Below are 72089 nucleotides of genomic sequence, written 5' to 3'. Positions count from 1 at the left end.
CGAGAGCCAGATGAGTTGTTGAATTGAATGCTCGGGTATAGGATACCGAGAGCCAGATGAAATTTTGAATTGATGATGAATGCTCGGGTATAGGATCCCAAGAGTCATGCGACCTAATTTGGTCCTGAAGGCAGATGCCCCAGCTTCAAAATGAATGCTAAAATTTGGACTAGGGTCGATTGCCCTAGTTTGGAAGCGAAAGACTTGAATAAGACCTGGTCCAGTTGCCCCAGTCTCAGGGTAGATGGATCGATTGGTACCTGGGCCAGTTGCCCAACCCCTTTTTCTTCTTCTTCCTTTTCTTTTATTTTTTTTTTTTATTTTTTTATTTATATGAAACATGGATTGCTTAGACAAGGATGACAAGACTGGTGTCAATGAATGATGCTATGTGGGGATGCATGCATGCAAGGTGTTTGATATGACACCAGAACATGGGCATATGCAGGCATGTTGCATGATATAATATGTATGTACTTTTCTGTGTAATGCATGAAATGCATGACGATCCATGAACTTTCTTTCTCCAATGTGCCTATAATCAACCGATTAATCTCTAATCTTGACTATGTTGCCTCTGACCTGGTTCCCTCGAAACTTGCCCCAACTGAATGGATTCATAACTGATCTTGGCCCAATTTTCTTAATAGAGGTGGTCAACTTGGCTCAAACGAAACTCCATCACAGAATCTACCCAGTTAAATGGATTTATAACTACTTTTGGCTCTGTTTTCCTATTCATCCAATATGATAAGAAGGTGCTCAAATAAGTCCCACTGAAACTCAAATCGAAACTTGCCCCAGATGAGTTTATCTGCCACTAATCTTGGCTTGGTTGTTAGATTCTTCTTGAATAAGCAGCTCTCTAAAGCCTGACATGACATTTGCCCCAGTTAAATTAACTGATTCTTTGTGCATCGTATTTCCTCAACGGGGACCTCCTCTATAAGAAGCACACTAGTGGTTCCAAAACTCTTTAACTATCCATCCCCCCCCCCCCCTTTTATTTTTCAAGCTTGGAAGAGTAAGAAGTTTTTTTTGGAAATGAGGAATGATTATGCAATTATGACATCAACTTGTGAAACCAAAAGGTCACCCACCCAAAAATAGATGTTTTACCATGTTCCAATGCTATTACAAGAAAAATTCATACCAGTATTCAAAAGCCATATGATATTAATGTTAATTTACCAAACTGAATGGCTGATCTTTTCTTTGACTGTCCCAACTTTATCGATGGTCACCTCTCTTCTTTTGTTTCATCCTGCTGTGAAACCATTAGAAATTTCTTATATTTAAACGTTGCCTTTAGTTTAGTCAAGTTCAACTCATGTTTTGATCTCAAGATGGTCTTTAAGACTCGGGACGAAACGTAGGCTGAGGGATACAGGTTTTCAGAATAAAAGGGAAACTAAGGCTCAAAAATACCACCCTAAATAATGTTTTACGCCCCTAGTTCGAGTTGAGACGTTTTGCAAGATGTTGACCGAACTTGTTATTTGAACAAGTTGCCTACATACCTTTTCAGGATCAAGTCATTACATAGTTCAGACTCGTCATTGAGTCTGACAAATCATTAGAGACAACAATGTATACCAATCTGGTCAGGACTTCATATAGACCGTAATGTAGGCTGGGGGTTTATAGGTTAAAGAAGAAAAAGGTTAAATAAGGCTCAAAATTGTCAATTTCATCATGGGTAATTTGGTCAAAGATCACATATGTAATATGTCCCTTATTTCTTTCTTCCTTTTTTTCTTCTTCTTTCTCTTCCTTGCATATTCTTTTTTTACTGCACTTTTGCTCTTCCTTTTATGAAGGACTTTTTTAGCATTTTATTTGGACATCCTTTGGGACTGATTTCTTTTAAACTGCCCCAATGTGGGTTGTGATCCTTCGACGGGTTAATCAATAAATGAATTTTTCAGGCTCAAAAGGGCTTGCAAGAGATTTCTTCTTTGAATTTCTTTTGGATAGTAGAAAAATGGTCTGCCATCATTTCGATAGCCCATTGTTGTCTCATATGACTTGCAAAATGTTAGGAGACCCAACCCAAGTTAAATTTTTGGTGAACTAGCTTTTAAGAAAAAAAAACTAATTTAACATTCAGGCTCAACTTGGTTAACAATTGGTAAATCAATTTTGGTTCTTTTGGGGATAACTGGTCGACCAAAGATGGTCATCTATCATTTGATCAAAACATAAATAGCGAATTGACTTGAAATTCTTGGCACAACACATATATTTTACTGAATCCCTTCGAGATTCTTTATGCCTTCATAACATCCGAGTTCATAGGGTGAGGAAAATTGTTTTATCTTCTCTTAATTCCACTTCTCGTGTTTTGGTTTTCAAAATTAACATCGCTTTTTGGCTTATGAATATTGGTATTATTATTTTCCTTATCTTTACACGAAACATCAGCAAACAAATTTTTGGTCAACTGAACTCAGGACACAAGTGATATGAGAAAATGCATAATTCAATTTATTGATGAAAGGGAAATTGTCCGAGACAATAGTGTCGACAGACTACCAGAAGATAGGGAATTAAAATGACATCATCACATGAAACAAACTAGATAATCAAAAACTTGCCCCTTGTGTACTTTTGCTCCCTTTGGGCTCCTTACGAGAACTCTAGGATCCATAACTTGACATATTCTTGTGCCTAACCTCGGCTCCCAGTCCTTCGTACAACATATTAACCATTTCTTTCCCCGTGATTGGGTAGGGGATCACTCTAGATTCCTGGCTGCTTATCATCGAAGACCAACCAACCGGCATCCCTCAACAACTGTACCTTGTGTTTAAATGTCCAACAACGGTCAATGGTGTGACCTGGAGAATTGGAGTGATACGCGCACTTAGCATCCGGGTCATACCATTGTGGTAGGGGGTGTCGTACGGCTACTCCGGGGATGGTTGAAATGAGCCTTCTTTCGTGCAATTGAGGAAACAATTCCAAATAGGACATGGGAATTGGTTCCACCCTATTAGGACCATATCTCTGTGTCTGAACATTTTTCTGTGTGAACATAGGCCCATAGGGAACAAATTGAGACCCTGTGCCTGTATGCGCTATTTGGTTAACAAGATTTCTTCTAAACCCTTGGTTATGACCTCTTTGGTATTGTTGCCCTTGAATCATATGAGTTTCATCATCCTTCTTCCTATTTGTCCATTTCTTGTCCGAACCGGTTTCTTCGCCACTAGTTCTGGCTTTTTCGACTTTGATGGCTGTTTCGATTCTCTCTCCGGTAGAAACAATATCTATGAAATCACAGGGGGTTGCCCCTAAGAGATGCCCAAAGTAGGGATCTTTCAATATATTCACGAATAGGGAGATAGCCTCCCTATCTTCCACCGGAGGGCTCACTTGAATGGACATATCCTTCCATCTATATGCATATTCTCTGAATGTTTCGTTAGGTTTCATTTGCATGCTTTGTAGGGTCATGCGATCAGGTGTCATTTCTATCACGTGGCAGTACTGAGCTATAAAGGAATTTGCCAGATCTTTCCAAGTACGAATTCGAGTTCGATCCTACTGAATGTACCATCTGATAGCTGCTCCAGTCAAACTATCTTGAAAGCAATGCATCATCAACCTTTCATCATCGGTGTGTGCAGCCATTTTCTAGCAATAAAGGCGCAAATGGGTTCGAGGATAGTGGGTTCCATCAAATTTTTTGAAATCCGGCATCTTGAATTCTGGCGGCAGAGTGACCTTTGGCACCAGGCAAAGGTCATTAAGATCAACGAAGTCAAATGTATTATACCCTTCAATTGCTTTCAAGCGCTCCTCCAATACGTCACAGCGACGCTCAGACTCAATTCCGTTTATCCCCAAATCAGAAGCTACTAACAGAGGAATTCCTGCCACTGGAAACCCTTGTGCTGACATATTAGGGATAAATGGAGGTATATTTGGCATTGGACCCCCCATGACTCCATGTGGTGGAATTGATGTTTGTCTATGATTTCGGGTGAACCCTGGAGGATGAGTAGGGTCCATATATGTTTCAGAATCATTTTGTACCGCTTTTCCTTTGTTCATCAACAATTCCAGAATTTTGCTCATTTTTTCAATTAATTCTTCTTGTCCTTGTTCTATGCCCAGGACCCTATTTTATAACTGTTCGTTCATTTCTCTTGCCTTTCTTCGGGTATTGTACTCATGTGTAGTGGTCTCAATTATTGCTTTTTGCTACTCAAACGAATTCTTTCCTTGAGAGAGCTGTGAACCAAAACTTCCCTTTTTAGAACTGAATGCATGACCATGGGATGCAATAAATGTTTGTGCATGGATGTAACTAGTGCAATTACACATACAAATAGAGATATGAACATGCATGTGACCTATCGTGCATGACTTATGTGTGAAATTATGCATGAATGCATGGATGTAATGTAACCTAACTAACTACTTTGTTAGCATTCTAGGAAAAATCCCACTAATGAGAGATTTCAAGATTAACATGACCATTGATGGGCCACGATTTCATTTCAAATCTTCACTCAACCATTCATTTCCTTGTTAATGGTCCATGTACCTTAGATACTATGAAGGGTCAAATTATGATATGAATTTGGGGTTGACCCAGGGTAGTCAACCCGTTGGATTTGTTCAATGCGGACTTGTGGATTTTAATATGCACTTGGACCTCGAGTATTTTAAAATATGGGTTTCAATGTATTTTATGATGGGATCAGGCCCTATTTTTAAAAGGAGTTGGGCTTGGATTGCTTAGAAAATATTGGCCCGAATTTTTGGGTAATAGGGCCAAAGCCCACTTTTGAAATCTGGGTTTGACCCTTTTTGAAAATCAAGCCTGAGCCGAGTTTTCGCTTAGGAAAAATTTCGGGTCCAAATTTGTTTTTAAAGAATTGGGTCTGAGTTATTTGGAAAGGGTTGGGCCGACCTATATTTTAAAATGTTTTGGCCATGTTCTTCATTCTTTGAAAGGATGGGTCATGATCTCATTGTTGGGTTTTTTCAGAATACTGGCTAAGTAATATGTAAATCTAAAATGGATGCAAAATGCATGATATAATACAAGGTATCTCACAATATATATACAACATACGGTATGGGAAGAAGGATGTCCCAAGCTAGGGTAGGTATGTATATACAGGGTTTGTCATGGCACTATCCTAGTTAAGGAAAACTATACACAAGTATGTGTGGGTAGACTCTAATCCTATTGACAAAAGGTCCCCAGTTTGGAATTCCATCCTCCCCCATAGGGGTTCGGATAAAACCTGCATTGAGTGGAGTGGTTCGCAAGTCCCATCAAGCTCTGCCACGAAAGGACTGACGCTATTACACTCCTATCTAATCCTAGTAAGGAAAGCTCGGGTATAGAGCGTGAAAGTGTGTGAATTCAAATTTTAACCTAATCCCGCTATCCTCACATTTATTCACATGCTTTTAAGAATATGGAAACAAGATATCTACAATTAATATATTTATTCAAAAGATATGGAAACATAATATCTGCAATTAATATGTTGATTCAAAAAATTTGGAAACAAAATATTCTTAGTTAATATGCTTACTTAAAAAAATATGGAAATAAATTATTTACGATTAGTATACAAAATATCTATAATTAATATGCTTATTCAAAATACCTTCAATTAATATGCTTTATTCAAAATACTTGGAAACAAAATATCTACAATTAATATTCAAAAAATTAGGAAACAAATATTTTTAATTAATTAAGGTTGTTTGTAAATTATGGAAATAAAATATTTACAACTAATCAAGGTTATTTACAAATTACAATATTCACAAAATAAAGAGTAATTAAAAGATTTATTAAATTTGAACTTGGGATAATTTTGAATTAATTACTGGCTCGACCCTCTAATGTCCCCAGTGGAGTCGCCAAGCTGCCGCAACGTCCCGAGAGCGCGTGTGTGGGCAAGCTGTCCAAGAGATGAAAAATAAAATTACGAAACTCAAAGAAATTAATCCAACAAGTAAATATTAACAAGGGAGAGTCAGAAACAACCGAGTAAGGTTTCAGATCGATCAGATAAGAAATCACCGCTCAATTGGCTTCATCTAGTTGAATGCGCAGACGCCGACGATTCCACTCCTGCGGAGGCGAGACAGCTGTGCAATAAATTAAAATGAAGTTATAAAACTCAAAATAATAATCTGAATAGTGAAAATTAAGACAAAAGGGTCAGAAACAACCTAGTAAAATTTCACATTGATCGGATAAGAAATCGCCACTCGATTGGCTTCGTCCAGTTGAATGCGCAGACGCCGATGACTCCACTGCTGCGGCGGTGATACGGCTGTGCAAGAAATTAACACAAAGGGGAACAACTCAAAAGAAGAATCTAAACGGTGACAATTAAGATGAAAGGGTTAGAAAAGACCTCGTAAAGTTTCGCATTGATCGAATAAGAAATCGCTGCTCGATTGGTTTCATCTAGTTGACTGCACAAACGCCAACAACTCCATTGCTGCAGCACGAGACTGTAAGGTAAAGTTTCTCTTTTTCTTTGGTCTGTGCTCCTTCTCTTTGGCTTGGCTGTGCCCCCCTTACATAAAAAAAAATTCTGTAAACCCTAAAAAAAAACTTCCTTTTTGATTTTATTTTTCTTTTTCTTTTCTTTTTCTGCTTTTACTATTATGGTAATAATGAAAATAGTAATAATAATAATACTATAAGGATCAATAAGGTAATAATAATAATAATACTAATAATAAATAATTATAATAAAGATACTATCAGTAAAATAATAATAATAACAATAATACTAATAATAATAATAATAATAATAATAATAATAATAATAATAAAAATAAGGTAATAATAATAATAATGAAAAAAATAAAAGGGGACCCCTTGTTCTATTTGGTTAGGGCAAAAATAGGTTGTCTACAAAGGTATTTATTTATTTACTTTCTTTCAATTAATTTCACGATAGATTTAATTAATGCTCGATTTATTAAATTAGTCTAGTAAAGTTAGGGTTGGTTCTAAAAAAAATAATAAAATAATAAAATACAAAAAGAAAAAAATTGTTTTTGTTCTTAGAAAATTAAATTAGTTGCCTTTCTTTCTTAAAATTTAATTTTGATTAAAGCTTGATTTAGTTTAGGGTCCATCTTATTAAAGTTCGTATTTTTATTGTGTCTGGTTATTGTTTAAGTTTTTAAGGTGTTAAATTTTTGTTTAAGTTCTTGATTGCCTTTAAATTTTGTTTTTGGTTCAAGTTCTTGATTTTTTTTAAAGGTTCGATTTTTATCGTTTGCATTTGTGTTTATGTGAGTTTCATTATTGCGTGTTTTAATTACGGGTTGAAGTTACCGTCTTTAGTTTCTATTCTGAAGTTTAATGCGTGTTTCAATGTCTACCTGATTATACATAGGGTTTCCATTATTGCTATTAAATTCAGTTCATGCTAGGATTAGGGTTTAAATTGCATGTTCGTTTAATTTGTCAAAAGAATTCTCAAACAATCTAAAAAATTCTGAATCTGAACTGAGTTCAGTAACCTTTTATTTTTCGATTGGAAAAATGTAAAACTTGAGATTAAAACGCATTATTCCATGAGGAGACGATCTAGCCCTTGGGTTGAATATTACACGACAGAACTCCTATAATTGGGATAGCTTCCAAGCTACTTATTTTTCAAGTGAGTCAAGTTTTTAATGCCGTTGCAGGGAAATGTCGGTCTTAGTCTCAAATTAGTGTTTTCCCCGTCATTTTAATTAGTCTTATGAAAAAGAAAAAGAAAATAAAGAAAATAAAAAAAATTGAGTTTTGAATAAATAAATAAATATGGCTACACCTGCACCACGCACGATGATGGACTTTTTGCAACTTGAATACACCACTGCACCATCTTCCACTATTTTACCTACTAAAGAACTTGATTTCATGATGCGCGGGAGGACGTCATTGCTACCCCATTCTACGAGACAGAATTTGAGTGCCCTTATCAACACTTGACAGAGTTCGAGTTAACTTGCAATATTTTTTTCTCTCATGCTAGAACAGATGAATCTACTAGACTGTGTTTATTTCTTGCCTCTTTCAAGGATAGGGCACAAATGTGGTTTAATTCCTCGAGACCTCACTCTATCACTACTTGGGCTGGTATGGGGTGTGAATTTCTGCAAATGTTTTGTCCCTCACAGAGAACTCAATTTTTATAGGAATAGATTATTCAGTTTGTGCAGCAAGGTGATGAGACGTTTCGGGCTTGCTGAGAGCAATTCAAGGATCTGCTAAATACTTAATTATGCAACTTTGACGCATAATCAGCCTATATATGGTGCCAGATGAGGAAAAGAAGGCAAGATAATTTGAGAGAGGCCTAAGGCAGGGTATTTATAAGTAGGTGGTGGCATTCCAAGTCTAGAATTTTTCAGAATTGGTGAACAAATCTACAGTGATAAAAATTAACCTGCTGAGAGGTGCTGGATACAAAGTTAGAGGAAGAGGCCTACGCCTCCTGGGTTCCAGGAGAGCACTAGACAGAGTCAGTGGAGGAGGCACAATGTGGTTCCACGACAGGCAACGAGACACCGAGTACCTCAGGGTAATCCAGCACCCCCTGTTTATGCTAGGTGTGGTCGGAGGCATTGGGGGAGTGCAGAGTTAGGATGAATGCCTACTACCGGTGTGGTCAACCCGGGCATATTGTGAGAGACTACTAGGCACAACCAGCTAATCCACCCACCCCTAGACCAATCCGGGGGAACCATCAAGTACCCCAAAGAAATTAGCAAAGGAACATCACCACGGCACGAGTTTACACACTAACACCAGGAGATGCGCAGGTGGACGACGATGTAGTAACAGGTATGATTTCAATTTTGTCATATAAAGCCATTGTTTTATTTGATTCATTGGCGACTCATTCCTTTAAAGCCTGGGAATTCATCAAGTTATGTGATATAGAAGCTTAGCCACTAGATGTCAGTTTATCAATGGCTACACCGACCGGGACCATAGTGTTGTGTAGGAAGGTACTCAAAGATTCTCCAATCAATATTCAGAGGAGGTCCTTGCCATCTAACTTAGTAGTTCTAGACATACATGGTTTCGATGTAATTTTGGAAAATGGACTGGCTAGCTGCTCACTTTGTTAGCATTGACTCCTATCAGAAAGAGGTAGTATTCAGACCTCTAGGAGAGCAAAAGTGCAAATTTGTGGGGACATGTGTGCACACCCCACCACAAATATTATCAGTTATTCAGGTGAGGAGGTTGCTTATGGAGGGATGTCAGGGGTACTTGGCCTGTGTAAAGGAAGTATCGGAAGAGGAATTAAAGTTGGAAGATATCTCGATAGTAAGGGATTTTCTTGATGTGTTTCCAAAGGATTTACCGGGACTACCTCCTGATCGTGAGGTAGATTTTTCTATCGACCTATCACTGGGAACAGCACCTATTTCTAAAGCCCTGTATAGAATGGGCTGAATTGAAAGAGTTAAAAGAACAACTATAGGAATTATTGGACAAAGGATTTATTAGGCCTAGTATGTCACCCTAGGGAGCACCGGTATTGTTTGTGAAAAATAAAGATGGGTCGATGAGAATGTGCATCGACTACAGAGGAATAAATAAAGTAACAATTAAGAATGAATACTCGTTTCCCCGCATTGACGATTTGCTCGACCAACTCCGGGGGATACAGGTATACTCTAAGATTGATCTCAGGTCAAGGTATCACTAATTAAAAAAAAATTACGACAGAAGATGTTCTAAAGACAGCATTCCGAATGAGGTATGGACATTATGAGTTCTTAGTTATGTCGTTCAGACTGACAAATGCTCCTACATCGTTTATGAATCTAAACAGGGTGTTTCATGAATACCTGGACCAATTTTTGGTGGTTTTCATTGATGATATTCTCATATATTCAAAGAGTATAGAAAAGCACAAAAATCATTTGAGGCTAGTGCTACAGTTGCTAGGGGAAAAGAAGCTCTACACTAAATTCAAGAAATGTGAATTTTGGTTAGAGAAAGTTACATTTCTTGGACATGTAATATCTGAGGGTGGTTTTTCAGTGGACCCTAGTCAAATAGAGGTCATAGTGGATTGGGCAAGACCAAAGAATGTTCAGGAGATCAAGAGTTTCTTGGGATTAACAGGATACTATTACCAATTCGTGGAAGGATTTTCAAAACTAACAAATCCTTTGACACAATTAATAAGGAAAGGTGTAAAATATGAATGGACTTATGAGTGTGAGCATTACTTCTAGGATTTGAAATAGCAACTCATTACTGCACCGGTTTTGACTATTCCATCAAGAGATGGTGATTTTGTGATCTACAGTGACACATCTCTGAGAGGACTTGGGTGTGTTCTGATGCAACAGGGAAAAGTAGTGGCATATTCCTCTCAGCAACTCAAGGAGTATGAGAAGAATTACCTACGCATGATTTGGAGCTAGCAGTAGTAGTGTATACACTAAAGATTTGGAGGCACTACCTGTATGGTGGAAAGTGTGAAATATTTACATATAAAAGTTTAAAATATTTCTTCATGCAAAAAGAGTTGAATATGAGATAGAAGAAATAGCTTGAATTAATAAAAGATTAATAATGTACCATCAAGTACCACATAGGGAAAGCTAATGTGGTAATTGATACGTTGAGTCGGAAGTCAGGAAGTACATCAGTATCAATAGTAGTAGATTAATATCATATTAGAATGGATCTAGAAGATTTGGCATAGAATTGGTGGAAGGAAATCACCAAACATTCATTGCTAATCAAGTCATTCAATCAAGCACTATTGACAAGGATTAAAATTGCTCATATGAAAGGTACAAAACTAATAAAGATTACGAGTAAGGTACAAAACTAATAAAGATTACGAGTAAGGTGCAGGGTAAAATGGGGGCAGATTTTAATATCTCAGATAATGGGGTCTTGAGGTTTTGCACCGAATTATGTGTACCCAATACTATTGAGATTAAAATAATTATTTCGGATGAGGCACATCGTTTTCTCTATACAGTGCATCCATGAAGCACCATACTGTATCGGGATATGCGAGAATCTTTCTGGTAGAATAATGTAAAGAAAGAAATTGCCCAATATGTAAAGCAGTGTTTAATATGTCAGCGGGTGAAAGTTGAGCATCAGAGTGGTGCAACAGAAGCATGATGGAAGCACATCCTCATGGATTTTGTAATGGGGTTACCGTTAGTTTTTCACCCCCAGACGGATGGACAGACAGATAGAACAATCTAGATGCTAGAAGATATGTTATGGGTTTGTGTTGGATTTCGGAGGAAACTGGATTCAAAATTTGTTGTTAGTAGAATTTGCCTATAACAATAGCTACCATGCCAATATTGGGATGCGCAATATGAAGTATTGTATGGTCAAAGGTATCGCTCTCCACTGTAGTGGGATGAAGTCAGCAAACGGCAGATTCTAGGGCCTGAAATTATTCAACAAATTTCTAGAAAGATCAAACTTATTTGGGAAAGAATTTAAATAGTACAGAGTCGGCAAAAGAGTTATGCTAAGACTCGATGGCGACAACTAGGGTTTGACGCAGGGATAAGATATTCCTGAGAATTTCGTACTAAGAAAAAATTCTATTAGTATAAGTGTAAGTTTCAAATTTCGAGGACAAAATTTTTATAAGGAGGGAAGAATGTAATGACCCCAAAAATAGTTATAAAAGATTAGTGGAATGATCCTAAAAAAAAAATTAATTAATTATTAAATTAAATTAATCAAATAAATAATATGAAGGATATATATATATATATATATATATATATATAATAATATCAAATATATAAACATTAAAAAAAAGAACATTAAGGATGCTTCACAGGGAAGCATCCCAAAAATAAATTCTAGAGAGCTTCCCCCCCCCCCAAAAAAATCGTCTCTCCTCACTCTCTGTCTCCTCATGACCTCACTCTCTCTCTCTCTCTCTCTTAAATTATTCTCCATCCGTAAGCCAAATTAAAAAATGAACACCACCACGAGGTACCGACTTCAATCCTCAACAAGTTAACCGGAGTGGATTTGTCGTAGGGTCGTAGTAGGGACCACTCCAGGGATAAGGTAACTCTCTCTCTCTCTCTCTCTCTATCCTCAATTTCTCTTCAGATCTTCAGTTAAATTGACGATCAGACGAGATATCAAGGTCCCAACTTCCATCCTTGTTGTTTTAATCGAAGTGGATTTGTGATTTGGGTTTCCTAGGCACCACTCCAAGGTTAAGGTGAGGAATACAAATTATGTCTGTTGTTTTAAAAATGTAACCGATTAAATTGTAGTGTTTGATTATATTAAATTTTTGGAAATATTCCTGGGATCAAATTAAACTACAGGATTGGATTATATTAGATTTTTGGAAATATTCCTAGGATTAAATTAAACTGTAAGATTGGATTATATTAGATTTTTGGGAATATTTTGGAATTAGATTAAATGGGAATTTGATCAAATTGGTGTTTTAAATATGTTAGGAATTAAATTTAAATATGGAAAGTGGATCATACTCCGCGTTTTCTTTAGAATTTAATCAGTTAAGGGGAGTGTGTGAACCTAGGGATGTTAGGATTGTAATTTATTCCGAGGTTTAGCTGAAAAAATTAGGGTATGTGAATACAGGGATTTGTGCAAACACCGCAGGCACTGCTTTAAGATCCCTACAGGCATTTCTCCAGGAATCAGGTAAGGGGAATAAATTACGTTTGGAATTTTTAGAAATTATTTGGTTAATTTAAAGTAGGATATGAATATATATTATATGTAATTTTCTAGCTTATCAGGCATATGAAAATAATGGCTTTGAATTATTATATGTTTTTCTAGACAAGTATTATGTTATGAAATATTATTGAAAATTTGTGTGGCATGGGGAATGGTTTAAATTACTGAAAAATAAATATGTGAAAATATTATATGATGAAATGTGATTTATATTGAGATATGATTTATATAGAAATGATGATATGATATATATGCAGACATGTTTTACACGAATATGATGATATGAGTATATACAGATATGTTTTAGGCAGATATGATGAAACGAGATTTATACAGACATGTTTTTATCAGATATGATGATATGTGATATATATACAAATGCGAGGGTTTTATACTAACAGATATGATGAACAGTTATGAGTTACAAATGAGATGTGTTACATACACGTGGATAGTCATGAGCTTGAACATGTTTATGAGAAATGAAAGCTTTTGGATATATATTATTATGTATAATGAGTGGTGGAAATGAGAACTCGATTGGTTGATGATATAAGAGCACGGTATCGTTGCAAGAGATTGAGTTAGTGCAACCACACAGCTCGGAGAGCGTGTTGGTAATGGAAGTCGATTAAGCCTGTGGAGAGATGTTGACCGCACCTGGGCCCGGATCAGGCTGCGGTGGGCCAATCGTACTACAGATGAGGTATTTTGACTTAACCTGATAGGCCAACCAGAGTTAAGTCCCGCTTTCGAACCGCACAATCAGGTCATGTGAGTTTATTACATGATGGTGATATGAATGGGTTCCTCATTACAGACACAATACACTCATATGATTGTATTTTGACAGATATGATGTTTTGTACACAAAAATATTTACTGAGCATGATTATATTTTCGAGAAAAGTATATGGTTGCAAATATATATATATATATATATATATATATATATGAATGTGGTTATGAGTACAATTCCCATGATTTCTCAGCTAAATTAATATTTATATGAACAGATTGTGATACACTAAATCTCATTAGCCACACACTAATAATAATTTATTCCCCCTTACTGAGAGGTTTCTTACTCCAAAGACTTTAAACATTTCAGGAAATTCAGGCAGTCAGGCGGAGCGAGATTCCGAATTAGAGGAGGCATAAATCCTATAGTTTAGGGTATGTGTTTTTAATTTTGAGAGTGGGGATATGTTTTATAACCCTTGGGATAACAGTTGGATTTTTTTAGGAGTTACATGTATTTCTATGGAGACTCTAGAACTCTAGTATAGTACATAAGGATTAGAATTACTATGTTTTTCCGCTGCATTGACTTTGATGATGATATTATGGTATTAGAGATGTATAGTTGTACATATATATATATATATATATATTGAAGAATCAGGGCGTCACATATATAAAGCTTCGTAAGATCACTCTGTATAATTTACATGTACGGATTTAATTAACATGTCTTAGATCATGCCAAGACATATGATTCTTAATTAATACATTAGATACATCTCAAGGTGCAAAAATATATATGTGCTCATCTGATACTACCGAGAAGTAACAAGTTCAACATAAATGTGCAAGAGTACAAAGAAAATGTAACTGTCAAAATTAGCAAAGTTGAATATCAAAAGACAATAACAAACAAACAAACACACACACACACACACACACACACACACATGTACACACACAAAAATATAGTAATGGAAGAAGAAGAAGAAGAAGAGGACGAGGGGGAGGGGGAGGAGGAGGCACATCATCTTGCATGCGGCGGAGGGTAGAAGCGGTGCTATAGCTACCGGTGGTGCGTCTAGCAATGGTGCATCTGACAGTGGTGCAGCGGCTGTAACGCCCCAAAAAATTAATATGCATGGAAATGTAAACAAAAAATATTATTAATTAATTAATTATTTATTTATTAATTAAATTAAATTAATTAAATGCGTAGAATGATAAATATATATATATATAAGGATAAAAGTAATATATATATATATATGTATATAATATTAACATAATATATATAAACCTAAGTATTACACCTTTCCTGGAGATTCAGGAAAGGTGATTTCAAATTGAAATCTCCTTGTGCAAGTCTCCCTGACCGTGAGCTTCTTCTTTCTCTCTCTCTCTCTCTCTCTCCTCCGTCCCACCTTTCTCTTTCTCCTTAATTTCTCAATGAATACTTGGCCAGTTGAAGAACGGAAGATACCACTTGGTTCCATTCTCAACCACCAACATTTTCACTAGAGTGGATTTGTGATTAGGGCTTCGTATGCACCACTCTCGGGATAAGATAAACTCACTCTCTCTCTCTCTCTCTTCAATTTCTCTCAAATTTTCAGTCAAATTGACGATCGGACACCATCACAGAGTCCTACATTCGATCCTCGTTGTCGCGACGTCCCGAACCCGGCCCAGAGAACCAATCTCTGGTTTAAAAATTGGTTCGGCTTGCGAACTGGGAAAAATGAATGTGTATTTTGAAAATGTGAATTTTCGTGGAAAACGATGTGTGGTGGAGTCGCCACTAACCTTTTGAAGTGTGGTTAGAACACTTGATTACTACCCCGTTAGGGGTAGAATCGGTCTACGTCACCAAAGTTAGGCTCGGGAGTATGGTTACGCAAGGGGAAGGTATTAGCACCCCCTACACGCCCGTTCTTACGAATGGTACCAGATTAATAAAGAGTTTTCCCGAAATAAATGTAATAAGCCTTTAAAGATCACTCCCTTTCAAAAGTCAAAAAACAAAATGAAAATACTATATAGGTATTCCCTCAGAACCGGGGCAATCTAGTACTCCGAAGAGTCAATGTTCTCGTTGGCAATCATCGGGAAGGAAAATCGAAAATAGGATACAAAATACGCTCCCGAGGATTTTGAAATCTATAGGTTTTTTTTTTAAGTATCAAAAATACTATTTCGGGAGGATTTTGAGATTGGTTCGGGATTGGAATGAATTTTTCTTGTGCCTAAAAAGATATTTTTGTGATTTTTCCTAAGTGTGAAAATGATTTTTGATATTTTTCCCGAACTTTCAAAATAACACAAATGAAATCAATTGAAACCAAAATGTGAAAATACTTTTGGAATTTTTGAAAATTTCATGATTTTTGTGAATTTTATGGATACAACAATAATATACAAGCGAAATGGAGAAAACTGGGGTGAACCAGTTTGGGAATGGTGAGCCGGTCAAACGTTGACCAGTGTGGGGGGGAAAAACCAGTTTAAGGTCTTGGTCGAGACCAATGATTTTTCGAAATTTTCCAATGTCCTTCCGAATACAACAGAATTTTAGACAACAATCACGAAAGTCATGGTTTTAAAGATATGCCTTTAGAATGTATTTTTGAAAATCTTGAATGTAGGGAAACAAATCTAACCTTTGCCAAACATGTTAGAAACTTTCTTGGATTTTCTTCAAAAATTTTCAAAGGTAAATAAGTTTCAAAGCTTTAAAAATTTTTGAATTTTCTTTGAAAATTTTTCTGAATTTTTGTGTCTTTTATGAAATTTTTTTTTTGTTTTTTTTGTTTTTTTATGAGTTAAAAGGAAGCTATTTAAAGTAAAGAAAAGTGAAATAAAGTCAAATAAACCAACAGAGGCCGATTAGGGAAAGGGGGACGGAAATGTAACATAGGAAGAGAAAGTTCATTGGTCTTACCTATCGTCTTTTTCTCCTTCGGTCTTCTTCTCCTGTCTGTGAATCCGCAAGGTTAGTCTACAGCGCCTTCCCGAGGGTTGTTCTTGAGTTCCGACTCGAGGCACTAGGGAGTACCTTCTTCAAATGGAGTGACCCGGTACCGGTAGGAAAAGGGATCAATCGATCGCTTGATCTTCTTTCGTTTTCCTCTTCTCCTGGTCTTCTTTTCCTGTTGATGAGTCTACTAGGGCCGCTCTACAACGTCTTCCCGAGAGTTGTTCTTGAGCTCTGATTTGAGGCACTACGGGGTGCCTTCTTCAAATGGGGTGACTCAACACCGATAGGAAACGGGATTAGTCGACCTCTTGATTTTTACTCAAAAAAAAGACTAACTTCACAAACTCGTGATAGAAAACTTCAATATTTGAAATCTTCTCCTTACCACCACTAAGAGCTCCTCCCTTGTGCTTGAAATGAGAGGGCTATTTATAGGCTTAGCTTGGGGCAAGCATAGGAAAGAAGACATAGGGGAGTTATGATGGGGGGAACCAAGTAAGGGGAGGAAGAATGATGAAGGGAAATTAGCATGGGAAGAATGATAAAAGGAAGAAACATGACATGTGGTGAGTGATGATGGAGGGAACAAAGTATGGGATGAAGAATAATGAAGGGAATATAGTATGGGAAGATTGGTAAAGGGAAGAAACATGACATGTGGTGAGTGATGATGGAGGGAACAAAGTATGGGATAAAGAATAATGAAGAGAATATAGCATGGGAAGATTGATAAAGGGAAGAAACATGACATGTGGTGAGTGATGATAACAAAGAATGGTATTTAGGAATAGCGACGTAATATAGCATGGGAAGATTGATAAAGGGAGGAAACATGACATGTGGTGAGTGATGATGGGGGGACAAAGTATGGGATGAAGAATTATGAAGGGAATATAGTATGGGAAGATTGGTAAAGGGAAGAAACATGACATGTGGTGAGTGATGATGGGGGAACAAAGTATGGGATGAAGAATTATGAAGGGAATATAGTATGGGAAGAATGATAAAGGGAAGAAACATGACATGTGGTGAATGATGATGGGGGGACAAAATATGCTTGCATTTGACAAATTAAAATAAATAATAATAATAATAATAATAATAATAATAATAATAATAATAATAATAATAATAAGAGGGTTCTAGAAGCTGTGCGGAGCCCATCGGAGATGTGTGGGGCCCACGCACCATGTGGGGTCCACAAGCCGTTTGAGGGTTACAGGAACCCGAGCTAGCAAGGCACCGGATATGTGGATCCGAGTTAGCATACCATAGGGGGTAACGTGCACCGGATGTAGGAATCCGAGCTAGCGTACCAAGAGAGGTGGGGCCCACCAAACATGTGGGGCCCAATGAAGATATGTGGGGCCCACGCACCATGTGGGGTCCACGAGCCATTTGAGGGTTATAGGAACCCGAGCTAGTAGGCGCAAGCATGCCAAAAGAGGTAACGTGCATCGGATGTAAGAATCCGAGCTAGCGTACCAGAGGGGGTAACGTGCATCGGATGTAAGAATCCGAGCTAGCGTACCAGAGGGTAACGTGCATCGGATGTAGGAATCCGAGCTAGCGTACCAAGAGAGGTGGGGCCCACCAAACATGTGGGGCCCAATGAAGATATGTGGGGCCCACGAGCCACGTGGGGTCCACGAGCCATTTGAGGGTTATAGGAACCCGAGCTAGCAGGCGCAAGCATGCCAAAAGAGGTAACGTGCATCGGATGTAGGAATCTGAGCTAGCGTACCAGAGGGGGTAACGTGCATCGGATGTAGGAATCCGAGCTAGCGTACCAGAGGGTAACGTGCATCGGATGTAAGAATCCGAGCTAGCGTACCAAGGGGTAACGTGCATCGAATGTAGGAATTCGAGCTAGCGTACCAAGGGGTAACGTGCATCGAATGTAGGAATTCGAGCTAGCGTACCAAGAGAGGTGGGGCCTACCAAACATGTGGGCCCAATGAAGATATGTGGGGCCCACAAGCCACGTAGGGTCCACTAGAATGTGTGGGTCCACAAGCAGTGTGGACCTACAAGAATGTGTGGGGGTCCACCAGCAGGTGTGGGACCTACAAAATGTGTGGGGGTCCACGAGAATGTGTGGGCTCCACAAGCAGTGTGGGACCTACAAGAATGTGTGGGTCCACAAGCATGTGGGACCTACAAGAATGTGTGGGGTCCACAAGCAGTGTGGGACCTACAAGAATGTGTGGGGTCCACAGCCAGCGTGGGACCTACAAGAATGTGTGGGGTCCACAGCCAGTGTGGAAAGGTTTTGACATGAGGTCTCCTCGGAAAGGCCTGGTTAAAATTGGGGTGTCGACAGCTGCCCCTCTTTATAGGTCTTGTTGCTTTGGGGTAACTGTATTAACTCTCCTACGTTATTTATAGCAACAGGCCAATAAATAAAAAAGAAACCTTTTTTAGCCAGGCCATACAACTGACACATGTCGTGTTCTGAGTAGAGTCAGTGCTAAGTAGGAGGATGGAGGGTGACCCGGATTGAAGACCTGGCATGAATCTAGTCCATCCTGGGAAAACATAGATCGAATGGTTGAGGAGGGGTGCCACGTGTTAGTGACTGAGGGGCTGGTCAAATGTGACCCTGATCAAGGCGTGGCATAATCCTGACCATCCTTGGAAAACACAGATCGTGCGGTGATCAGGGTGGCCACGCAGACTTTTTGTGTGTGGGGGGAAAATGAGCCACGTGTTGGTGACTGATTGGCTGGTCAAACGTGACCCGGATCAAGGCATGGCACAATCTTGACCGTCCTTGGAAAACACAGATCGTGCGGTGATCAGGGGTGTCACGTGTCAGTGACTGAGTGGTTGGTGTATGTGGATGTGGATCAATGACGTGGCCCAATCCAAGCCATCCTTGGAAAACACAAATCGTGCGGTTGAGGACCGGTGCCACGTGTCAGTGGCCGAGTGGCTGGTCAAATGTGATCGGGATCAAGGACGTGGCCCAATCCAAGCCATCCTTGGAAAACACAAATCGTGCGGTTGAGGACCGGTGCCACGTGTCAGTGGCCGAGTGGCTAGTGTATGTGGATATGGATCAATGACGTGGCCCAATCCAAGCCATCCTTGGAAAACACAAATCGTGCGGTTGAGGACCGATGCCACGTGTCAGTGGCCGAGTGGCTGGTCAAATGTGACCGGGATCAAGGCATGGCACAATCCAGACCGTCCTTGGAAACACAAATCGTGTGGTGATCCGGGTGGCCACGCAGACTTTTGCTTGTGTGGGGGGAGAATGAGCCACGTGTTGGTGATTGATTGGCTGGTCAAACGTGACCCGGATGAAGGCATGGCACAATCCTGACCGTCCTTGGAAAACACAGATCGTGCGGTGATCAGGGTGGCCACGCAGACTTTTTGTGCATGATGGAGAATGAGCCACGTGTTGGTGACCGAGTGGCTGGTCAAATGTGACCCGGATCAAGGCATGGCATAATCCTGACCGTCCTTGGAAAACACAGATCGTGCGGTGATCATGGTGGCCACGCAGAATTTTTGATCGGATGGATGACGGGTTGCCACGTGGTTGAATCTCGTGGCTCCGAGGCATTGGATATTTAAACCAAATTTTTAGTTCTGTTCATTTTACTGCATTTCATTCTCTCGAACGCCCTCTCTTTCTCTCTTCTCTCTTCTCTCTCCTTTCACCCTCTCTGTTCTCCCCTTTCAATCTCTGTTCTCTAGGCTTATTTGCTGCAAACTCAAAACCCTAGCCCCTCCGTGATTTCTTTTCTACTCTTGCCTATCTCCAAGCTCTCTCTCTCTATATACCGTTCTTCAGAGACCTTAGATCTTGGCAAACTTAAGATCCCAACACCTTTAGAAGTGATCCAGCTCCGATTGGCCTCCTATTCTGTTCTCACGGTCAGATCTGGAGAGATCTGGTGAAGCCCAGACAAATGATGGTCACCGGGAGTGGCTCGGTAAGGAAGATCCGCACAGATGCAAGGGGAGTTCTTCCGAACTCCCAAAGGAGATAAGTTCTTTCTTCCTTCCCTTTATATATATATATATATATATATATATATATATATATATATATATCTCAATGTTGTGTATGCTTTATTACTGATTTGTTGGAAATTTAGGGCTTGAGGTATTTCTGGTTAGGAAGTTAGGTTTAGGGTTTCATTAGGGTTTCAGTTGGGGTGGTGAGGTCGAGGATGAGTCAACTCATCTTCGAGTTGAGTGAGTTGAGTGAACTCGGGGGGTCACGGGCGAGCCACGTGCGGTCTTTGGGATGGAATTGGGCCCGAGTTTGCTTTTCAAAAAAAAAAAAAATGGGCTTCGATTTTTTTTTAAAAAAACGGGCCGGCCCAATTCAGAAAGAAATAGGGCCCAAGTCATTTTTAAAGCAGGCCGACCCACTTTTCCTTCTAAAAAATAAAGCCCATGTCTAATTAAACGATTAGACTTGGATGGAGTTTTAAAACTGGGCCGGCCCAATTCAGAAAGAAACAGAGCCCAGGTTATTTAAAACAGGCCGGCCCAAAACAGGTCCCAAGTCATTTTTAAAATAAGCCGGCCCACTTTTCGAAAAACAAAAGCCCGTGTCTTTTAAGATGGTTGGGCTTGAATTGAGTTTTAAAACTGGGTCGGCCCAAAAGAGGTCCCAAGTCATTTTTAAAATAAGCCGGCCCACTTTTTGAAAAACAAAAGCCCGTGTCTTTTAAAATGGTTGGGCTTGAATTGAGTTTTAAAACTGGGTCGGCCCAAAAGGGGTCCCAAGTCATTTTTAAAATAAGCCAGCCCACTTTTTGAAAAACAAAAGCCCGTGTCTTTTAAAATGGTTGGGCTTGAATTGAGTTTTAAAATCGGGTCGGCCCAAAAGAGGTCCCAAGTCATTTTTAAAATAAGCCGGCCCACTTTTCGAAAAACAAAAGCCCGTGTCTTTTAAAATGGTTGGGCTTGGATTGAGTTTCAAAATCGGGCCGAGCCAATTCAAAAAGAAATAGGGCCTAGGTCATTTAAAACAGGCCAGCGCACTTTCTCTTTTCAAATATAAAACCCAATCTTATTTAAATAGTTGGGCTTTGTGCAAAACAAACCGGCTTCGAGTTCCTTTTTTTAAAAAAAGAAAAACAGGCCCCAAGAATAAATGCGCCCCCACTTTCTTCTTTTTCTCTTTCTTTTCCTCGAGTTTAGGTATTATGACTGCTCCACATCTTTCAAAATCCGCCTCGGGATTATTTTTCGCCGCCTTGTGAACATAATCCTCCACTGAGGGGACTGCACAACTCCCATAGCTTACCTCGCTCACAAACTTTGGGGGCTTCTCGATGCATGTCGCCTCTTTCGTCTTTCTGTCAGACACACACTTAGCATGGCAATCCTTTTTATCCTATTTAAACGGACTTCCTCTCACACTTAAACACCACCAGTAAACTCCACGTGCAATTGTAACCCATCTTTGGCCATCCTCTGTTACGAGAAACCGTACCTCGACCATCTCAAATCTCTCAACACTCCTAAACGTTTCTCATGGCTGGGGCCTCATCTTCCAAGCGGGTTCCTGATTTGAATGTGGCACCAGAGGTGCCATTCTGTTCTAATGCTCTCGGCTCCTTCCAACTCTCTCCTCAGTTCCAAAAAGAAATGCTGAGGAATGAGACAGTACTGGCCTCGATGTCTGATCCCGGCATAGCCAACCAGGCACTCTATCACAGTGCCCAGGCGATGTCCTCAACATCTCACCTAGCCCGTCGTCTGCAGAGACAGAACGAGACTGTGACCCTCCTTGGGAATGAATCCTACATCTTACGGACGAAATACCAAGAGGAACAGCAGAAAACGAGGGAGTTAAGGCAAGAAAATAATATGTTAAAACGGGAGGTTGATGATTTGAGAAAAATGGTAGCAGTTTACTCCAACGACCTTGGGCCTAGAATAGCTGAGTTAGAGAAAAGCCGGGAGGACATCCAGCGGGAGCAAAAACGGCTCAAAATCATGGCGTATGGAAAAGGTCCGACTTCTCGTTCTTCAGCCTGAAATGAAAATCCGTCTGTACGTGACCTGGAAAAGATCATTTTTTTTTTGTTTTGTTTTTGTTTTTGTTGTTTTTCTGGGTTTTGGGAGAGTTCTGGTTGTAATCTCCCAGGACCATGACTGTAACCACGGTATTCCTCCGCCATAAGTGAGGGCAATTAATAAAATCTGAGTGTTTTCTCTTTCCCATTTTTTTATTTTTTATTTTTTATTACTGAGGACAATAGTGTTGCTGGTACACTGAACCGGGTTGTAATATCCTCTGAATGGCTTGTTATGGATGTAAATATTTGGGTCCCGAGGGTACAACGACCAAACCCCTACGCTGATTGGCTATGGATGTAACAGGATTAATCAAGAATTTATTCAATCAGGCAAGTATGAATGAATGGTGCTCTACTGCTATATGTATGCGTGTTACTAAATTGCGATGCTTGAATGCAGGGGCATGTTATATATATACATGATGCCTGTTACATAATATGTCTGTATGCTGCTTCCTATAATGGGAATGCCTTTCACTAAATGCATGAGGATGCATGAAGTGCATGCATGAAATGTATGAGGATGCATGGCCCTTCTTCTTGATCCCGGATCTTGGCCACACTTTTAGGTTCTAGTATGGCACGATGGTACCCGACTTCGCCTTAAATGGAACTCAACAACTGCCCTGGTTTCATCCATACACTATTAGTCTTTACCGCGTTTCGGATTCCAAAAGGGTTTCGAAATCTGGCCCAGTGCTTTTCTCGTCACGAGTCTGACCATTTTCAAATTTCTACAGGCACTCAAAATCTGCCCCAGTGTCTGACTGTCAGTACTTTTTCCGAAGATACTCAACCTTTGTTCTGTCAGCGCTTTCCTCAAAATCCAAAGATGCTCAATTTCTGCCCCAGTGTCTGGCTGTCAATACTTTCCATGATCTTCCAAACTCAGGGATTGTTTAAGATCTAACTTGGTAGTTAATCACTGACGCTTCCACAGATTCCCAAACCTCGAAGGAGTACGCCGAATCTGACCCAACATTCCTTCATTACCGATGTTTGACATGCTTTAGGCTCCCCATTGGTGCCTGAACACCCTCCTGGTGTATTAGGTTCCTGATTTTTGACCTCAATAAACGGGGAATCCCTAATAATGAGAATAATCATGCATTTATGTCTTTAATGTGCTGAATCAGGACGTCAATTTGTGCGAAATAGTTGTTCTGTTACATTCAAAATTTATTCAGGAAAAAGATAAGTTTTACAACAGCATCCCTTGTTTTAAAAGGTATCGACATTAATTTGTGAAAACTAAAACCTCTTGTTTTCGCGAAAACTGCCCCTGTTTCAACTAGAAGGAGACTGGCCCTTTTGGTACTGTAAGGTTGAATAGTGCCTTTAGGTCCATTGTTTGCTCAAGGTTTATTTTGGTACTTTGCTTCACATTTCGATCTCTGGATGGTCTTTAAGACTCGGGACGAAACGTAGGCTTGGGGATTTAGGTTTTCAGAAGAATAAGGAAACCAAGGCTCAAAAACCCATCCCATGGCAACAAATCCTGCCCCAGTTTGGGGCGAGACATTTTTGCGAGAGTTTGACCGAACTCGTCCTTTTGAACAAGCTGCCTACGTACCTTTTCAGGATCAGGTCATTACGTAGTTCAGACTCGTCATTGAGTCTGACAAATCATTAGAGACAACAACGTATACCAATCTGGTCAGGACTTCATTTGGACCGTAATGTAGGCTGGGGGGTTATAGGTTAAAGAAGAAAAAGGTTAAATAAGGCTCAAAATCATAATTTTCATTAAGAGTAATTTGGTCAAGGATCACATGCGTAGTATGTCCTTTATTTTCTTTCTCTTTTCTTCTTTCTCTTTCCATGTGCTTTTACTGCTCCCTTTTGTTTTTCTCTTTCATGAAGGGATTTTGTCATTTTGTTTGAACTTCATTTGGGACTGATTTCTTTTAAACTGCCCCAGTGTGTGGTGTGATCCTTTGACGGGTTAATCAATAAATGAATTTTTCAGGCTCAAAAGGGCTTGCAAGAGATTTCTTCTTTGAATTTCTTTTGGGGTAGCAGAAAAATGGCCTGCCATCATTTTGATAGCCCATTGTTGTCTCGCATGATTTGTCTGACCCTTGAAAATCCCAACCCGGTTTAAATTTTGGGAAATGACTTTTTCAAAGGAGATGGTTTTGATTTCAAAGCTCAAAAAGGTTCATCAAGTGATTAAAAACATTAGGTTCTTTAAGGGAGCTGGTGGTCCAAAAATGGCCCTCCGTCATCTAATCGAAACAATGAGCAAAGAGGGAACATATGAAATAACACTGTGATCCTTTCATTAATTTCTTTTGGAGATGTATACAACCATTAGGCATAATATTTCTTTACAGCATCAGAGTTAACAGGGTGCAATAGGTCAGTTCCGTCCATATTTGCTAACAGTAGGGCACCTCCTGAGAACGCCTTCTTTACAACGTAAGGCCCTTCATAGTTTGGTGTCCACTTGCCACGAGGGTCTGTATGAATCGGTAAAATCTTTTTCAGCACTAGGTCCCCCTCCTGAAACTGTCGGGGCCGCACTTTTCGGTTAAACGCTCTCATCATCCTTCTTTGGTATAGTTGTCCATGGGCCATGGCGGCCATCCTTTTCTCCTCAATCAAGTTTAACTGGTCATATCGGGATTGTACCCACTCTGCCTCAGCCAACTCTACTTCTTTTAGAACTCTTAGAGATGGGATCTCAACTTCTACAGGGACCACTGCCTCCATTCCGTACACCAAAGAGAAGGGAGTAGCGCCCGTGGAGGTTCTAGTCGTAGTCCTGTAAGCCATTAGGGCGAAGGGAAGCTTGTCATGCCAATCTCTGTAAGTTTCTGTCATCTTCTCCAAAATGTTCTTAATGTTTTTATTGGCTGCTTCCACCGCGCCATTCATCTGTGGTCTATAAGGCGTTGAATTGTGATGCTTAACCTTGAACTGATTGCATAGCTTGGTCATTACTGCGTTGTTCAGGTTCTTGGCATTATCCGTGATTATTCTCTCAGGAACTCCGTACCGGCAGATCAACTCTCTTTTGACGAAACGACTCACTACATTCTGTGTGATACTGGAATACGAGGCGGCTTCTACCCATTTAGTGAAATAATCGATTGCCACAAAGATGAAACGGTGTCCGTTACTGGCTTTTGGGCTTATTGGCCCGATCACATCCATGCCCCAGGCTGAAAAGGGCCAAGGTGCGGAGAGAACATGAAGTGGGGCTGGTGGGACTTGGATCCGATCACCGTAAACTTGGCACTTATGGCACTTTCGGGCGTAGTCAATGCAATCTCTCTCCATGGTCATCCAATAATACCCACTCCTAAGTATTTTTCGTGCCAATGAGTGGCCTCCAGCGTGGGTACCGCAGACTCCCTCGTGAACCTCACGCGTGACTTGTTGGGCTTCCTGTGCCTCTACACACCGTAGGAGGGTCATGTCATGATTTCTTTTGTACAAAACTTCACCATCTAAGAAGAAACCCATGGCCAACCTTCTAATAGTCCTCCGATCATTATTGGATGCCCCTTCGGGATACTCATTTTTCTGGATGTAGGTTTTGATATCATAAAACCACGGTTTTCCGTCGGCCTCCTCTATCACCGTGCAGTAGGCAGGTTCGGGTTGTACTCTGATATGAATAGCTTCGATCTTCACCCCTTCTTCTACCTTGAATAAAGCTGCCAGTGTGGCTAGTGCATCAGACATTACATTGTTTTCTCTTGGTGTGTGAGAGAAACTGATACTGTCAAACCCTTCTATTATCTTTTGAATGTACTCTCGATACGGTACTAACTTGGAATCGCGAGTTTCCCATTCTCCGGTTAGCTGGTGAATGACTAAGGCCGAGTCTCCTCTTACTATTAGTCGCTTGACACCCCGATCTAAAGCGGTCTGCAAACCCAATATACATGCCTCGTATTCGGCTATGTTGTTAGTACAAGGGAAGATGAGCTTAGCTACCACCGGATAATGTTTCCCATCTGGTGATATGAGCACTGCGCCTATCCCACGTCCCCAAACATTGACTGCCCCATCGAACAACATCCTCCATTCTTCGAAGTCTTCTTCCTCTTGGGTTAGGGAGTTTATATTCTGGTCTGGGAATTCGAACTCCATAGGTTGGTAATCCTCCACGGCTCTTTCAGCTAGGTATTCGGCAATGACACTACCTTTGATAGCTTTCCTGGTGACATAAGAAATATCATATTCCGTCAACAACATCTGCCATCGTGCTACTCGTCCAGTTACTACGGGCTTTTCAAACACGTACTTTATTGGGTCCATCTTGGAGATCAGCCAGGTGGAGTAATACAAGGTGTATTGCCTCAGCCTACTGACCGTCCATACCAAAGCGCAACATGTTTTTTCCAGATCAGAGTACTTAGACTCATAATCTGTGAACTTCTTACTAAGGTAATAAATGGCCCTTTCTTTCCTCCCGGTCTCATCATGCTGGCCCAATACGCAACCCATGGAGTTTTCTGAGATCGCCAAGTACAAGATTAAAGGCCTTCCGGGTACTGGTGGCACTAGTACTGGGGGATTCAAAAGGTACTCCTTTATTTTTTCAAAGGCCACTTGACACTCTTTGTTCCACTTTTCTGGGTTGTTCTTTCTCAGCAGCTTGAAGATGGGTTCGCAGGTGGTGGTTAATTGAGATATGAACCGAGCAATGTAGTTGAGCCTACCTAAGAAACTTCGCACTTCCTTTTCAGACTTTGGGCTAGGCATCTCTCGAATGGCTTTGACCTTGTCAGGATCTACCTCAATCCCTTTCTCACTTACTATAAACCCCAATAGCTTCCCGGACGTAGCACCAAAAGTACATTTTTCGGGATTTAACTTCAATTGGCACTTTCGGAGCCTCTCGAACAATTTTTCCAAGTTTAACGCATGGTCTTTCTCATTTCGCGACTTAACGATCATGTCGTCGACATAAACCTCAACCTCCTTGTGCATTAAGTCATGAAAAAGGGTTACCATAGCCCTCTGGTAAGTGGCTCCGGCATTTTTTAGTCCGAATGGCATGACTTTATAGCAGAAAGTCCCCCATAATGTGATGAAAGTCGTTTTTTCCTTGTCTTCAGGTGCCATCCTAATCTGGTTGTATCCGGAGAATCCATCCATGAATGAAAATAAAGCATGCCCTGCAGTATTGTCCACCAACACATCAATGTGTGGGAGAGGGAAGTTGTCCTTAGGGCTTGCTTTATTTAGATCCCGGTAGTCGACACAAACTCGTACTTTACCATTCTTCTTGATTATTGGGACAACGTTGGCCATCCATTCAGGGTACTGGGCTACCTCCAAGAATCCTGCCTCAAGCTGTTTCTGTACCTCCTCCTTTATCTTGAGTAACATCTCCGGCCGCATTCTCCTCAGTTTCTGCTTTACTGGCTTTGAATCTGGGTGAAGTGGGATCTTGTGGGTTACTAAATCCGTATCTAAACCTGGCATGTCTTGGTACGACCAGGCAAACACGTCTCGGTATTCCCTTAGTAATTCAATCATTTTGTCTTTTTCTTCACCCTTTAGTAGTGCTCCGATTTTCACCTGCTTGGGCTCTTCCTCAGTTCCAAGATTAATCATGACGGTGGGATCGCTACTGGTCAAGGTTGGTTTTTCATCAGACTTTAACATTCTTTCCATTTCAGGGGACAAGTTTATTTCTTGATCTTCAACTTCGGTTTCATGGATTAGATTTTCAAAGTTAATGTCAATTACTTGGCAAGGGATTCTGGTGTTGTTATTTTCTTTATTCCTGCATGAAATTAACAAACAAATTTCGACAGTTGACTTCCAAAATGCACATAAATGACAAGAAATGCATGATTCATTTTCATTAAAGAGCTTCCCCGATTTTTCAGTGGCCGGGGGAATACAAAAGAAAAGTAGAACTAAACAAATCCTGAAACAAAGATCATTACATGATGATATCTGGTAAATCAAAAGAACTCCAGTTCTGAAGCTGTACTCCTGGTTGGAGATGATGGATCCACTCTGTAGAAGTGTTCGACGGGACTTCAGCATCCAATACTGATATACTTAATTGCCGCAATTCTGCCTCCAGGTTGGATTGACTGCTTTTTACGAAGGTTTGGCTGATGGACGGGACGTACAGTCCTTCCTTGGAGCTTGTTTCACCAGTGATTCTTTCCACCCTCCGCATCTTCTTCTCTTCAGCTTTCTTCCTTCGGTCTGCCACCGTAGGTATGTAGCCAAGGCCATATCTGTCTTTGACTTCCTTAAGCATTAACGGCTTTCGGATCCCCTGTAGGTATTTTCCGAGCCCTTTTTCTGGATGGTACCCCTGTCTGATCATTTCGGACGCCATCATATGCACTGCGGCGGGGATCTGAGGGTGTGGGATTGGAGATCCTTCTACTATAGTTGTGACATTTATGATCTCGAAGGCTCGGAATGAGTCCTCCAATGCCTCCTCCGTGACTTCCACATAAGGAGTGGAAGCGGGCTTTGTTATCATAACATCGGTTTCACCATATACACAAACCAATTTCCCATCTACTACAAATTTGACCCGTTGGTGCAGAGAAGACGGAACTGCCCCGGTGTTATGTATCCACGGTCTCCCCAACAAGCAGCTATAAGACGGGGTTATGGCCATGACTTGGAATGTAATGTCGAAGGTGACTGGTCCAATTTGCACAGGCATTTCAATAGATCCCACCGATTCCCTGCGGGTGCCATCGAAAGCCCGCACAGTCAAATTGTTTTGCCTTATGTAGGACGGGTCAACAGGCAGTTTTTGTAGGGTCGTCATGGGCATGACATTCAAAGATGACCCATTATCAATCAACACTCGTGCAATCATGTGATCTCGACATTTAGCGGAAACGTGCAACGCCTGATTGTGCCCTTGTCCTTCCACGGGGATCTCCTCATCAGCGAATGTAATGTAGTTGGTAGCCGTAAGACCACCAATCACATGGTTAAAATTATCGATGCTGATGTCTTGGGGAATATAGGCCTGATTAAGAGCCTTTAATAGGGCTTCCCGATGGGCTTCCGAGCTCAACAACAGTGATAAAACAGAGATATGGGCTGGCATCTTCTTCAGTTGATCAATAATGTTGTATTCACTGTGTTTAATAATCTTCAAGAATTCTTCGGCTTCCTGAGATTGAACTGGCTTCTTCAGGTTCCTATCCTGTTCTTGGCTAGGTTGCACCTTCTCCAAGACCTTCGGCGTATAAACCCTTCCACTTCTGGTTATCCCTCTTGCTTCAGCAGCACTGCTAGTTTCTCCTTCGGTGCGTACTTCACAATTGTATCTCCATGGCACTGCCTGGTCACTGTGGTATGCGAAAGGGCGAGGGGCTGAGATCACTACCCGAACTGGGGCCTCTGGGACTCGTGGGGTTTTTCCCATGATGGGGATAAATGGTCTATTGGTGAATTGGGGATGGTCAGATTCCCCTATGACTGAAACTTCATTTGTTTTCTGAACGCGGCTAACTTCCACTCGTTTGCTGTCAATCAAGCTACTTAGAAAAATCCGGAAAGTCTCACATTGTTGTACTGATCTTTTCATAGTATTTTGGCATGTGCATGGGGCGCCTTTAGGGCAAATAGCCTTTAACCCTGCTAGGCCTGCCGTTGTCAGTTCACTATACACCCAGTCTAGCGTCATCTGCTCCCATCTTCTTTCGAATTTTTCCCCATCTTGTTCCTCGATCATTCCGACATTGTCCTTCCCATGGTCAGGCAAAGGATTCTCTTGAATACAACCAGGCTTCGCATCGAATGACAACCAACCCGCATCCTTCAAATCTTGCACCTTGTGTTTGAAGGCCCAACATTGGTCAATAGGGTGCCCTGGAGAATTGGCATGGTACGCGCATCGGACCTCGGGATTATACCAATGTGGGGGAGGATTTGGAGAGGGAATCCCGGGGGGGATGGTAGATATCATCTTTGTTCTAAAAGCTGGGGGAATAGTCTCGCGTATAATGAGACTATGCGAATGGTTCCCCAATCTACGAAAAATACTTGGGTGTATTCCTGTGTGTGTTTGCTGGCTCGGGCGAGTAGGGTTGTTCGGCGGGTTGGCACAAGCGCGGGGGCCACAAAACTGGGGTCTGGGGGCCCATATGCAGTGTTTGGTTTACTACTGGTTCCATGTAGAAATTTCGCCTAGGTTGTTGACTTCGGCTTCTCTGTCTTAGGCTTCTCATAGGTCCCTGTCTCATTGGGGGTCGCTTCTTCCTTTTTACCTTGACCATTCTTATTGGGCCATTATAGGTAGTGCAAGTATTTATCCGTTCCAGCTTTGACGTCGGCTTCCAATCTGGCCCTGCCGACACAATGTCCATGAAGTTATGAGGAGTGGACCCTACTAGATGGAACGGTGGGATCTTGTAAAGTCCCTACGGAACATCGATATTGCCTCACGGTCGTTGAACGGAGGGTCCACTGAGTGGCCGCGTCTCTCCAAGGTTTGTTTTGTGCATACTCCCTTGAAAGTTTTATGTTGGCTTTTTTTTCCATTTCAGAAAGAAACATTCCTGTCTGAGCCATTTCCCAAGATAGGGACGATATTGCGCTTCAAAGGCGATCGGCCAAGCACCCCAGTTGCGGATCTGGGGCCTTATTTGCAGAGAAAACCCTAGGCCATTTCCATTTTCCCAGCCTCTGGCCCTCCTCCTCCTGCAGGCTGCAGGCTGCTGCTCCTCGAGTGACCATGACTGAGACTCCGAGTCGTCGTTTCCTCCACTCTCCACAGCCCCAACTCCATTCTCCACTCCACAGGCCGTCTGGCCTCTCATCTGGCCATCTGGTCCTGGTCGCACCTCGCACGCAGACTCACAGTTCTTCTTCTTCTTCTTCAACGGAGAGAGAGAGAGAGATTGAGATTTGCGTAACCAAGGAGAAGAAAAACAATCAAAGATTGAACATTATGGCATGTTATTTTTGTTCCTACTTTGTCTATTTGCCGTAGATTTTTTTCAATATGTTCAGCAATAGTTCCAAAATACTGTGGCAGAAGTAAAATTTGAGTCTCTTATTTTATTTTATTTTATTTTCTTTCAATATTCACCAACATGTCCAAAAACAGTAGTAGAGGTTGCGTTTTTTACTACTGCACTTCCTTTAAATTTTTAAAATAAATAAATTATATATTTTAAACAGGTAACCCATGACGAGCGGGGAAGGGTTTACATGGTTGTGACCCATTTATGACCCAACCCGTTTACGATCTGCCCGGACCCGGCCCGTGAATCCGTTTTGCCACCCCTATGAGAGAGAATTCTGGACAAAATAAAAAAGAAAAGACTAAATTTCAATGGTCAAAGGAGCATGATTTAAACACCTTACAGCCCTACTTTAAACAGAATTGAAACAAAACTAGCATCATTCAAGAAATAACAAATAAAAATCAAATCTTTTGAACGAACAGCAGTGCTGGTATTGAAAGGTGTAAGGGTAGGCAATGAGGTAGTGAAGGGATTTAATAGATCTTAAGATAGGGGGGCAAAATGCTTTCAATTGGGTGAATTGGAGGAAAAGGATTCATGTAACTAACCCCACCTAGTGGGACTTAAGGCTTCTTTTTGTTTGATGTTGTAGCAGCGCTGGCTGCTAACCACTGATCACTCATTCTCTGATTCTCTTCTTGCCTATCCTTCTTCTTCTCCCTCCTATGATCAGAGACTCAGATTTTTGAATTTTTGTTGTTTGATAAGTGAGGATTGATGAGTGATCACTGTAATAGTCTAATTACAGTGGAAAAGCAGCGAAGAATTTTAGCAGCTTACATTCCAAAATGGGCTTTTACCTACTTATACTAACCAAATTTTTAGTCTTAAGAATTGTAATAAATTCCACATACATAAATTTTAAATATATATTTTACATTGTAAGAGGACGAGCCTTGAATCAACAGTAAGGTTGATCCTTTGTGACCAACCATCATAGGTTCAAGTCCAATGGAACATCCTCTCCTTTTTTTTAATTTTACATTTTAAGTGGAATCTTACAATCCTCAATCTGATCCTATGATCCAATCCTGCCAACCCCGCCAACGATCCAACGTAGGATCCCGATTCTGAAAACCCTGCAGGCATTTGGAGAAAAAAGGTTATGAAATCTCTATTTTAGAGCATGTCGAAGGTCAATGGTCAATCCTATGGAACACCAGAGTCCAAATACAAGTAAATGCCTTCTGGAGGAACTTGGGAAGTCCTCAGGTAAAGGGATTAAAGTATCAACACTTTCAGAAAGAAATGCTGCAAAAGATCTACAGGATAGGAGCTCAATGGCAAATTGAGAAGGAAGTTCCTTTTCAGGCCTAAAATTATGAATCATGCATTTTCTTTTTCTTTTTCTTTTTGGATTTGATAATAATAAATAACAAAAAAAAAAGGTCATATACTTGCAAGATCAAGAAATCTCATATTTAAAGTACAATTATCCATTTCTATCATTTCCTAGCAACCAAACAAAGTTAAAGAAAGTAAGCACCAAAAGTACTGGTTAAATACAAAATTAAATATGATCACCGATAAATCCGGTCCTCCAGCAGCTGAAGTCCTGTTTTATACTTAGACAGATTGCTCTGGAACTGGCATGAGCAGAACTTAAGCCCAAGAAGCATGACAGTGAAAATTGTACCAGTAGCTGCAGGATGGCATGAAAATTTCCAGGGTAGTTTCGTCGTCCCCTGTAACAGCCGACCAAAGAGCAAAAGTTGTTCAACACTGCTGTATCTCACCACCTATACAAAGAAAATATATGTAAGAAAAGGAAAGATCACCCAACATAAATAGTTAAAGTCATATGACAGGGTATCAACTATAATCGAATGTTTCACAAATGAATGCAACCTGTGCAAGAACAGACATATAGAAGGGCCACAATGCCCATTTCAAGACAGGTAAACTTCCCAATTTTCTGATACAATTATTAAGGTTAAGAGACAGTAAAAACATCGGAGTATGTACAGCAAGTCAAGTGGTATTACCGAGCAAAAACAGTGAGAAAGTCAAGTGGGTAGTGCTTTCTTTTCTTCATACAGTCAAAGAATAGGGGAAATTTAGGGGAAAATATATAAGGCAATAGAAGCAATACAATTCAACAAAAACAAATCCATATTCCAACCATTTGCGGCCACTCCAATAGCATCATGAAAAAACCGAGACTAGACTGATGTTATTACAACCACATCATGTTGAAACAAAATTGTCTCTCTCAGTAACTCAGTAAGTCTCCCTCATGCCCATTACTTCAAGGCATTAGTACTGCAACTAATCGTTATTTAACTGTGAACAAATTTGCTTTCATGTGAAAAAAACCTGCATTAGCCCATACAGCATATGCTGCTGGAATGGCAGCAGGAAGTTTGTCTTTTTACACAAAATAAGTCAACTGAGAATAACCTATACCTCACCCAATCAAAAACAGAAGCTGAATATTTACAATAACTTGCCACAATATTAGACGAGGGCATGGATAGACAATCACATTTCCACCGCTTAGCAGATCACTGATTATGGATGATGACCTATTGTATCATCGACATCACTCTGATCAACAGCAATTCATGCACCAGACTACTGGAGAGGGAGGGGCTGAAGATCTTTTTGACGGCAAGAAAGATATCAAAGAAAACAAAACATTATCCACCTTTGGACAATCCTTCAGACAGTAATGGATAACTTCTGTTTAAACATCTAATGTCCAAACACAAGTGCATTTGTCTCCCTCACACCACCCCCCACCCCCACCCCCACCCAATGGTTGACTAACTTAACTCTTTTAACTGCCAGACCAAAGTGAACCATAAGGCTTAGTCGACATGAATATGTAATTTTATAACTCTGGGATTTAAGATCAGAAGAATTTTTTTGTTTAGACGTATAGAGGTACATAATATATATACAACTAAAAAATTTATTAAAAAAAAAGTAAGTTCTATCTTAAAGTTGATCAGCATAGCTCATGATGAGCAAACCTAAGTTTTGTAACCTAGGAATCACCGATACTGATACAAGACACGGATATTACAAGATACTGACACAACGATATGACAATTTTGAAAAAATGAGGATACGACACTGCAAGGATACCTGAATTAATTAATATAACTATATATAAATAATTATATATATAATTAGGCATGTTTTTTTACTTCAGATGATAGAGATTGTGGTAATATATCAATTTAAAATTAAATATAAGCATCATTATGCAAAATTACAAATTACACATTTACAAATTACTGTAATGCAACAACAACGACACATATTATACAATATTGGTCCAACAAGAAGGAGTGTGAAAAACAAAAAGGGGAGGGGGGGACCAACTCAAGGGGATGGGTCATCAAACTTTGGGAGTGGGGGGTGGGTAGGGAGATTGAGTGGCAAACTAACGATTACTTAAGGGGAAAATTTGGGTGGGGAGGTCTAATAGTGCAAAGGATAGGGGATTTTTCTAGGGCTCCAAAATCCAACTACTCACATCATGTTTGCGGAATGGAATTGCATAGGAAAGGAATGGAATGAAAATTTGAATGGAGAGCATGGCAAAATCAAGCGGTAAATTTGATTCCATTCCATTCCTTTGTACCAAAATTGCAGTCATTGTAAAGACTACCTCGGCTCTTAGTCTCTATACTTATCCGGAAAGGGGGGGGGGGGGGAATATTTTGTTAATTGAGTTAAAGGAGACAACAAAATGCAGCATTTCGGTTGCAATAAGTGTCTTAGAAGTATCCTCACCATGCGAGAAAGTGTCAAGAAGTGTCTCAGCCATGTCCAAAAATGAAAGTAATTAATATTTCCGACACATGTTGGATACGTGTTTGGAAGTGTCAGGGAGGTGTCAGTATCCGATATATTTCAGATATGGACACTTCAGGCTTCCAGTAGTGTCCGTGTTTCCGAGTTTGTAACATAAGCTATAGCTATATACCCATGATTCAGAATGTTGAGGCCTTTATTTTTCATTTTTTTTATTTATTGATTTGTTCAAGCAGTCAAAATTAGAAGCTGAATGAAAGTCAAATTCTCGAAAGAAAAATTAGTTTCATACAGGAAAATCTATTTGTTTTGCTCAGCTTTAAAATTATGAAATTTAAAGGAAAATCTATTTGTTTTGCTTGGTTTTATAACTATTATGCATTTGAACAGAGAGTTGGAGAAACCGTCACAAAATTAAAAATTAAATAAACAAATAAAAAGATAAGCCGATTCAGTCTCATACCAAGTTCAATTACAATATTTCGTTAAAAAAAGTGTTAAAATGATTATAAATGACTTTAGAAAGAAAACTAAGTTACAATAAAACAAGAACTTAATCAATGTCAAATAATATGGATGTCAATGATGGAACTTTACAACTTCTAGTTTCAACATTGAAACTATTTTGAAGAGTATTCAAAATTTTTTCTGCAATTTGCAGTAATCAAAATTTGTACCCATCCTTTTTTTTTTTTTTTGGCTAAATTAAAGTAATTATAATAAGATCAAAATATATATATATATATATATATATATATATATAGGTGGCACCTTCAAACATAGAGAGGGAAAAAGAAAAAATATCTACCAGTCAAACAAAGGTCTAGGATCAAATTATGATTGAGAAAATAGGATAAAAGCACTCAAAATCAAACAAATATAAAATATGCATAGTAACCCTTTAACCTTTAATGTGGAATATAACAGAGCAGGCACAATCAGAAGCTTTCAAAGGTAAAAACAACACCATGCATGAGTAACAGTCATCAAGAACTCCTAATGAATTACTAGGGTATTGCAAACTGCAGATGATTTATCACACAAAGACCAACTTTCATAGGACAATATATGCTTATTTAAGAAAGCACAACTAGACATACATCCACTTTTATCAAGAACCAAAAAATGGCAGAATGTCATCAGACAGTGATCTCGAACTTCATAAGTTTTAAGTTAAAATGAAATAATGAAGACCTACTGCACAATGCAGAAATGTTGCCGTGAAGATCTAGTTACTTCAAAACTTTTAAATTGAACTGGCAGAAAGCTTACTATGTAGATCAACTTTCCTTGTAAATTTTGTTGATCGTTTTCATATAGGTTTTTGAAATATGTTTTTGTACACCTAGCCCACAAGGGTGAATCCCCTTCTTTTTCAGTCATTTAATGAGAATTTTCTTCTTTCTTATTATTAAAAATAAATAAATAAACCGTATTGAGGCAACTGCACCAGCTGTCACTAGAAACCTCAATAATATGGCATAGTTTGGTAATAGCAGTTTCAACTTTATGCTCTGGTCTGTACTACTACTGTATAAGCAATTGTAATCCTATCTTTGTGGTTCTTGGATTAAAAAGAGAATTAAAAAACATTTATGTAAAAAAAAATGTTTGAAGCCATGACAGATTTGTATCTTGAGCATGTTTTATTGTGGAGATTTGTCCTTCCCTGGATAGCTACTCAGCCAACCAATTTACATACTTGTACTGTTCTTTAAACCTAGAAAATGATATATCACGGTCCCACATCAAATGTATACTAGGGAGATCTTGGGCTTATAAGGATGGTTTGAACTCTAACTATATGAGGTGTCTTTTATAGGACAAGCCCGTGAGGCTAGTGGGCCAAAGCGGAAAATACCTCACTAAAGTTGGGCCCCAGACCGTTACATGTTGTATCAGAGCCACCCTGAGGGTACTACCATGTGGGTGGATCCTACACAAAGGTTTAAGCCACTCTAATGAGGGCGTCAGAGATCTGACATGGGAGCGTGTCATGGTCCCACGTCAGATGTGAACTAGGAAGATCTTGGGCTTACAAGGATGGTCTGGCTCCAACTATGTAAGGTGTATTTTATAGGACAAACCCATAAGGTTAGTGGGTAAAAGTAGACAATACCTCACCGGATTTAGGCCCAAGACCGTTACTATATGCTTAAAGAAACAAAATCAAAATAAGAGATGCACATTATTGAACTCTGATTTTTGAGTTCATTAAAAAAAATAGGGGACATGAATAGATTAGCAACCTCAGCAGACTGTTAAACAAAATGTGGTAAAATGTTGCACATATTCTCAATTCAAACACTTAATATCTTCCAAACGACATAACATCTTGGATGTGCTACCCTGTTCATGCACTCAGCATTATCAATTTGTAAGACGTTGGCAAGATTTTTTATCTATGGTTTCGCATAGAATGAACATGAATGGTGAAAACCCAAGGTTTCGCATACAAGATCTATGGTTTAGCACACAATGGACATGATTGGTGCAAAGCTATAATTTAGCATACAATGAACTCAATAGGCAAAAAATTAAAGATAAAGGATATGAGTTTGGGTAGTAAAATAGAGTTTGGGTTGCAATAATTGTTATCTGGCATGTTGTGGGTGTAGAAAGGAACACAAATTATTCATAAAATTTTAACGCACTAGATAAATTTTTGAAAATGTTACTCTGCTAGAACAATGCTTTTGAAGGGCAGATTACATATTTAACCACTCAAAATGCACAAACTTTCATTGAGCACAATGATTTTTTTCAAAGCACTAGATAACTTCTTTGAAAATGTTACTCTGCTTCAACAATGCTTCTGGAGGACAGATTGCATATTTAACCACTCAAAATGCACAAACTTTCATTGGAGCACAATGGGTTTTTTTTAAATGTGAGAGGGGGGTGCCAGGGTTGCATCATTGTCTTAACACAGAATATCTAGAGAGAGAGAGAGAGAGAGAGAGATCTGTAAATCCTAACCTCAAACCGATCAATAAAGAAACCAAGCCATAATCTATGAGCAATAATTTGTTCAACAGGATCCTTCTCAGGCTGCATTTCTGGCTCCCCAGGGGCAAGGTGAGGCCTTAACTTAGCAGCAGGTCCAGAATACCTCACTTCAGATGCAAAGATACCACGTTTTGTATCAATTGTCCACAGCCATGCATCAACAAGCTCCGCAAGTATAAGAGATCCCAGCTGAGGTGCAGCAGAAACCAACCAAGTCCAAATAAATACACCCGTCTCCATTGCATCTGGTGTGGAAATGTACGCCGGACACCAGCAAAGAAGACGTAAGAGCTGAGAGAAACCCTCTATACTTGATTTTAAATCAGAACCCTGGAAAAAAATTAGTCCCACCATTTTAATAAGGGAAAAAAAAATAGGGAAGAAAATCATGGTGAATTCTTCAGCACAAAAGATAGTAAGGAAGTTTAGAAGTAACTACCAGATTTGACAGAAGTAATGCAGTTGCTTGAGAACAAGTTTCGCGAAATGCAGACTTATCCACTTCCAAACCTTTCTCTGCAATGTTAACAAATTGTTGAAGTAGGCGCACAAACTTGGAAAGCAAAATCTCATTAAATGAATCATTCTCAGGTGGCAGTTGTTGAGAAGCACTAGATCTCAACCTTTGCAGGCTGAGACCAAGCCCAAAGCCTGTTTGTGGAGGGCCAGAATTAAATCCACCAATGCTGTTATACAGCCTTCTCATGCCAGCAATTTCTCCAGCGTGGTTGCACTTAACAGTTGCACTAACTATACCAGTACTGAGAACCTCCAAGTTGAATGCTTCCATCAATTTCAAATTTGCTCCAGATGCTGCTGCAGCAGCAGCCATAACTGCAGGAACATTTGCCGTTCGTGTGCCTGACCAACAATCATTTTTACCTGTGCCAATTCGTATTTCAGATAGAAGAGATATCACATCAGCTGTAGGCTGTGCTCTCTGCCATGTATTTGCTTTACAAAGCTTTTCCTATGCACACATTGAGAAACAAAGAATGCACAAGGAAAATGCTTTCAGAAACAGATAAGTTATATAGAAGATACATACAATATGTATAAAATAAAGTTCTCCTTTTGAAATTAAAAGAAAATACAGCTCCACTATGCTTCAGAATTTAATGATGATGTGGTCCACTATACACATCTTCACATCAACTTTTTGTTAAATTCTTTTGCTCACATGACAATACTAAATGCCCGAGTAAAGAAACCATCAACACAGAAAATAAGACTAGAACTTCCAGTTGAAGGTATCAATTTGGATACTACTGCCAAAATATGTTACTACAGCAAACATAAAAGCTATAAATGAGTTAAACCAAAAAAACAAATAAAAAATCAAAAATTGTAAAACTTTAACAGCTTAAAGGACGGAGAAAGTAAATCTTTTAACCAACACTTTTCTCTAAAATCCCCATGCACCAAATTGGAAATCTGCATCTGTTCATTGTCCTAGAAAGTGTGAACAACAAGTGAGAAAACTAATGAAGACCACATTTTTCCTTTTTTTTCTTTTTGTAGAGGTCGGGGAGGTTGTTTCAGGTTTAGTTACAATTTACAAGATCCCTCCACAGGAAAAGCTCCCCTTTTGAACCAGCCACACAGTGGTAAAATCTTAGATCATGAAGGAACCGAATTGGAATCCATGATTACAAACCTCAAAATGCTTCGTAACGGTTTTTAATAGCTTATTGAGTTTATCAGAGAGAGATGGAATTATAATGGAATTTTGCCACTTCTAATCCATTGTTTTTATCAGAATTTATTAGAGATTACATATGTGGAACAACTAAAGTGCACAAGAATACAATATGTAATATGTATACAAGGTCAAAAATTGTTTCCTGAATGTGCCATCTTTCATGTAATTTTGTTAGTTTAAGAATTAGACATTTATTTTAAAATATTATGTACTAACTTTTATTGTTTTTACAACTATACATATTTTGGTTTATTATATACAATTTACATAGACACTTCAAATGTTTTATCCTTCCGCATTTCCCTGCTTTCCCCCACCGGCAAACTGCTCCTACTTTGCATAACCAAAGTTTGTTCCTCCCCTCCCCCCTTGTTTCAAGGGGAGGGAGGAAATGACCACAAAAATCTTAACAATGTTAAGCAGGAAGTCATAGTAGAGACTTCCACCATTAGAAGCTATGAGTTGATACTAACCTGAAGAAGACCCTGGCTAGTGCAGGGAGCATGTGATAGTGAAAGAATGATCCATTCCCGAACAATTCTTTGGTACAAAGATCGAACAGCAGCCACCCAAGCAGGATCATTGACAATAGTAGAAAGTGAGTCATTATGAACATAAAATAGCAGCGAATCCAGACAAGAGGAATTCCACAACAACTGCATGCATGCAAACACCATTTGTTTCAAGAATATTTAGAAAGTTGCAAGACAAAAATGAAAATATATATGCAGATGGGTTGATGTCCAAAAGTAACCGAATCAACAAAGTTTTACCTGTGGAAATCTATCCCTGAGCTGAATCAACAGATTGACGGAGAGATCCCGAATGGGTTCCTCCCTCTGGGACAAATTTTTTATGAGAAAACAGGCATGAGCAGAAAGAGTAGACTCCCTAATTTCAGCTTCAGCGCCAGTTTCATACATCCGATCCTCCTGAACCCAGTTCAAAGGATTAGAAATGCTTAACATTCCCCATTGAAAAATTAATCAAACCAAAATCAGCTGAAAGTTAAAAGGTGCATCATATCTGTGATTTATATATTGGTATCTAAACAAGCATGAGCTGAATCAGCTGACTGAAACAAGAAAGAATAAAATCTTGATGGCACACAGAATCATCCACAACTACCAGCATATTATTCTCTTACAATTATGAAATGGTTAAAATGTGTCAGTTGCAAAAAAGAAACTCAAACATGAGGCACACTAAGACGTGTTGGGATGAGGAATTTCAGTGGGAATTCACTAAAATTCAGGATTTCTAAAATCTCACCTATCGAATCCTTGAGTTGGATAACAAAAATCGGGATTTAGAAAATCCCCTCAGGATTTTAAAATTAAATTCTAACCCCCAAAATCCCCCCTTCAAATCCAGGGTAAGTTTTAAATTCCCAATTCTTGACGAAGGATCTTGGAGGAGCAAAGCTCAGCCCCTATACTGCAACGATTAGTCAGCTCTTTACTCTTCTTCAGTTTCAACAGATTGAATGTGGGATAGCTATATATTTAATTTTTGCTCTTCTACTTGTCCCCTTCTTTGTATTGCAACTTGAAAGGTTTGTCAGTTTGTTTTGTCAGCCATAATAGTTTGCTAAGGTTGCCACCACTCAACTTTGCACAGCTGTGTTTGCACATGGAATAAATGCGCATCACCAGGTAGCCCCAAGATTGTTCTTTCCTTCTTTCTTCTTCTTTTTGGGGCCCCAGGGGGGGGGGGGTTGTTGTTGGAGTTGAGATTCTTGGTTCATCATATGTATTTTTCTCTTGTTTTTGGTTTTTTATTTGCTCATGGGGGCCTTTATGTCAGGTCTAAAATCCAATGTGTATTACATAGAGTTAGTTCAATTTATTGAGTGAATGAAATCTATATAATGATAAAATTAAAAAAATAAAAATAAAAGCTATCCAAATAATGTTTATTATTGACCATATATATAATAAATAAAATAAAATAGAAGAAAATAAAATAAAAACTATCAAAGTCATGTTCATTGACCATAAATCATGTTCATTATCTTATCATAAAATGACAAATATCCACATAATATAAAAATAAGAGATTTTAATAAGAGTGGGGAAGTGCAAAAAATAGATAAGAAATTTTATACAGAATCATGGCTGTTAGAGTTGTATGATTCACAATCCATATCAATTCTACACCAAATAAATTGGAATGAATTGACATTGAAAAAAACTAAATCATTGTGATCAAGTCAATTCACCCACGAATTGAATGAGTTGATCTAAATAGATTGATTCACACGGTTCTGTAACTATCTGACTGGTTTAAAGCCCAAAAAAATCCCTTTTATTATTTTATTTTTTGTACTCTATTGCCTTCCGTTCCTCCTCTACATGAGAAAACAGAATGTTATGTTTTCTGTTGGAACCTTGGATAATGTTAGGCCCTCTGTTGCCTTCACAAAATCATGCTTCACTGTTGAAGGAGTATATTGTTCTGCTATTGAGAAGATGGGGCAGAATGCTGGTTGGCTAAGCTGATATTGATGTTTGGCTGTGTTTCTGAAGTCCAAATGTTGGATTTTATTAGTTGTTTGAATTTTTTATCTGTTTTGTTTAAGTTTTTTCTTGCTTTTTAGTTGATAAAGAAAGCATTACACAAATTATAAATTTTTTTGTAGTTAAAAACCAGAAGTTAATTTTTTAATAAATTTCTCAATTCCTTCTTTCAAACATCATGAAATTCGCCGCTTTATTAATTTTTCTCAACTCTTTTTTTTTTCAGGGAATTCAAAAATATGAAATATGAATTTTCCTGTCGTTAAAATTTCAATATATTTTACTATATTTTTTGTTATACATAAATGAACATTGTTCATCTTGGAAATCTTTACTGAATTTTCCAATTCGATTCAATTCTCAATTCCCACTTGAAAAAATTGGGATTTTGATTTCACAATTTGAATCTCAATTTGACAACTATCTATACAACAAGAAAATACCAGCCATGATACTTCTGTCGCAAATGCTGTGTGGACAATTGCGGTCAGACACTGGAAGACAGCTGGCATAAGATTAGGAGTTTTCAGATATTCAAAGACAGAGCTGAAGGCACTTCTGGAAGCTGTCAAAGTGGTACCACCATTAAGAATTCCACCATTACTACTGAAACGTATTATCTCCAAGAAAGCTACGGCAAGGAGATATGTCGCCTTGACACCTATCAAGATTGAGGGCAAAAAGAAAATATATTTCAGACTGCAAAACAGATTAGCTGGATAATATTAAACAGACGTCCTCTATTGAACTTTGCAAGGGCAGAAGTCTACCAAACAAAGTCCAGAACAACATAATAAGCTTAATATCAAAATCTAAGAAATGTTGATTTTCAAATCAATCATAGAACAGGAGAAGTGGGAATCCCTTTCATCAAAATAAGTTAAAAGATCACTTAACCTGAAATTGTGCTCATTGCTGCAACCTCGACCTGCCCTCCCAAAGCAGCAGAAAGAGCAGTTCTATGTGTTAGAGCAGCTTTCTCATTGCCACTTCCACGACGACTGCCAGGGTTGTGAAGAGCGTTAAGTTCCAGCTCATCTTCAAGCCATTTCACAGAGCTAACTACCTGGAAAACAATACATAGTTGCATTAAAACCTCAAAAATCAGTACATGAGTAGAACAATAAATTCAAGATATGCTTATATTTGGCTGAAGCTCATTCCTCGTTATTGAGCTGTTTGCATTTCTTAAAATCCAACTATTTGTCTTTTTTAGCAATTTTTTAGGATTTTAGTAGTGGAATTGCTCCCAACATAAATTTCAATATTCGGATACTGCTCCTTGGAATATATGGTGCCTATAAATACCTTCATTACATTTACTACACTGGGGCAACTTACTGCTCATGGTGCCTGTAAATGGGCTTAAGTAGAATGATGGAACTAAGGTGCAAGATTAGCACGTTAAAATTGCAAATTTTCTCCTATAATTTCAGCAATCCTTCAAGCTCAAGGAATTTTATAAGGGCAACGATGGCAATGCCAAGGAGAGTTCTTATTAACTCAATTCCCAGTAAATAAATGCTGGCTACCTTCCCAATAATGCTGATCATAGGAACCAAACATTGCCATATTCAGAAGTTTCTACAATTAAACGCTTTTGCATTCAACACATTCCAATAGCTTGAATAATCCTAAAGAGTTAAGGATTGTTTAACAAGGAAGACAGAAAAAAATAATAAATAAAAGCTACAGAAGCTGGATGAACCAATGGCTAATAACAGAAACACTGAGAAGAAATTTCCATCTCACATATCATTCAAATATGCTATCACCCTGAAGTTTTGTACAATGCAGTCACTCTCATACATATCACTCTAGGCAAGCCTGAGCTGTCTGATGAATAATCGTAGTATGGCAAAGGAAAGAACATACAAAAATGGCAGCTAAGGAAAAAAAAAACATTCAATCTGAGCCCGAACATTCAAGGTTATATAGGATGAAATTCACGACAACTTACAAGGGGTGGAGTCCCTTGAGCAATACGCTGTACTGCAGAAGACCATAGAGAGTTCCACATGTATGGCCCACTCACTGCTTGAAGAGCAATTGTACTCATGCTTCCCACACTGAGTGTAGTAGAAATTGATTTAATTGGAGGTTGACTCTTCTGTACAGGAGGTGCTAATCCAAAAAGAGCAATGTAGAACCACAAATTGCGAAACAATTTCAATAGTGAAGGCTCCACATCCACAGTAGGATCAAAATCAGCACATATTTCAGCTACAGCAGGAAGCAGAGGACCCAGAAAATCAGCTCCACTCCTGCAAAGTTAGGTTTTTAGGTATGGAAGCTCTGAATACAGTAACTAAAGAAATCAACAGAGGTGTGAAAATTTTATTCAAAAGAAAAATGAGCTGATGCTTCCAAAAAGGTGCATGCTATTTGAACTAAAAAATCTAACAAGGAATCAGATTAAATCCTATTACACTATTCTATCAGAAAATAATACCTTCCGCTTTTGGACTCTGCTGCCAAACCTACGTCTGAGCACAATGATAGCAAACGATGACGATAATCTGACCTCAATTTAACATTGGTCAGGCCACTAGCAATCAAAAGAAATCCTGCAGGGAGAGTCTAGAATGTGATTGAACCAGTGAGAACTCATTTAACATGAAAAATAACCAAGCAATTTAGCTGTAGCACACATGGTTCATTTTTAAGAGATGGAAAATACCTCAACACGTTCTGTAGTCGCTTCTGGGGGCAATGTTTTACTTTCAGCAGACCCTATATTTGAAAGTTTACTCAAATAGCTTCTTGTCATCAGAACAATTGTCTCACGGTAGGACTTTTCATAACCTAAACTCGCCATGCGAGATACAGCATCAAGAAGCTGGAGCAATTCAATGAATAAAGGAAGAAAATCATTCAATAGGATTAATAAAACAATAGATGTCAAATCATGATTTGAGAAGAAAATATAACTGAATGAATGAAGGGGTAAAGTTTTTAAATGCAAAACAGGTAAAAAAAAAGAGGATGTCTCATACTCGGAGTCGCAACAAGCTAGGAGTTGAAGCATCACCCTCTTCTAAGCTTTCAATAAACAGTGGCAATATCATGTCTACCACTTCAGGCTTGTTTACAGACACATTCATATCAGCTAACAAACGTATAACATTAAGCTGCACAAGAGGAACGGGCTGCTTCTCTTTCCCATCCTGAAATTGTTAAATATATATGAATAATTAAACAAAATTATAAGATAAACATGAGAAAATAAACAAAAATCATATATTATTTTAAATCATTATAATGACAATGACCATGATGATGACCACAATAATAATTAGACTAACAGGACAACAGCAGTTACATGCAGGTTGTTAAAGACAAGGTTTTTTAAAGGTCATTTATAATTCAGGTTCATGAAGGTAAAACAAAGAAATAAATAACAGAAAAATACAAAAGAAACTGGTGTCAAAATTTTGAAGCTTGACTCAAACAACTCATCTTCTACGAAATTTAAAGATTAAATTGCACAACAGGAGAAACTAGAGTTTGGACCAAACCCAGCTAATTATCTAAAATTTTGTATGTTCTTCAGGGGCAGAGTAATATTTTAATTTTCAGGACACAGTTGTAATTTTCTTATTTTAAAGTTACTTTCAGGGGTTATTTGTAGCTTGATTTTTGAGAGCCTTTTATGTGGCATTTGGTTTATAGAATTGACCAGAGATTCCCAGAATCCTCATTGATTCCTGGATATCCCACGTTCAGTTCACTTTTTAACACTTGCAGTCTCATTCCCAAAAATCCTACATATTCCCATAATGCTCTTCACATGCTGGCATCCCATTCCAATTCAAATAGGTAGGTATCCAGATTCCTAGGATGGGGGAATCATCAATAAAGAATGACCTTAGGAATAGAATCCTATTCATATTACCCAAAAGTACCCTCACATATTTATAATAAGGATAAACAAAAATAACCTATTTAATGCCCTCAAAGCTCGCACAGTCTCTCCCTCTCCCTCTCCCTCTCCCTCTCCTTCCTAACAACTTCTTCATCCTCATCTTCGTCTCTAGTGGCAATCTGTTCCCCAGCTGACAAGGATTTTGCCCACCTGAATTCTTTGATAAACTTTCTTTTTTTCTCACTGTAATACCACGCACTACAACTTCTGCCTCTTCTTCACCGCGGAATTGTATCCCCACCTAAGCATAGCTAGTCCCTGCAACTATCAATAATCTTCAACCAAGTACGTGTTTTTGTGTGCACACATGTGTGTGTAAGATCCTTAACTATTGGATTGGTTCCATTAGGCCATGGAGAGATATATGATAAATCAATTTTTTTATTCCACTTTTGGTATATCATAATTCATACAAATCCCGTATATATATATGTGTGTGTGTGTGTGTGTGGATGAAAACTGAACATGTATAAATGTGTGTAGCACTCCAGAAAATACCACTAGCACTCCATCTCTTTTTTCTTAGAACTATAGTAGTCAAAAGCACGCCTCTAGGTGCGTGGCGCAGAGAGGCGATGGGGCTAGCACCTCAGCAGTGTTGAGGCGAGGCGACTTCAAGAGGCACAGTGAAGCACAGTGAGGCACAAGGCGCAGTGAGTCAGGCTTTGAGATATCTGGCCTTTAAGAAGCTTTCCAACTTTGCATCCCAAATTAGCAGCCAAACACTTCACCTTGGGGTTCTGCAATGTGGCCAGATCTTGCACAGTTGCATGGATATGTGGAACACTTTGACAAGGGTACCAGAGATTGCACGAGAAGCTTAACAATCCCATACCAGACCCCACATAAGAACAGATCAGGTCTAAACCTTGTGAAGCACCTTTTATAGAGCAAAATTGTGAGGCCTAATAAGCCAAGGAGGACAATATCATGGGCCAAGACTACTATACTTGATACTACAGCGACCACAGGAGTATTGCAATGTGGGTGAATCCAGTATAAAGGTGCAGGGCATGTTCATGAACCAAGATGACTTTACTCTTGCCAACATCAAATTCGAAGACTCAAGGCAGCCTCTAACCAGACGAAGAAAGCATAAAAGATAACCAAGCTATTCTTTCTCTGCGCCACAAAAAAACAAATGTATAGCCTGCAAATAGGAGATGAGACGCTCAATTTATGCCATGGCAGCCAAGCCACCATGGAACCTCTAATCAAGTTGGTGTCCACCATATTTTGTAAGAAATGAGATAACACTTCCATGATATTGTCACTGGGATAAAGGGGTATGGGGAGAGGGGGTCCCCCTCCCTTCTTATCCAAAGAGTACTTTAGAGAGCCATTGAACAAAACAGAGAAACAAATAGAAGAAATGCAAAAACTGATCCAGTGTCTCCATTGGTGAACTCTTTACAGCAAGTAATGGAGAAAACTCCAATTCAAAGGGTGAAAAGCCTTTTCAATATCCATATTCTTTACGTCTTCCATCTTTCTTCTAGAATTGACACACCCATTAACCACAAACAGCACATCAAGAGTTTGCCTACCCAGACCAAAAGCATTTCGAGGCTCTGATAGTAACACGCCAAAATACTTTTTCAGGCTCAAGGCTACATATTTTGTGATAAACTCATAGATATCACCCACCAGGCTGATTGAACTATCACAATTATATGAAGACCAGGAACTGTTCAATGAAGACAGCATGGAAGTTGGTGTTGAGGGTCTTTGAAAGAAAGCTGGAAAGGAGACATGTACAGAAGCTGAAAGACAATTTTTTTTTTTTTTTTGAGAACACTAGAAATTATAATCCTTACGTCGATCCTGTTTTTTTATTATTTTTGTTGTATAGTTGATCTTTTAAAATTGAGTGGCACGCCAAAAGCATTTCGAGGCTCTGATAGTAACACGCCAAAATACTTTTTCAGGCTCAAGGCTACATTTTTTGTGATAAACTCAAAGATATCACCCACCAGGCTGATTGAACTATCACAATAATATGAAGACCAGGAACTGTTCAATGAAGACAGCATGGAAGTTGGCATTGAGGGTCTTTGAAAGAAAGCTGGAAAGGAGACATGTACAGAAGCTGAAAGACAATTTTTTTTTTTTTTTTGAGAACACTAGAAATTATAATCCTTACGTTGATCCTGTTTTTTTATTATTTTTGTTGTATAGTTGATCTTTTAAAATTGAGTGGCACCACATTGGTGCTTATTTTAATATATCATTCCTTAATTTATCAAAAATCATCATTAGATGTGAACTTTAACACCACAACTGCAACAGGTACCCCCTCTTCCAAGTTCCCCATTGAAATTAGAAATCTTTATTCTTCCAAATCCTTTTTTTTTTTATCTTTCCTTTAGCCATGGACTCGTTGAGGAAGCTGAACTCAGCTTTCCTCAATCCTGCTCTCATGAACCCACCCTTGGCAACTGATCCTTGTCAGTACCCATTTCATAGATCTTCTTGGATTCTTTGGACAATGGAGTAGATAAATCCATTTCATATTAAGAAAAAGGTTTCCTAATCGTAATTACCTTAGCGTGTCTGAGGGAAAACCTTGGCCATGGTATGGGAATCACACCCAAACCTGCAAGCCACTGATTCAAGTCTCAAAAACTAAAGGTTCCGTACATCATGCCTTCCCCAAGCCCTTGATATGGCATGGGAGGCTTGTGCACTGGGTGTTGCATTTTTATTAGCATTTTTCTATCCCATACCTTTCTCCCAATCACAATGATCTTTCCTCTATTAGAACTCATTAATGGATTTTTCCCCCCTAATAAATATCAAGGGATTTTTTGTAACTTCTAACGTGTAATAAAATTGATTTTCTGCACTATAATAGGGTATTCAGATTGTTATACGAATGATATTTTGTCAAAATATTAAAACAAATTAAGAATCGAGTTCTGTCCATTCCTCACCAAGTTAACTGAAACCAGTTCTTGGAAAAGTAAGAATGTGCCCTCAACCCAGACTGGAGACAGACAGTTCCTGTCTAACCAGTCAACCCGGCTGGTCCAGTCTAGGCTTGAAAAACATTGAACAAGGCTAGGATAACCAAGGTGATTAAAAATGTAAACAAGTATGACAATAGTGTTCCCCATGTCACCATTTGGACTATTTTGTAAGCAAATAAATAGAAGAATCATGTTGAACTCTGCACAACAAGGTTCAAGAATACAGTTAGGAGATTTTTTTCCCCTGGGAGGGATTAGAACTCCCAGCAAGCTTGCCCATGTCCTCAGAGAAGCTAACACCAGCACAGCTTGCCCAGTGTTAACTGCTAACCACATTGTGTTCATAAGACACTAATCATGATAGAGAGCTTAGAGGTGTTCTTGATCCACCACAGGTGAATTGATGTTTTTAAAACCAGGCAGTTAATGAGCAGGAGTACTATCCAATACATGGTTCATCTGATTTGACTAATTCGGTCAAATTGGTGATATCAGTGTGAGCTTATCGAGTTTTCAAGATATATGTATGTTGCATGTACCAGCACCACACCAATGACAAGAGACAAGCCCCACCCCCCTTCCTTCTTTTGGCTAAAAATAATATGTTACATCCAAAAATGATTTTTATTAAGAAAATAAACTTCATTAATTAGAAGGGAAGAATAGACAATAATTGGGATAAGAAATCCTCAAAATGAGAAACAACTCTGTTAGCTGGAGGTTTGTCTTGCAGGTTCTAGAATGCCTAGATACCCCCATGGAGCTTGTTCAATGTATTGGGGACTGTATTTGCAACCCTTGGTACTCGGTTCTCATCAATGGGACTGCAAGGGGTTTCTTTAAAGGGAAGAAAGGGTTAAGATAAGGCAACCCTTTATCCACTTAGCTGTTTGTTATGGTCATGGAGGTTTTCAATAGAATGTTGAGGAATGCCGCTGCTAATCATTTCCTCTCCTTCCATGCTAAGTGTGAGAAGATTCAACTGGTGAATCTGTGTTTTGCTAATCATCTTTTGATCCTTACCAAAGGGGACCCTTTTTCCACTAGATGTGTTAAGAGGCTTTTGGGTATTTTTTACAGGATGTCTGGGCTTCATTGTAATGAAGCTAAATTTGTGGTTTTCTTTTCAGGGGTTGATCATGCAGAGGTTGAGCAAATGACTGCTTTGTTGGGCATTAAAAAAGGAGTGTTACCAGTTACCTTGGCCTCCCTCTCAGGTCTCAGCACAAAAAGGCTGAGTAAGGCTGATTGTCAGGTTCAAATTGAAAAGATTGGAGAAAAGATTAATCTTTGGACCTACAAACTTCTCACTTATGCAGGTAGGCTTCAACAACTGAAATCGGTACAACATAGTATCTTTTCTTTCTGGGCTGGAATGGTTAATATTCCTTGTTTTGTCCTCAAGGATGTTGAAAGGAAGTTTAAATGTTTCTTGTGGAAGGGCAATGACTGGAACACTAAAGCATGTAAAGTCAGCTGGGGCAATGTTTGTAAGTCTGTTACAAAACGAGGCCTTGGTCTGAAATCTCTTTCAAATTGGAAAACAACTGCAGTTATGAAGCTTTGCTGGTTTATTTGAAACTCTAAAGCTTTCTTATTGGTGATATGGATACACACATATAAAATCAAGGAAAAAAGTTGTCGGGAGTTGCAGATCAGACCATATGACTCTTGATATTGGAAAGAAATCTTTAACTACAGGAAAGACATTTAAAAGAAAATCAAATGGAAGGTGGGAAATGGTAGCTCCATTCAGATTCTTTTTTATAACCGGCACCCATGCAGCCCTTTAACTGATCACTACGGCTGCCAGCTGCAATATGACCTGGGGATCCAGAGATACACTACCGTACAGCACTTTATCTCTGGGTCCTCATGGAACTGGCCAAGGAGATCGGGGGGTTGCTCCGCAGACTTGATTCAGAAGGTAAGCTTTCACCCTCTCAATAGTACTTCAAATAAACTTACGATGGGAAGGGGGTTTGAATGATGAGTTCAGTTTCAAATCAACTTGGGAAGCCATAAGACAAAGGGGGCAGATAGTGAGCTGGAGAAAAGTAGTCTAGTTTAAGCAAGCTCAACCAAGACATTCTTTTACCTGCTGGTTGGCAGCTTTGAACAAGCTTTCGACCAAGGACAAAATCATTTCTTGGAGAAACATAATTGACATAAACTGTGTTCTATGTAAGAACCAAAAGGAGACTAGAGATCATTTATTCTTCCAATGTTCAATCGAGAGGACTATTTTGGAAAATTCCTTGAAGGTCATCGCCTCAAATAGCAGGAGCCATAATTGGGAGGATGCTCTAAACTGGATTGGAGGGATGCGTGGCAATGTGAGACAAAAGGTCAGCACAATATGGGCAGCCACTGTATATTTTGTATGGAAACTCAAAAATGAGGTAATCTTTAGAAGTAATGAGGGTTTAGATAGTTTGATTAACAAGGCTATAATAGAGATTAGAAGATACAGGGTAGAGTTGTGGTGATGTAAAGTTTTGGCTATGTGTATGTGTCTGTATAGTTTCCCGTTTGGTTTATATGAAGCTTAACTTCTTCAAAAAAAAAAATCAATCAAAACAATAAAGCCTTCCAATCCCATTGCACATCCTAAAAACATATACCCTTAAAGAAGCCTACAATAAGATGCCAAATATCGTATCCTATCCCAAAGCAAATTTGAAGATAGCTTCTTCCCATCAAAAATTCATGAATTTCACTCCAAACAGATCCCCCACATAGTTGCAAAGAGCACACACTTCCACAAAGTTGCAGCAGCCTTCGTCTTCCCAAACCCAGTAAAAGAAACAAATAAAGACTCATCCACTGCATTGTCCAAAAAGAAAAAAACATCCGCTGTCTTCAAGCACACCAATTCCTCTCCAAATAAACTAGACAATCTACTACCCCAAATACCCCAAGAAATGGGCAGCACAGAAATAGATGAGGTACTGTCTTCAAAACTGTTAAAACACAATGCATACGCATCTAGGAACACGGACTTAAAAGCTTCCTACTATGCAACAAATTGACGGATTGACAGTGTTAACTCTACTAAGGACCACCTACCAAACAAACGCTTTGATCTAAGAAAGAAACTTCGACTCCAAAATACAATGATAAAGGATAAAAATGCACACTAGACATGATAAGATAACCACAAAGGGCTTGCAAGCGAATTCACCCGAAGAATCCAAAACCCACCCCCTCGCATCCCTCCTATTAGAACCCTGAAATTCCCCCCTACCACAAAAGCAAGCTCCACCAACTCCCTGTCATTTGGACCTCTTCTAAAATAAAAATCCCAAGAAACTCTAGAGCCATCATGAGTCAAAATTGAAAAAATACAGGTATCATCAACTAAAAAAGACAATATACAAATTTTTGTATCATATATTTCATTGTGATTCACCCCCTTGCCCCTTACAATCTATTCTTTCAAACCATTAAATTTGTTTTGTCCGCAAATAGTTGCTTCTCCATGCATGGAAACATTAGCCCATTGTTATTTCCCATCCCTTCATCCAGTGTATATTACATGTCAACTATATTTTAGGTTTTTGTTAAGGGGAAAAAATCTACGACTGTGAGTTTGGTAATAATTTAACCCTTCTCACCAAAAATCCTGGCTTTGCCTCTATTTTGTGACAGTTCAACAATCTGTTTGATTTTTCCCAGTTTTCTAGTCTTTACCGGCTTTTGGCAAGGTAGGTACATAGCAAGAACCAAACCATACAGGGAACTAGTTCCTGGTAGGGATGGGCAAGAAAAACCAAAAGACCACACCAAACCGAATTGAAAAATCGGTTAACCATTTTTTTGGTCTGGTTTCAGTTTGGAGTTTTAAATTTTTTTGGTTATTGACTCGGTTTCGGTTTGGCCCATTTAATAACACAATTAACCAAACTAACGGCTATATGGATCAGAATGTTGGGCGACGAAGAAACTAAATATCCAGAAAGTAAAAGTTGTCAAGATGAGAAAGCTTAGATGAATATCTAAAAAGTAAAAGTTATCGAGATGAGAATGCTTAGATGGATGAGAGGTATAACACTGAAAGATAAATTAAGGAATGAACATATTCACAATAAGTTATGTATAGCTCCTATAAAAGATAAGATAAGGGAGGGACGACTTACATGGTTTGGGCACTTGCAACATAGGTCACATGCTACGCCAGTAAGGAAGAGCGAGTTAGTTACTAAGGGGGATAGTAGAAGGGGTAGGAGTAGACCTAAAATAACTCGGAATGAGATACTGAATAATATTTAATAGCCCTGAATTTGTCAAAAGAAATGGTCCATGATCACATAAAGTGGCAAAAAGGGATTCATGTAGCCGAACCCACCTTGTGCGACTTGAGGCTTGGTTTTGTTGTTGTTGTTGTTGCATTAATCTAATATTTATGCTTAACTTTTTATTTTAAATATTTTAAATTTACTTGTTGATTATTATGAAAGAAAAAATATTATTTTTACTAACTTTAATTTTTAAATTAGACTTAACAATTTGGTTTAGTTAACCATTGGATATTGGTCTAAAAACCAGTAAACCGAATTTCGGTTAACTGTTTTAAATGGTTTGGTTTCAGTTTGCATTTTCTAGCGAATCGAAACTTCAGTTCAATTAACAATTCAAAGGTAATGGTTCAGTTAAGCAAACCATGCCCACCCCTAGTTCCTAGTTTGACTCAACAGCCGCCTGCCTTAGTTTTAAAGGTAATCATTTATTTTATATTTCGTACCACTAGAAAATATAGATTAGGCTTATTCACTGTTTCCTAGCATTAGAAGAAATATAGATATAGGCTATCCTTCATTAACTTGAGGAGTCCCTTGTCCTACAATTTCACCTTTCTTTGGTATTTCTTGTATTACTCATGAAAAATCCTATTTTTCTTCTATTTTTTTCTTGATAAAATCCAATTATTTATCCCTTCGTAGGCAATTCAACAACTAAAATAAATGACCCAACAAAACCATAAACAAAACAGAAAATAACTAAAATAATAAAATAATAAAGTTTTCCTCTCCCCCTCTTGATATCAGCCAAAGAAAATACTCAAAAAGCTCCAAAAGCCAAGGACAACAAAGAAGCCATGAACCCATTCGGTCTCAAATTAAGTGCACAGGTTGACATTGATCTTTGAAAATTCTACCGCTCCTCGCCATCCAAATACATCAAACCATTGACCTGAAACCACACCTCCAAAGGATCTTACCCTTTTTCTCCCCCAAAGCCATGCAGACCAATCAACAGCATAGTCTCCAAAGTTTCTTTTGCAAATCCAATGCTTGTCAAAAAATATTGAAAAGGACAACTCCAAGTATCCCATGAAAGAGTACAATGTGAGAGAAGATGGCTAACCATGTCATTGCCATAAAAAAAATATAACACAAATATTAGGAGACAAAGGCCTATTAGATCGCCAAGTGTACAACAGGTTACTGGTGTTGATTTTGTAAAGGATTGCCAACTAAACAAAAGCCTTACAAGTTGAAAGGAAATTCAAAGAAAACAAATGAATAAATAAACAATCCTACAACAACTGCACTAATGCTGAATTTCCAAAAAAACCTATCCTCCTATTGCAAGCCACAAATCGAAATTCAAAGTGTATTTCCATCAATTTAGCATAGCCAAAAACGAAATTCCAAAATTAGCAATAGTGATATAAAAACAACAGCACCTAAGGCTGTATTCCAACCATTTGGGACTGGCGCTAATGCTTCATATCACTTTCTCCAACTCAACTCATTTTGGGGCTATGCAGCTTGTAACTTAAATTTATTAAATAGTACTCCATTGCCTCAACTGAAGTTATTCCTGCCCTTCCTCTTCTCTTTAAGAGCCCTACTGCCCTTCATTTAAACCACTCTTCCTTCCTTAAGCATCAACTTGGTCCCCATTACACACGCCTAGACCATCTTGACCAATTTTCTCTCATTTTTCAGAGATTCCATCAGATGTTAACAATAAGCTCAAGGCTCTCGCACATGCAGTTATAATGAAACAAATGTCATGCTATTAAATATTTTCTACCAAAAAAGTATTGAAAAAGAATGCAACACCTACTGCACAGTGCGCACGACGCACGCTGCAATATACAATATCAGTGTCTAGGGTGGGCAAGTCACAGATGGCCTTACACTTTTGGAGAAAGAAAGATTGTTTCCGTGACTTGAACATGTGACCTTCATGTTAAAGCATAATACCCTTACTCTTTGGTCAAGGATCACCCTTACAGAGATTGAACAAGAATGTGAAACACAAACTACTTAAAAATTAACTGTCACAGAGCAGAATAGCAAAATATTCTACAATAAGCACTACATTCCATCTACTATGAATAAAATGACTACAATCGCCCCAATAAGGAAGAAAAATAAGAAAAATAGTCTCAATAAAATAGATGCAACAGGAAAAACAATATATAAGGCAAACATATCACAGGTATGTCATCATTAATAACAGAATAATAAAATTTACTTGCTCTTCATAATCATTTCGTTCACGAATACTCGTAGCCAACCCCATGATAAAGGTGTCAACAGGAGAACGGTCCTTGATCCAACCGTACTCAATTATCTCACAGCTTGTTTTCAGAACACTCTCAAACATGGCTCCTTGGCTGCTGCCCCAAGTATCAGCCTGTCCCAAATAAATCAAACAGAAATGTGGGGGAGATGAGCTTTGCCTCAACACACACAAAACAGAGCTGTTTATGATGGAGCCATCCAAAAGTCATACCTGTGCACATGTAGTCAGCACAAGGGGCTTAAGGCGAATGAGCAAAACTCGCAGGAGCTGACCCCCACGAGTGACAGCTATTTGTGCTATTCCAGCCAGCAAGCAGCTGAAAAGCTCTTCGCAGATTCTCAGTTTTCGCCAGACAGAGAGCAAACATGCGTCTGCAGCATCTATCAACAATGCAAGTGTCTCAAGCAACAGCCTCTTTGAGGACTTTCCATCTGAATCAATGGACGCAAAACTCTTAACTTTTAATTTAGCCACAGCTTGGTAGACAGATAGCTTTTGGTTGATGCGGGCTTTCAATGACACCCCTTGCTCAGTCCAATCCCGCTTCCTTATCTGCCCACAAAGCCAATACAGAACCAGTTTATTATATTTTACCTCTCGCTACAAAAACTATCATTTTCGACAATGCCTATGTATTCCAGAAATAATTATACTATTGAAAAAAGGATAACAATGGAACGAAGACTGTAGCATCATAATTTTACCTTTAAAAATACCGACAAGGATAGAAGCTGCTTTCTCGCTAAAATCCTAACCTGCTCCAAAAGCCTAGTGTCAATATGAGCTTTATCCAGAATATGATCAATCAATTTATAAGCAATCTCTTGTTTCTCCAATGTCTCTACAGACTCTTCTTCAAATGAGGTAATTTGTTGCCTAAACATGGGCCCATCACTCGAACCATAATTGGAATTCGATTGATCCATGCCACTCTTCCACGGATTGTTCCCCCCATTCATCATTACTGACCCCCTGGATGAAGTACTCGTGGCATCATCGGCAGTCCTTGATGCTGCGCTGCTTGAAGAGCCCGACACATGGCTCACATCATTTCCCGGGCTCAAGTTCTCATTCGGATGATAATGATTTGAGCTAATGGGCGAGCTCTGAGCCGATGACGTTTCAGATGCTACCAGCGCTACTTCCCTGGGAGACAAGGGAATAGTGATTGCAAATTGATCTAAGAGACACAAAACCAATCTATCTGCATCCGAAGGCAAAATTGGCGGGAAACTCTGAGTAAGAGCAATCAAAAATGCCCTGCAAATCCCTGAATCTTCACTCGCATTACTGACCGCTAAGATCACAATCTCGCCAGCGAAGCCAGCAACCTCCGTGGCGAAATTCGGGGACAATTCGGTGGCTTTTTCGACGTACCCCAAGAAATCGCAGTAGAAAGAGGAAATTGCGTCAGTGCTGAACGACTGCGGCCAGAAAGATTGATTGAAGGACGAAGGAATCGACCGTAGGAACTCGAGAATGACCGATTTGGGGCGGTGATCATCGTGACTAGGGCACTTAGATAGAAACCGAGCGACGGCGAGAACCGCATTGAGCTGAGACCTCGAAACCCTAGGAGATCCGTCAAGGAAAAACTCCGGCGGAGGGCATCTGCCGCAAATCCACGCCAGTTTCTCCGCAAATTGCGCGGGGCTCTGCGCAATCAGGTCACACAACTGCGTCAAAGCTTCCATGGCCCCCAAACGAAGAATCCACGCAGACAGAAACACAAAAAAAAAAAAAAAAGACACAGGCTTCTCCTCGAGTTTCTCAGAGTCCCCACAGACGATCGTCGCAGAGACGATCGCCGTTCTTCATTTCGACCGCAAGTAGCTCGATCGAAGCGCCCATGGAAATGAGGAATTGAAAGATACAGAGAGATTGTGCGTCGATTAGGGTTTACAGAGAGAATCGGTGGTGGTGATGGTGGTTGGTGGTCATGAATACGACGACCGGTGCCCTCTCGTAACGTCGCTGTTCTTCTGTTTTGCTTTTGCCCGTTCTTTGAGTTGCCCGCTTTTCTTTTTAGATTTTACGCCCCGAGAGCCTGTTTTGGTTTCGAGGCACACCTCGGGTCCTCCCAATTGCATATTTTTATTTTATATATTTTATTTATTTATTTATCCGTAAGTCTAATTTTCTCCTTTTTATTTTATTGTTTATAACTTTATATTTGTCCCATATGGTTCATTTATCCAGGTTTTAACGTACGGATGCCGGCGTACGGTTGCTACAGTGCGCAAATTCGAACTCGGCGTTCATGTACTCTTGAGACGGGTGAGTACTGAGTGTGCGTTCGGTTTCTGAGTTTGACTTAGTGACTCGGTGAGTAGCCGGACTCAACACAATCCATGAAATAAAAATTTGGTACCATGTACTATACAATGGCAAATAGGCTAGCCAGCCTAGTCCTTTGCTTGTGCTTTGGAATGAAAAAAAAAATGTGTAGATATTTGTTTGAAATTTTAGAGCCTACTTAGTATTGTTTTTATTTTTTTTTATTTTCTTATAATAGAAAAATTGATAATGACAACACATTTATTTATCTTCTCAATTTTTATTTCATAAGTTGATTTTTAATTGCTTTTCGAAAGACTAAAAATCAAATTTTATAACTTTTAATTGTTTTGACATTCTATTATTAGAATACTTTTATATCCATAATTAACATTTATGAATTAAATCATTTATTTTATAAAAAAATTTAATTAAATTGTAATAAAATAATCATATGAATTTAAATCATAATTTAAATAAAAATATCTATAAAATCTCAAGAAATATAAAATATTAAAAGTTATTTAAAAATAATTGTACTATTTTCAATTATCATCTACAATAAGATTGTTGTTGTAAAGTAAATTTTGGATCATACTAACTAAGTAATAAATTTTATTTTTATTATAATCTTTTAAATTTGTATCATTTTGTACTTCTGTTGTATGAATCTTGATTTTTTTAATTATTATTTAATTCAAGAAAAAAAAAGAGAATTTGTTTAATCAAATTTTTAATCTATTTTAGTTTTAGAAATATGAACTAAACAAGTTGTTGGTCTTTAGTTTTTCATCTGATTTTTTGCTTTCTTTTCTGGTTTTAATTTTCATAAAGTTTAACCAAACTCCCCCTTAGTTTTACGTTTTTCAATTTAAGCTTGTATTAAATTTCATTAAAATTCATACAAATCTAAATTTAAAGTTCAAAATTCACACTCGAAGCGCACAACCTTAAGTTATATTATACTCGCTGCCAAGTATTTTGTGTACAATAATGAGAAAGTAAGACAAATAATTTAGAAGTGTGCAAGTAGAAGTGTATAAACAGTGTCAAATGAAATCTTGAAAGTTCTTGGGAGGAATGATGTCTTTTAAGGCAAATTGCAATTTTTTTTTACTAAATTTCTAACTTAAATTCAATTTGGTCATGAACTTCAATTCGAGGAAATCATACACCAAATTTTGGGAATTGATTTAATTTTGACTAAAACGGCGAAACCAAACCTCTATGTTTTGAAATTTTATAGTCAAGATTATTTTATAATGAATTTAAACTGCACAACAACACCGATCCCTTACACTAAAAAGTTAAAATCATTTGACAATACCAATTATAAGAGATGAAGTTCTAAGAGGACTTTGTATACTCTAATCTTACTATGGGGAAAAATTTTAGGTCCCTACAAAAAAAAATGTGTTAGAAGATGTTGGATTCCTAATATAGATGATAAGAAGTTTGTATAAATCAATGCATATCAGTATCTAATCACTAATGTCCTAAAGAAAAGAATCAAAATAGATGATAGCTTCCAAGTTGAGGTCCTAATTAATAAATTGCCACCATCCTAGAGAGGCTATAATATTAATTTGAAATGCATAATGTAAGGATCTTGGAAGACTTAAGGCTTGTTTGGTATTGTTGTTGTTTTCTATTTTTTGTTTCTATTTATCTATAATGAATAAATAGTTATAAAAATATGTTTGTTTATATTGTCAGTTTTCTATTTCTGCTATTGATTTTCAGTTGTTTGTCAAAAACTAAAAAACTATATTTTATGGTTTTCATTTGTTTTGACAATCTATTATCAAAAATTTTAATATCCAAAAATATTTTTTTATTAAATTATTCATTTTATACACTTTTAAATTAAAATAAAAATTAAATGATTATATGAATTTAAATATAAGTAATAGAAAAATATACATATATTTCAAAATAATAATAAATATAATTAAAAAATAGTTTTACTATTTTTTTAATTGTCATCTCCAATAAATTTTTTATTATAAACTAAAATTTGAAAATAGAACAATTAAGTAAAATAATTATAACAAATTTTATTTTTATTATTGTAATTTTTTAATATATATTATTTGTAATTTTATTATTTTAATCATATTCTTATGGTATTATTTGATTTAAAAATAAAAATAAATATTTTTTAATTATATTTTTAATTTGCATTAGTTTTATAAATGTTAACAAACAAGTTTGTTGGTTTGTTGTTTTTAACTTCTTATAACGATCCCAAAAATTATAGACATGAAAGTGTAAATATATATATATATATATATAAATCAATTAGATGATTAATTAAATAAGATAATAAAATAAATAGTATAATGCATATATGTATCTAGATATTATCTTATTTTATTAATCACCTAATTAATTATATAAAATAATAATATAATAATATTAAATAGGGAGATTTCAAATTCAATCTCGTACAATCCAGTTCTCTTCTTTCTTGACTCGCAAGCTAAATACATACATATATATATATATATATATACATATATATATATATATATATAAAGTAAAAGTACCCTCAGGAAGCTTCCTGATTTTAACTGAATTGAAATCCAGAGACATGCAACCCCCCGTCGTTATGCTTCACTCTCTCTCTCTTTCTCTCTCCTCACACTCTTCCACTCTCTCTCTAGATTATTTTTTCATCCGTAAGCCGAATCAAAAAACAAACACCATCACGAGATCTTAACTTTGATTCTTAACAAGTTAATCGGAGCAGATTTTAATATTGGACTTCCTAAACACCACTTTAAGGGTAAGGTAAGGAGTACAAATTATGTCAGTTATTTTAAGAATTCACCCGATTAAATCATGGTATATAATTACTGAAATATTATATATAAATTTCTAAGTAATTTTATGGGTATAAAAATTATGGTTTATTTATTAAATTGTAGTATTTAATTAAATTAGATTTATGAGAATATTTTAGAATTAAATTAAATTGTAGGGATTTGATTAAGTTAGATTTATTGGAATATTTTTGAAGTAAGTTAAAGTGCAATGATTTGATTAAATTAAATTTTTGGGGATATTTTGGAATTATATTAAACTGTAGGGATTTGATCATATTGTGTTTTTTTTAAATATGTTAGAAATTAAATTTAAAATTAGGAAGTGGATCATACCCGCATTTTTTTTAGAATTTAACCGGTTAACGGGAACGTGTGATCCTAATGTTAGATAATTATAATTTCGAGGTTGAGCTGATTAAACTTAGGTATGTGAATACAGTTATACAGGGATTTGTACGCACGCCACGGACGTCAATTTAGGATACTTGCAGGAACGTTCCCAATAATCAGGTAAGGGAAATACAATATGTCAGCTTTATAAAGATTTTGAACTAATTAAATTTGAGTATATTATACGTATACGCCGTATTTGAATTTCTATATGATTTGGGCATATGGAATGGTCGTTTTTTAGTATATTACATGTGACGTCCCAATTTTCGTACAATTTTTTTTACATAAATAATAATAAATAATTAATCTTACGTCATCCATAACATCCATAAATCGGTCACGTCAACAATCTTACTATCATTCATATGACTCGACCCGCATTGAGTACCGAGTAAAAAGTATTTTATTATACAATCTAACAGCGGAAGACAATATATACATATCAGTCAGAACACAATACCCAGAGTATCAATATACACATATACACAATACTATCTCATACCCAAAAACAATATAACCCTAGTCCAAACTCACCTTGTATATTAGGGTCCCAGCTCCCTATGATCACAGAGTTCTACCACCTGGCCTATTTCTGTCCCCTGAAAAATTTAGATAATTCGGGTGAGACACATTTCAATGAGAAGGAATAAATTATTTATAGTGTGTGGCCATATGAGTTCAGTTATAATACACTTTACTTTTCAAACCATCATTTCATCTAAGAAAATATACGGATATACACATTATTATAATCATATAGATATACAACGCAAGCTTTTATAAGTTTTAAAATCATTTCTTAAATTCAATGATTTCCAACACATATTTACCGCGAAGTTCTTCAGAATAGGAAAGATTACCCGCCCAACAGGTAGCTTCCCTATAGTAACTGGGAAAAATAAAATTTTAAAAAAAATAATAATAGTAATAAAATAATAAAATAAAATTAATTAATTACATTAACAAGTAAAATGAATAGTATGATAAGAAATATATATATATAAAAATAAGTTATTATGATATATATGTAATATATATATAAGTTAAAGGTATATATATATATATATAAAGTGTACAAGCTTCTCTAAGAAGTTTTGTTTTAATTAGCAAATTAATAGGATATTAATATATATATATATATATATATATATATATATATATATAAAATTGTGCAAGCTTCTCCAAAGCTTGCTTTGATTTTTGGTGTGTTCTCTCTCTCTCGTCTCTCTTTCTCCTACGACTCTCTCTCTCTCTTTGATTCCGGGCCAGTTTTACGCTGGATCGACAAACCGAAGCCACCACCACGTTCCTGGTGAAGTTTTCTGCAAATCTGTCGAATGGATTGTTGGAGAAAGTAATTTGAAAATCATCCATAAGTTGAGGCAAGACTTTTTAAGTCAAATTTAAAGTTGTGACAGTTGAGAAAAATGTTATACGTGTTGAAATATTAAAGTTTAATACTGAGAGTTTTCGTTTCCAAGGGTGTTGATTGGGAAGTTGGGAATCATTCATAAGTTAAGGTAAGACTTTTTAAGTTGAATTTGACTTAGTGCTAGTTATAGAAAATGTTGTACGTACGAAAATACTGAACTTTAATTCTGCGAATTTTCATTTTTAGGGTGTTGAGTTGAGAACCCTACAGGTGCAGGGAAAATTTTCTTATGGGCATTTCAGGAATCAGGTAAGAGGATAAATTAAGTTATTTTTATTTTGAGAAAATGCATGTATATATATGTAGCATCTAGTTTGAGGAAAAATAAATATATTTATATATATGATTTATATTTGGAAAATACTGTTTAAATGATGATATGTTGAATACGTGGGAAATTTGTTCGGTGTGGCATGAGTATAAAAATGTTGTGAAATATTATTTTATGGGAATGGGGATGATATGGATTTCTATGATGGAAAATCGACGTACGGACCTTGATATTTATATATATATATATATATATATGTGTGTGTGTGTGTGTGTGTGTGTGTGTGTGTATGTGATTTACAGGCGTACGGGCTGTGTTATGTGGATTTGTCTACCGGCACACGGGCTGTGCTATGTGATTTGCTAGCGTACGGGCCGAACTATGATAAAATATGTAATTCCGGCGTACGGGCCAATGATTTTCATGAAATATGTATATATGAAAAATGATATGATTGATTTGATAATTATTGATATGAGATATCCATGTATCACGATTTTTAGTATATGTATATGATATCAGATACTGGTTGCCTTGGTTTAAGTTAGCACTTGCACGGTACCGTTGTTATGTGTCCACGATCCTCGTGATCATGATATCTGTGTTAACTCCGCTGTACGGAGTGATGTGAGATTGGTTGGTCGATGTGGTTATTTTCAAGAAGTGTGCTGTTATCGCCCCTGGTGTACGGACCAGTCTGGGTAGACCCATCAGACCTACAGACTACTGTTTGACTTGGCAGTGGTCGACCAACCATTATCAAGTCCCGCCTTCGGGTCACATAACCCAGTCACGTGGGGGTAATACATGACAACAGTCAGCTAACCTACTAGGATTGTTTTATGTTATTATTATTATTAGATGAGATATGTTATGAAAATGCAGTATGTTCTACCATATTTTGATTTATATATAAGTTTTCCCAGATTTGATAAATAGTACTGAACATGTTATGTATGATATATGTTGAACACAAAATACTCATGCTGCCACACACTAGTATTAGTTTATTTCCCTTATTGAGAGGTGTCTCACCCCTAAATTTTACAAACTTTTCAGGAGCCCCTGATAGGCGAGCTAGAAAAGCCCCGCTGACCTAGTGCTGGATATTTGCCCTTTTTGAAGGGTAAGATTCTTTTTGTAGGGACAGTTAGATTTTATAGAAAATGTCCCTAGATATGATTTTTGGGATCTATATACTGGGATACGGTAATTATAGTAATTCTGGTGTTGTAATACACATTGTGATGTATGATATGATGATATGTATATAATTATACATTTTCTGCTGCGTAGGCTTCTGTTGTATGTTCTGATGTATCCCTGAACCCACGGGTCAAGGTAGATTGTGACCTGCTGAGCTGGAATGTGAGATGTGTGGTATTGATTTTATGATGATATTATTATAAAAAAAAATTATATGTGGAAAATGAGCAGGTGGTGACAGCTTGGTATCAGAGCTTAGGTTGCTAGTTTCTGTAGACTTTAGAGTGCAGCAAGAACAATACCAGAGTTTAGGAAAGGATTTGAGGTTTTGTTCTACAGTCTAGAGGCAGGACTTCCGTGGTAGTTTCTGTGTTTTTCCTGGGGTGACGATTTCAAGAAAACCATAATAAGCTATTGTCAGGTTGTGCTCATAGAATGTAGGACTGGGGATTAGAAATGAGTTAGAAATGTTGAGATAAGTGGTGAAGACAGGTGGGTAAATTATGAGGATAGGATTACTGAATTGCAACTGCTATTTTCCAAGATGGAACTAGAAGGAAATAGTGCCCATGCGAGTAGTAGTGATGGAGCAGGACCATCAGGTGCAGCTGGAACCGACTCTGACGCGGTATTACGTAGCATGGCTCAACAGGTTATGACTGAGATTGTTAGGAGTTAGAGGGAGCAAAGTGGTCCATTTACAAGCCAGGGGTGCACCATAGAGAAGTTCATGAAGATGAATCCTCCAGCGTTCTCAGGTGGAGTTGATCCTGTAGCCGCTGAGAACTGGATACAGGAGACCGAGAAAATCTTGACTGTACTGCAGTGTACTGAGGAACAGAGGGTCCTCTTTGCCACCTATAGATTGACAGAAAAGGCTAAGAGGTGGTGGACTGCGGTGAGACTATTAAAGCAGCAGAGGGTAACTCCGATAGCTATGACATGGGACCGGTTTAAAGATCTGTTCTTTGATAGATATTTTCCAGCTATTGTGAGGGAGGTTAAGGTAGAAGAGTTCCTGAGTCTGAAGTAGGGACAGCTATCTGTCCAGCAGTATGTAGTACGTTTTATCGAGCTCTCTTGATTCGCCCCATACATTGTTCCTAATGAGGTGAAGAAGGAGAGGCAGTTTGAGAGAGGCTTGAGGCGGAGTATATTTAGGTAGGTGGTGGTACTGCGGATCCAGGACTTTACTGAGTTGGTCGACAGGGTGGCCTTGGCAGAGATTGGTGAGTGTCTTGATGCGGATGAGTAGGGACAGAGGAAGAGATCTGTATCTACGAGCTACCAGCAGGGTCACAGGCCGGGTTAGTGGAGGAGAGGTAATCATGGTAGAGGGCGGAAACTAGAGACGGGAGGATGTGAGGTGCAGACAGGGCAAGGTCCTCCAATTTGTCAGACTTGTGGTAAGAGGCACTAGGGAGAGTGTCGAGTTGGTGGGGTAATGTGCTACCGCTGCGGTAGATCGGGACATATAGTGCGAGATTGTCCTACCCCGCCAGATGCAGCTCCGGTGTGCTATCGCTGCGGTAGATCAGGGCACATGGTACGATACTGCCCTACTCCACCGGATGTAGTTCCAGCTCCTAGACCATACGGGGGAGGGTATCAGGTGCCGCGTGGGAGCCAACAGAGGAATGCGGCTTTAGCCAGAGTGTTTACTCTGACGCCGGGTGAGGCTGATACGGCGGGTGACGTGGTGACAGGTATGGTTGTTATGTTTTCCTTTAAAGTTATTACATTATTTGATTCAGGAGCTACACACTCGTTTGTATCCTCGGGGTGTATTAAATTATGTGGGACTGAAACACAACTGTTAGATGTTGAATTATTGGTATCTACACCGATTAGGTCAGTAGTAAGGTGTAATAGGGTGCTCCGAGGTTGTCCAATTGATATTCAAGGGAAGGCTTTGTCTGCCGATTTGATAGCGCTGGACATGCACGGGTTTGATGTTATATTTGGCATGGATTGGCTAGTAACTAATTTTGCTAGTAACTAATTTTGCCAGTATAGATTATCATGCACGAGAAGTGATATTCAGACCTCCGGGGGAAGTAGAATTTAAGTTCGTAGGATCACAAGTACAATCCCCGCCTCAGCTAAGAGACTATTGTTGAGTGGGTGTCAGGGGTTTGTGGCTATGGTAAAAGGGATGTCAGAAAATGAATTGAAACTTGCTAGCACGCCTGTAGTAAAGGAGTTTACAAATGTTTTCCCAGATGAGTTACCAGGCTTGCCACCTGATCGAGAGGTAGATTTTTCCATAGATCTACTTCCAGGTACATCGCCTATTTCCAAAGTACCTTATCGAATGGCGCCAGTAGAATTGGCAGAATTGAAGAATCAGTTGCAAGATCTACTTGATAAGGACTTCATACGACCCAGTGTATCTCCGTGGAGAGCTCATGTTCTATTTGTGAAGAAGAAAGATGAGACTATAAGGATGTGTATAGACTACAGAGAGATTAATAAAGTGACCATCAAGAACAAGTATCCTCTACCCCATATTGATGATTTGTTTGACCAGCTCCAGGGTACACAGGTGTATTCGAAGATTGACCTTAGATCCGGCTACCATCAGGTGAAAACGAAAGGAGAAGACGTCTCGAAGACGGCCTTTAGGACCCGATACGGGCATTACGAGTTTCTCGTTATGCCGTTTGGATTGACGAATGCTCTTGTGGTATTTATGGATTTGATGAACAAAGTCTTTCATCGATACCTAGACCAGTTTGTTGTTGTATTTATTGATGATGTATTGGTCTATTCGAGGAGCTACGAGGAGCATGAGACGCACTTGAGGAAAGTTTTATAGACACTTCAGGACAAGAAGTTGTACGGCAAGTTCAGTAAATGTAAATTTTGGTTGGAGAAGGTCGTGTTTTTGGGGCATGCTGTATCTGGAGATAGTATTTCTGTGGATCCTAGCAAGATTGAGGCGATTGTGAATTGGGCTAGACCGAGGAACATCCAGGAGATTAGGGGTTTCTTGGGACTAGCTCGCTATTATCGTCGTTTCGTTAAGGGATTCTCAACTTTGTCAGGACCTTTGACACGACTGACGAGAAAGAATGTCAGGTTTGAGTGGGACGACAGCTATGAGTAGAGTTTTCAGAAGCTAAAGCAGAGGTTAGTCACAGCACCGGTATTAGTCGTCCCATTTGGGGGTGAGGGCTATACTATCTACAGTGATGCGTCCTTGAAGGGACTTGGCTGTGTGTTGATGCAGCATGGTAGGGTAGTGGCGTATGCGTCCAGGCAATTGAAAGAATATGAAAAGAACTACCCTACACATGATCTTGAATTGGCTGCAGTAGTACACACGTTGAAAATTTGGAGGCATTACCTGTACGGAGAACAGTGTGAGATTTTCTCCGACCACAAGAGTTTAAAGTATTTATTTACCTAGAAGGAGCTGAATATGAGGCAGAGAAGGTGGTTGGAGCTGATTAAGGATTTTGATTGTACCATCAGTTATCACCCTGGGAAAGCAAACGTGGTAGCTGATGTATTGGGTAGGAAATCTAGGGAGCCAGTGTTGGCGGTTATGGGGATCCAGCATCCGATCATGATGGATCTAGAGAGACTCGACATAGAGTTAGTAGAGAGTGATCTCCCAGCATGTATTGCCAGTCTAGTGGTACAGCCTACTCTATAGGAAAGAATTAAAATCGCTCAGAAGGAGGATCCAGAATTAGCAGAGGTGATAGACAGAGTACAGAGTGGGCAGGGGGAGGAGTTCAGTATTGCAGATGATGGAGCTTTGCAGTTCCGTTCCATATTATGTGTTCCTTCCGATATTGAGATTAGGAAGACCATTATAGAGGAAGCTCACAGATCTTTGTATACAATTTATCTCGGTAGTACAAAGATGTATAGAGATCTATGAGAGTCGTACTAGTGGAGTGGTATGAAGAGAGAGGACGCCGAGTATGTGGCGCAGTGTTTGACGTGCCAGCAGTTGAAAGCTGAGCACCGGAGGCTGGCATGGCAGTTGCAGCCATTATTTATCCCGGAGTGGAAGTGGGATCACATATCGATGGACTTCGTGTCAAGACTACCGACGGCGTTGCATGGCTAGAATGCCATCTGGGTGATTGTTGACCATTTGACTAAGACCACCCACTTTATACCTATTAAGATCAGCTACTCCTTCAGCTGTTTAGCGGAGATTTGCATTCAATAGATAGTACGTTCTCATGGGGTGCCAATATCAATTGTGTCGGATAGAGACCCGCGATTTATATCACGATTTTGGAGGAGTTTGCAAGAGGCTCTGGGTCTTAGTTATCGTTTAGTACGGCATTCCATCCTCAGTCAGACAGGCAGATTGAGAGGACGATACAGATATTAGAGGACATGCTCCGAGCGTGTGTATTTGACTTTGGGGGTAATTGGACTCAGTTCATGCCACTGGTAGAGTTTACGTATAATAACAGTTATCAGTCCAGCATTGGCATGACACATTTAAGGCTCTATACGGTATGAGATGTCGATCTCCTTTATTTTGGGATGAAGTGGGTGAGTGATGAGTTGTGGGGCCAAAGTTGGTTCAGCAGGCGCGTGATAAAGTTCGGCTTATCAGAGACAGGATCAGTGCAGCTCAAAGCTGACAGAAGAGTTATACCGATCATTGCCGCAGGAATTTAGAATTCGATGTGGGTAATCATATGTTTTTGAAGATAGCTCCGATGAAAAGGGTTATGCGATTTGGGAAGAAAGGTAAACTTAGTCCTAGGTTTATCGGTCCATTTGAGATTCTAGATAAAGCGGGGTTGGTAGCCTACTGCCTAACTTTGTCACCTGTGTTATCCAGGATCCACGATGTATTCCATGTTGCTATGTTGAGGAAGTACGTCCCAAATCCTTCTCATATCATCAGTTACGATGAATTGGAGTTTAGTGATTCACTAGGATATGAGAAGGTACCAGTATAGATTCTGGATAAGAAAGTACAGGAGTTACATAATAAGAAAATTCATTATGTAAAGGTTTTGTGGAGGAATCATGCTATAGAAGAGGCTTCTTGGGAATCTGATGAGCAGATGAGACAGAGATATCCGCATCTATTCCAAGAAAGTTGATGGGATAAAATGTAAGTAGTTAGGTAGTTCCTTTTGCAGGTACATATAATGGTTTAATTGGTGTAGTATTTTAATTTTGAAAGAATGGTTTTCTTTTATATACATAATCTTCCAAGACTCAAAATGTAACCACGGTATTCCTCCGCCATAAGTGAGAGTAGGTAATGAAATGAGTAGACAATTTTTCCTAGTTAAAGGATGATGAGTTACAGGAACAGTAAATTTCGAGGACGAAATTTTTTAAGGAGGGAGGAATGTAGTAACAGAGAAAAATAATTTTTTTTTTAAATAATAATAATAAAATAATTAAATTAACAAGTAAAATGAATATTATGATAAGGAAAATATATATATGTATATATATACATATAAATAAGTTATTATGATATATATATAAGTTGAAGGTATATATATATAAAGTGTACAAGCTTCTCCAAGAAACTTTGTTTTAATTAGCAAGTTAATAGGATATTAATATATATATATATATATATATAATTGTGCAAACTTCTCCAAAAAGCTTGCTTTGATTTTTGGTGTGTTCTCTCTCTCTCATCTCTCTCTCTCTCCTACGACTCTCTCTCTCTCTCTCTTCGATTCCGGACCATTTTTACTTCGGATCAACAAACCGAAGCCACCACGACGCTCCTGGTGAAGTTTTTTGTAAATCTGCCGGAGTGGATCGTTGGAGAAAGCAATTTGGAAATCATCCCAAAGTTGAGGTAAGGTTTTTTAAGCCAAATTTGAAGTTATGACGGTTGAAAAAAGTGTTATATGCGTTGAAATATTAAAATTTAATACTGAGAGTTTTTGTTTCTAGGGGTGTTGATTGGGAAGTTGGGAATCATCCCTAAGTTGAGGTAAGACTTTTTAAGCCGAATTTGACTTAGTGTTAGTTATAGAAAATGTTGTACGTACGAAAATACTGAACTTTAATTCTGCGAGTTTTTATTTTTAGGGTAAATTTTCTTAAGGACATTTCAGAAATCAAGTAAGGGGATAAACTAAGTTAGTTTTGTTTTGAGAAAATGTATGTATATATATGTAGCATTTGGTTTCAGGAAAAATAAATCTATTTATATATATGATTTATATTTGGAAAATATTGTTTAAATGATTATATGTTGAATACGTGAGAAATTTGTTCAGTGTGGCATGAGTATAAAAATATTGTGAAATACTGTTTTTTGGGAATGGGGATGATATGGATTTCTATGATGGAAAACCGGCGTACGGGCTGAGATATATATATATATATATACATATATATATGTGATTTGCCGGCATATGGGCCGTGCTATGTGGATATGTTTGCCGGCGTACGGGCTGTGCTATGTGATTTACCGGCGTACGGGCCGAGCTATGTGATTTGCCGGCGTACAGGCTGTGCTATATGATTTGCCGGCGTACGGACCGAACTATGTGATTTGCTAGCATATGGGTTGTGCTATGTTCTAACGACCTGCTTATTAAATTAATTTTTTTTAATAGCAAATAACATACTCTGATGCCATGATATTAACCTAAGCAGCAGGAAGTAGAATCATACAAACATAACCATTATATACAATACAAAATCAATACCAGAGTACTACTGTGTTTCCCAAAATATACACATATAACTATTTTTTAAAAATTCCCTCAACTGTACTGGGATATACAAAAATGCTCCCAAAATGATACTCACTCTCTGACAGGGCACTACAGACGCCCTTCTATTTGCAAGCCTGATCTGCTCGCCTACTTGGATCACCTGAAAAATATTTCAACACTGGGATGAGCCAACACTCAATAAGAAGAAATATGCTATTACTAGTGTGTGGCAAATGAGCTACTATATATCATGAAATCTGTTTCATATAAACATGAATAACTGAGTACAAAAGTACATCACAAATAATAAAGTACACCACCCTTTTTCTCTATTGCTTGACATATCAGTATTGTGGTTATAATTCAAAATACTTCTAGTGTATATAGTAGGATCCCCGTTTCTGTAAATCAATACGCAAGTAATAGTAACTGAAACTGTTCCCTGTGGCTATCTGTGTCATGACATGCCCCTCATGATGAGGTTGTGCGGCCCGTAGGCTGAATTTACCCTAACTGGCCAACCAAGAATAAATCACTGAACTCCGTTAGTCGACCTGCCCACCTCAACCCATATCTAGATGGGGAGCCTAACCTCTTCAAGGGCCTAGGTGGTCGACCGTACCACGTATTATTTGAATAGGTGGTTGCACTCATAAAGTAACATAGTATCTATAGCAACGATACCGTGCTCTGTAGCTGCAAGTCCAACAGGGTCTGATATCATATAATATATTTCTATACATATCTATCTATTTTACCATGATTTTGAAGTAATCATAATAACCATGATGCTGCACAACGTACTGAGATCTAAATAATCATAACATGGAACTACATATTCGTAATACTGGAATTTGTATAATCATGGTACTAAGATTCACATAATCATAGTACTTAAATTTGTAAAATCATGGTACTGAAATTTATAAAAATCATGAAACTACAACTCGTAAAACATATTCTTGTACTACATACATATTCACAAGCCACACCATAATTAATACAAAATTTTTGTAAATAAATACATTGTATAATATTTAGAAATTTCCTAACATAGCATATTTCCCTTACCTTAACTTTGA

General features: G+C 38.4%; 2 protein-coding genes across 2 annotated transcripts; both read right to left on the bottom strand.

The window, feature by feature from the left end:
• Positions 1-28418: 28418 nt before the first annotated feature.
• On the bottom strand, positions 28419-31281 carry LOC131155835 (uncharacterized). Its single transcript, XM_058109281.1, has 3 exons — positions 31017-31281; positions 30569-30809; positions 28419-30471 (listed from the first exon to the last, which is right to left on the bottom strand). The coding sequence occupies exons 1-3, from the start codon at positions 31279-31281 to the stop codon at positions 28419-28421; spliced, it is 2559 nt and encodes an 852-aa protein (XP_057965264.1).
• An 892-nt stretch (positions 31282-32173) lies between these two features.
• LOC131155765 (phosphatidylinositol 4-kinase alpha 1) lies at positions 32174-57987 on the bottom strand. The gene is made up of 14 exons (XM_058109153.1): positions 56625-57987; positions 56131-56472; positions 55870-56031; positions 45483-45653; positions 45167-45325; positions 44939-45066; positions 44447-44750; positions 43384-43552; positions 42930-43147; positions 40741-40899; positions 40441-40623; positions 38705-39235; positions 38236-38595; positions 32174-33230 (listed from the first exon to the last, which is right to left on the bottom strand). The coding sequence occupies exons 1-14, from the start codon at positions 57612-57614 to the stop codon at positions 33012-33014; spliced, it is 4095 nt and encodes a 1364-aa protein (XP_057965136.1). The 5' UTR covers positions 57615-57987; the 3' UTR covers positions 32174-33011.
• Positions 57988-72089: the final 14102 nt, after the last annotated feature.

The sequence above is a fragment of the Malania oleifera genome, chromosome 5 (genome assembly GCF_029873635.1).
Source record: "Malania oleifera isolate guangnan ecotype guangnan chromosome 5, ASM2987363v1, whole genome shotgun sequence".
Lineage (NCBI taxonomy): Eukaryota > Viridiplantae > Streptophyta > Magnoliopsida > Santalales > Ximeniaceae > Malania > Malania oleifera.
This window is presented reverse-complemented; position numbering and strand designations above follow the sequence as displayed.

Excerpts from the sequence above, each read along its gene's own strand:
- LOC131155835 (XM_058109281.1), bottom strand. The coding sequence starts at position 31,281 with ATGAGAGGCCAGACGGCCTGTGGAGTGGAGAATGGAGTTGGGGCTGTG. Across the intron at positions 30,810-31,016 it reads GAAATGGCTCAGACAGGAAT|GGCCAGATTGGAAGCCGACG; the intron begins GTTTCTTTCTGA and ends TTGTGTCGGCAG. Across the intron at positions 30,472-30,568 it reads GTTTTGTGGCCCCCGCGCTT|TCTCATTATACGCGAGACTA; the intron begins GTGCCAACCCGC and ends CCATTCGCATAG.
- LOC131155765 (XM_058109153.1), bottom strand. The coding sequence starts at position 57,614 with ATGGAAGCTTTGACGCAGTTGTGTGACCTGATTGCGCAGAGCCCCGCG. Across the intron at positions 45,654-55,869 it reads GAAATGATTATGAAGAGCAA|GATGGGAAAGAGAAGCAGCC; the intron begins GTAAATTTTATT and ends TAACAATTTCAG. Across the intron at positions 40,900-42,929 it reads CGACAGAAGTATCATGGCTG|GAGGATCGGATGTATGAAAC; the intron begins GTATTTTCTTGT and ends AACTGGGTTCAG.